At 38.8% G+C, this 72,089-nt stretch overlaps 1 pseudogene; it reads right to left on the bottom strand.

Moving 5' to 3' along the window:
• Nucleotides 1-25,037: 25,037 nt before the first annotated feature.
• LOC140518890 (S-formylglutathione hydrolase pseudogene) lies at nucleotides 25,038-26,175 on the bottom strand (annotated as a pseudogene).
• Nucleotides 26,176-72,089: the final 45,914 nt, after the last annotated feature.

The raw sequence follows: 72,089 nt of genomic DNA, 5'->3' as shown, positions 1-72,089 counted from the left end.
CCCACATGGGTCAGGGATAGATAATGCCAATGACTTGGCAAATTCCAGGGCCAGGTAAAGGAAATTCCTACTGTGGAAAAGTATGGGGCAGGGCCCTGACTAGATCAATAGGAGGGTGAGCCAAAAGGCCAGTCAATACCACTTTACAGCACTGAAAATCCAAGATGCTGAGATTAGCTGGAAAATCATTTGCTGGATTCAGGCTGCTAGTCTGTACCGACCAGATCAGGAGGCAAGATACAGGGAACTGGGGGAGTTCAGCATTTGTCTGACTCAGCCATTTCTCCCAAATTTTAGTCTTTTATGGCAGTCACTGGTGTTTTGTGCTTCTGCCCTGATGTGGTACATAAAATCTGTCATGCTCTGTCCTGACTCAGCCATGCTGGTAAGGACATGGGCTGGGACACAGGTTTATAAAATCAAATATGACCGGAGAACATCTAGTACAATTATCTCATCCTATATGGGAGAAAACTGAGGTCCAGGGAGATGAAACATGTCCAAGTCCATATAGATAGCATGGCACAACTGGGATTTGAGTAGCTTAAGACCTTGCTCTGGGAAAGGGCTAAATGAGAGGGAGGTATCCCAGTTCTCTGGTATCAAATAGTGTGCAGTTGTAGAAAAAGTATTGGGTATGGAATCAAATAAAATTTGGGGTCAACTCTTACGTCTGTTGCAGTAGTCAGATAGCATTGGAATTATAGAGAGGATTTGCACACAGGTTGAGCCAGAGCTTCAACCTTTAAAGTTTTGTGGAATGTGGGTTTCTTTCCCCTTCTTATTTGAGTTGATTCAGTTGCCTATTCCCTAATCTTCTTTCTTTTTCTTACTATTATTTTTAGCAATTATTATTCCTTCCTTTCTCCTAGGTTCAAGTTGCTACTCCTAAATCCATTTTCTGTCCTTTTGGCTATCTCAAAAGGGTCCTCTGGAGCAGTGGTATCGAACTCAAATAGAAATGGGGATCACAAAATTGAACATAAAGGACCTCAAAGGAAACACATTGTCTTAGAAAACCACATATTAGTATTTTCTATGTTTTATTGTATTTTTGTCTATTTTGTTAAATATTTCCCAAATGTATTTTAATTTGGTTGAGCCACATTGGAAAGTGATATGAACTGCCTCTGACTTGGGGCATCATGGTTGACACCCCAGTTCTGAAGAAAGTCAGAGAACTTCATTTCATACTCAAAATCTTAGCCTCCAGCATGTTTTCTACCTATTCTAACTGACTGTAGTCTTCCTACTTACGATGTCTGTCTCTAGTAGTTAAAGGACCCTGCCCTTTGTTCTAAGGGTCAAAAACTTTTATCAGCCCTGCTTTGGAACTAAATTTCTCTCACACATCTCACTGACCTATGAACTTTGGTAAACTACTTCAGTTTTTTTGTCATTTGACAGAAACTGCTCTCTCTAAGGTCACCAGTGACATACTAATCAACACATCCATTAGCTTTTTCTCAGTCCTCAGTCTTCACCATCTGTTGGGCAATACTGGTCCTGTTGACTACACTTCCCCAAGGCCCTTTAGGGAGGGGGGAGTCTGTGAGGTCAAAACTATTTTCACAATAATACTAAAACATTGTTTGTCTACCAAAATACACCACTCTTTCCAACTAGATATCCGAATCAAGTTGGATAACTGTCTATCTTTCAACCAAAATATTATAACAGTTTGGATGTAGAAGCAGTCTTGGGAATCCTGTCTCCTATCAAAATAGACATTAAAAAGATTTGAAAAAAATAAATAAAACAATGCCACTTTTCAATCAAAATTTTTGTTTTGAAAAATATGGCTATTTTTTCATGAAAATGTTATTTATATTAGCATGTAACAAATTTATTGCTATTTTTAAATAAACACATATTTTTAAATTTTGTCAACCCTAACTTCTGATACAGCAAATACTGATTAAAAATAAATATTTTTAAATTTTACCAATCTTAATTTCTGATACAGTCAATATTGATTAAAAATAACCCACATAAGCAAAAGTTCTTTGGGGCCTTACTAACTTCAGGAGGATAGAAGGGGTCCTGAGACCAAAAAGTTTGAGAACTATTAAGCCGTATGATCTCTACAGTCTCTTCTTTCTTTGGAGTCTATGACAACATTGTCCTTCAAGAAGACAAGTAGGTACAATACAGCCCGACCAAACTTCAATTAATCAATGAACACACATTTTCTAAGTACCTACTCTGCATCCCGCACTGTGCCAGGTAATGGGGATTCAAAGAAAAAATCATATTTTTATAGTGCTTTCAGGTTTGCAAAGTGCTTTACATATCTTATTTCATCCTTTGAGGAAGGTATTATTATCACTTCTGTTTTTTTACAGATAAGAAAACTGAGGCTGAGAGAGTTTAAGTGACTTATCTGGGGACACAAAGCTAATAAGTATAGGAGGCAAGACATGAACTCATTTTATTAACTCCTAGTCCAGCACTCTACCGCACTAACAATAGGGGGCAGCTAGGTGGTGCAGTGGATAGAGCAGGAGTCAGGAGGACCTGAGTTCAAATCTCACCTCAGACACTTGACACTCACTTAGCTGTGTGACCTTGGGCAAGTCACTTAACCCCAATTGCCTCATCCTGGGTTATCTCCAGTCATCCTGAGGAAGATCTGGTCACTGGATTCAGATGGCCCTGGAGGAGAAGTGAGGCTGGTGACCTGCATAGCCCTCCCTCACTCAAAACAAAGTCAAGTGCAAGTCATGTCATTATTTCTCTGATGGCGTGGTCTTCTTTGACAACAAAGGACAAACACACACTCACTAACAATACCTGAACGATACTAATAATACCTCAAGGACCTTACATTCCATCGGGGAAAACACACACACACACACACACACACACACACACACACTTGTGTGTTTACATTTATTAAGTTACACACATATATGTATACACATATGCCCTTCCTTGAGCACACTCTGGTCTGTCAGTGTTCTTGAGATGGGTAGAGAAGGGTATAAAGGGCACAAAGAACACCTCAAAACTACAAGCAACCATATTTTTAAAAAAATTCTTCAGATCATTATGAATAAAAGAAATGTTAAGTTGAAACAACTTTTATTTTGAATCCCATTTCTGCACCTGTGACCTTATTGTCACTTCACCAGTTTTCTCATGTGTAGTACAGCAGTCAGGGTCTTGTAGCCAGTTCCTAGCCTTCTTCAATAATTAGAACAAGATGTATTTTGTTGTTGCTCAGTCATTTCAGTCTTGTCCAACTCTTCGCCACCCCATTTGGGGTTTTCTTGGTAAAGATATTAGCATAGTTTGCTATTTCCTTCTCCAGCTCATTTTACAGATGGGGAAACTGAGACAAATAAGTTAAATGACTTGCCTATGGTCACACAGCTATTAAGTACCTAAGGTCAAAGTTGAACTCAGGTCTTCCTGACTCCAGACCTGGCACTCCACTGCACCACCCAGCTGCCAAGGACCAGGTGTATATAGACTAATATTCTACCTCCCCCTATTGGAATGTAGAATTCCATGAGAATTTCATTCTTTGCATTTTTATCTCCAACACCTAATTGCATAATAGACATTAATTGGCTGTTGTTTGATTGCTCTGAAGTCCTAGGTGCATTCATCCCTTCCTTGGAATGGTTGGGAGGTTGGGCAGAACAAGGTAGCTTTCACATTATGGCTACATGATGGAATAAATAAGAATTATTACTTCAATTAGACATTTATCATAACTGCCCATGGAAGATTAAGTAACTAGGAAATATAGTGAGTATAAATTTGAAGGGGAAGAATTTTCCTAAAGCAGGATGGAGAACAAAGTCATGAGGTCTGAAAGAGTAACCCATAAAACAAACTTTTGCTTAGAACAAAAGAGGAGGTAGTGTCTTACATATGCGTGTGCACACACACACACACACACACACACACATACTGGAAAAAAAATGAGACATAGTTAACTCTTTGAGAGTCAGAGAGTACTTGGCAATTATGCCAAAATGCCTGCTGGTATGGGATAGTGGACATGACAAATAGAGATCAGTGTTTGGCAGCATGTACCTTTACTAAGTAGGATCAACAACTATTCATGGTCCCTCCAGCTAGTACATCAGAGATGGAGAAACTAAGACACATATTTTAAATGACATAGGTAACATAGGAACTTAGTACCAGAACTGGGATAAAATACAGGTCTTATTTCCAAATCCAGTGTTCTTTCTCTTATAAATACCTTCCTAATCCTTTGGATCCAGTTAATTTGGTCTAGGAATATGCCTCTTCGAGCACAGGTAGAACTAAACAAAACCACTTCACTACTAAATCATTTGTTGTTCCTCGTTTAGAAAGGAGGAAGTGCCAGGGAGGAGAGGAAGCAGTTTCTAATTCCTTCCAAAACTTCCTTTGGAGGATACTAGACAAACCTGTGGGACTCATACTTAACCATTTTCAAAAGGTGGTTCTGGAATCCTAGGAGATAAAAAGCCTGTGTTCTAAAGATCCAAATAGAATTTTCTTTGAGTCAAAATGCCTTGCGACATTAGTATGTGGCCTTTTGGCTGAATTTAGATAATTAACTAAGGTTAGCTGGATGAGTAATTCCATGGCACCCCAATGCGTCGAGCATGAATGGGTTGGCCCCAACAGATTACAGATGCCTCACTTTCAGTTCCAATTCCTAGCTTATTTTCTTGCTGTGGTGTTTATTTAATCTACTACTACCTTGTGTGTGTTTTTTGAATAACTTTTCCAGCAGGCATCATTTATCACATCCCAGGCTCATTATTCCTATTCCCCAAATTCATTGAAAATTCCCTTTGTAGATAACGGTGCCAGCCAGCCTGTGCCATTCAATGCCTTGATAGGAGGTGTTGAATTTCTATGAGCTAACATATCCCTGCTGGCAGAGAGGAGCCTGTCTTTTTCAACTCTAGGTAGGGAAATAAGACACAGGGTTTTAAGAGAATTTGCATAAAGTAATCAACAATTTGCACTTACTGTACAAGTTAATTCCAGTGTTTTCTATCTCACTTTTTTCCACTTTCCTCCCACTCTCTCTCTCCCGAAGTTGGGAGAAAGAAAATATTCTCTCATCTTACATACCTAGACCTAGCACAGAGAGGCTACAAATGGGGAGGTTGTAGCCAGGATACAGGTAAAAAAGCAGAGGATGATTTTCCCCCTCACTCTCTATTCCATCTGCCTGCCTGAGGAGCAGTGGCCTGATTTCTATACAGGAATAGCCAAGAAACTTCCAGGGGGTCCTCTCTTTTCTGTGAAGCACCATCCAGCATTCCCAGCATGCACTGGATGGGGCCCTCCAACACCTGCTTGGTAGAATGCAGAACCTGAAGGCCCATATGGCCATTTAAGAGATCCACCCAATCCCTCAACCCCTTTACAATTTTTTTATTTTTGTATGCATTCAAAGGTAGGTATGCTGGCACCAGCTTGATACCCATATGCCAGTTCACATTGGTACCTCAATCACAACTAATCACTTCAATTCAGTTGGACCAATCATTCTTCAAGGGCTGACCTAAAGCATTGTGGGAAATCCTGCAAATCCTGTATAGAATGAGGTGGGAATTGAGGGGAAGGTATCAATAAATCAATTAACATGAAACAATCGTGCACCCACTGTTTGCAAGGGACATAGGGGCTAGGGATACAAGGAAAAAAATTGTCCCAGAATGAAAAATGCTCTGAGATGAGTCATTCCAATGTGCATGGCCAGTTTTGTAAGTAGAAATCATTTTGATATGGGGGGGGGGGAATCCTTTGTCCTATCTCTAATTTGTACAGGGTCTAACAGTCACCTAGTAGACACATAAACACTTTGATACATTCTTTGATCTCATCAATATGGGTACTCACTCTGGAACCAAATGCAGCCCAACCATACTTTCTTAACTTCTGCAGTTCTTGTCCATGCTTTTTCTTAAATTCTCCAGATGGGGCTAACCAACAAACTAAGGGCTTCCTTTTGATTCTTCTCATGTTTCATGGTCAGCAATGCAACACATCTGTTAACATGATACACAGTTACCCAACTCTTTTTCCTGGAATACTTCATTGATCTTGTCTTTTGTATCCATTACACATAAATCTGCCAAATTCAACATTCTTTTTTAGTGTTTTATTTCTTTCCAGTGACATGTAAAGACAATTTTAAACATTCATTAAAAAAAAAAATTGAGTTCCAAATTTTCTCTCTCTTCCATACCTCATCACTCCCTAAGACAGTAAGTAAGTTGATATAGGTTGTATATGTGCAACAATGTAAAATATATTGCCATATTAGTCATGTTGTGAAAGAATAAACAGGCCAAAAAAAAACCACGAAAAAATAAAGTAAAAATATCATCAACATCATTGTTTTATAGAGGTTCAGAGAGATTAAGTAATTTGTCCCAAGGAGCAGCTAGATGGCACAGTGGATATAACACTGGACCTGGAGCCAAGAAGACCTGAGATCAAATGTGGCCTCATATATATGCGCATATGTATAGATATACAGATATAGATATAGACATAGATATATATATATACATATAAACTATGGTCCAATTCTGGTCCAATCAAGTTCACCAATTCAGTTTAATCTAGTCCAGTCCAACCCAGTTCAATCTAATAAAATCTAATTTGGTTCAGTTAGGTGTGATACAGTTAAGTTCAGTTCAGTCTGATGCAGTCTAATCCGATGCAGTCCAGGATGGTCCAATCTCTTCCAGTCTAGTCCAATGCAGTTCAATCCCATCAACTCTAGTGCAATCAGATCCAATACAGTTCAGTTCAGTTCAATTCATTCTGATTACACCATGTTACTTTGGCATAAAAATTTTTTTTTATTTAACTTTTAACATTCAATTTCACAAAATTTTGGGTTACAAATTTTCTCCCCTTTTATCCCCGCCCCCCCCTCCAAACACCAAGCATTCTAATTGCCCCTGTAACCAATCTACTCTCTCTTCTATCATCCCTCTCTGCCCTTGTCTCTGTCTTCTCTTTTGCCCTGTAGGGCCAGATAGCTTTCTATACCCCTTTACCTGTATTTCTTATATCCTAGTGGTAAGAACATTACAGTTGATCCTAACACTTTGAGTTCCAACTTCTTTACCTCCCTCCCTCTCCACCCCTTCCCTTTGGAAGGCAAGCAATTCAATATAGGCCAAATCTGTGTAGTTTTGCAAATGACTTCCATAATAGTTGTGTTGTATAGGACTAACTATATTTCCCTCCATCCTATCCTGTCCCCCATTACTTCTATTCTCTTTTGATCCTATCCCTCCCCATGAGTGTCGACCTCGAATTGCATTCTCCTCCTCATGCCCTCCCTTCTGTCCTCCCCCCCACCCTGCTTGTCCCCTTGTCCCCCACTTTCCTGTATTGTGAGATAGGTTTTCCTACCAAAATGAGTGTGCATTTTATTCTTTCCTTTAGTGGAATGTGATGAGAGTAGACTTCATGTTTTTCTCTCACCTCCCCTCTTTATCCCTCCACTAATGAGTCTTTTGCTTGCCTCTTTTATGAGAGATAATTTGCCCCATTCCATTTCTCCCTTTCTCCTCCCAATATATTTCTCTCTCACTGCTTGATTTCATTTTTTTTTTAAGATATGATCCCATCCTCTTCAATTCACTCTGTGCACTCTGTCTCTATGTATGTGTGCGTGTGTGCATGTGTGTGTGTGTACTCCCACCCAGTACCCAGATATTGAAATGTTTCAAGAGTTACAAATATTGTCTTTCCATGTAGGAATGTAAACAGTTCAACTTTAGTAAGTCCCTTATGACTTCTCTTTGCTGTTCACCTTTTCATGGTTCTCTTCATTCCTGTGTTTGAAAGTCAAATTTTCTTTTCAGCTCTGGTCTTTTCATCAAGAATGCTTGAAAATCCTCTATTTCATTGAAAGACCATTTTTTCCCCTGAAGTATTATACTCAGTTTTGCTGGGTAGGTGATTCTTGGTTTTAGTCCTAGTTCCTTTGACTTCTGAAATATCCTATTCCATACCCTTTGATCCCTTAATGTTGAGGTTGCTAGATCTTGTGTTATCCTGATTGTATTTCCACAATACTTGAATTGTTTCTTTCTAGCTGTTTGCAATATTTTCTCCTTGACCTGGGAACTCTGGAATTTGGCCACAATGTTCCTAGGAGTTTCTCTTTTTGGATCTCTTTCAGGTGGTGTTCTGTGGATTCCTTGAATATTTATTTTGCCCTCTGGTTCTAGAATCTCAGGGCAGTTTTCCTTGATAATTTCATGGAAGATGATGTCTAGGCTCTTCTTTTGATCATGGCTTTCAGGTAGTCCCAAAATTTTTAAATTGTCTCTCCTGAATCTATTTTCCAGGTCAGTTGTTTTTCCAATGAGATATTTCACATTATCTTCCATTTTTCCATTCTTCTCTCTTTGTTCTGTGATATCATGCTTTCTCGCAAAGTCCTTAGCCTCCATCTGTGCCATTCTAGTTTTGAAAGAACTATTTTCTTCAGTGAGCTTTTGAATCTCCTTTTCCATTTGGCTAATTCTGCTTTTGAAAGCATTCTTCTCCTCATTGGCTTTTTGAGCCTCTTTTGCCAATTGAGTTAGGCTAGTTTTCAAGGTGTTAATTTCTTCAACATTTTTTTGGGTCTCCTTTAGCAGGGAGCTGATCTGCTTTTCATGCTTTTCTTTCATCTCTCTCATTTCTCTTCCCAGTTTTTCCTCCACCTCTCTAACTTGATTTTCAAAATTCTTTTTGAGCTCTTCCATGGCCTGAGCCCATTGGGTGGGCTGGGACACAGAAGCCTTGATTTCTGTGTCTTTGTCTGATGGTAAGCATTGTTCTTCCTCATCAGAAAGGAAGGGAGGAAATGCCTGTTCTCCAAGAAAGTAGCCTTCAATAGTCTTATTTCTTTTCCCTTTTCTGGGCATTTTTCCAGCCAGTGACTTGACCTCTGAATATTCTCCTCACACCCCCCTCACCTCCTGATCCTCCCAGCCAGCGTTTGGGGACTGAGATTCAAATGCTGCTTCCAGCCTTAGGGCTGCTATTCAGTGTGAGAATTAAGTTCAGGTGGTCAGGTCGGGGCAGGGCCGCCTCTCAGGCTCAGTTCCCTCAGGGGGTTTATGCACAGACCTTCCACAATGGATTCAGGCTCCCACCTGCAGCCACCTCTCAGCTTCTACCTCCCGGGGGGGCCCGAATCATGGGGGCACCCCACTCCCCTCTCGACCCGCCAAAGAGACTTTCTCACCCACCCCCGTCACCTGTGGGCAGAGGGACCTGTGCGGCCACTGGAGATCCCGTCCCTGAAGCCTGCTCAGGTCTGTTTCTCTCGGTGCCGCGGCTGCGGCAGGGCTGCCCTCAGCTCCCAGTCCCGGTGCCCAGTCCGCAGTGTGAAGGACCCCCCGCGAGAGGTTTGCAGGTCCCTCCGGAACAGAAATCTCCCTCACTCCAATATTCCGTGGCCTCTGGGTGCAGAATTCGCCGTGAGTTACTCCCCTATGGCCGTTCTGTGGGTTGTGGGTTCGGAGCTATGTGTATGTGTGTCTTTCTACTCCGCCATCTTGGCTCCGCCCCGGCATAAAATTTAAAAAGATAAAAGGACCTCAAAGAGCTTACATTTCATGCCTGTAAAGTGTAGGAGTGGGTGACATGTATCATGAGAAGTTTAATCCAAGGTAGAGAGGAAAGAGAGTGACCTGGACAAACAGTTTGTTCAAAAAATTTGAAGAAAGTGATAAAGCTTCTAGCTGAGGGGATCAGGGAAGGATGTGTATGTTATATATGTTATGTAAAAGCTACAAATGCTATAGACAGATGATAGAGATAGAGATGCTAAGTATTACATATGACATGTATGCTATACGTTACGTAGAACACATACACACATGCATATATATGTGTGTGTTTATAGGTAAACACATAGGCACAAATATTGATATAGATAGATAAAGATGTTTTAACATTGGTATTGATATCTCCTAGCCATCTCTTCTTATATATTGCTTAAATATATTACCCATGAGTTACACATCACATATTACTAATAAATGTCATGTTACACACATGTGATGTCACAGGTATCAGTTTAATCACATTGATTATGCTATATGGTGTATGTTACATAGGTTGAGTGTGCATTATATGTGATGCGTGTTCATGCTATGCATGTGGTATAAACGTCACAAGTGCTACATGGTATATGTTATATAAGATATGTGCTATAATGCATATCGGATATTCCAGACAATATATGTGCATATGAATATAGATGATATAGAAATAGACATAGATATGGATACGTCAGCATTGCTGCTCAAAACTCATTGGTATCTTAAGTACTGTCTGCTCGTCTGATTGAAGGGCTGGAACGTGCAATAAAGAAGTCCTTCTAAAGCCTCCTTTTAAAGAGGACTCCATATTATACTATATAGTATGTCACTACACAACGGTAATATGCCATTAATTATTCTTGTATTAATACTACATGTTGTGTGTTACATATGTTAAATATTCCTATGCCATATATTATGTAAATGTCACAAGTGATATATAAGGTATAAGATATTTTTGTACTGTATTTATGTCACATATCTATGTCTGTATATAGATACAGATAGTATGGGCAGCCAGGTGGCACAGTAGATAGAGTACTGGGCTTGAAGTCAGGAAGACTTGTTCATCAGTTCAAAACTGATGACTAAAAAAGTGACTAAACAACGACATACATGATATGAATATAGTTCATAAAAATACAAATGTAACTTTACGCATGATATATCAATCAGGGTTAACACACATCTCATTAGTATACTCAGTATATTCTGCCCTTTTGACTAGAGGGCTGGGGTATTGGAGTAAGTAGTAAAGAATTCTTTTAAAAAATCTCCATTTTAAGATCTGTATATCTATCCATATGTATGTGTCTATGTATAGACACACACATATCTTCATATATATGGCTTACATATATCACCCATGTGTTATATATATCTGTCTGTCTCAATTTTTAGAATTGTAAAATTAGGATAATAACATCACAATTTCCAAGGTTGTTCTGAGAACCAAATGAGATAATATTTATAAAACACTTTGCAAACCTTAAAGTGTTATATGAAAGCTAGCTATTATTTTTAAGGTCACATGGATAATAAGTAACTATTCACATTTACCGTGCCTAGTGGTAGATGTGGTTCTTTAAATTCTGGGCTTTTTCACTAGGATACCCTGACTGTCTGGTAGAGCATAACTCTCCCCATCCCTGGTATGTATGTGTCCTATACTTTATGCTTTTCAAAGTGCTCTAGCATTTAATTCAGTGCAACAAACATTTATTAACCACTTACTATTGGCAAGGTCATATGCTAGATCATGGGGATATAAAGTTGTTTTTTTTTTTAATGAACAAAAGCAACTCAAAAACATACTTATATTGGCAATGGCAATAATTATGGAATTATATTTTTAATCTTTTTATTTTCTCTAGAAAGATTAAGAAATAATATTTTCTCCAATTTAAAACCCTTTCTAGATTTTTCTCTTTAGGACAAGGGGAAGAACAGATGCCAATCCTTTAAAGGGATCAAAAATGGAAACCAAACTTAATTCTTGATTGCCCACACTGAAGTAATTGTAGCCTTGATAAACCTAAGGGTAACATCTTGTTTCGTATTAAAGGTTACATAATGATCCCAGGAAGAAATTATTTTCAGTCCTAAAAGGGACTGGTACTTAAAAGTAAAGGAACTGAGGGGTGATTATTCTGGAATCAGAATTTAATAATAATAATATCATATTTTAATATACCATGGTCTTTTTTCTTGTTCAAGACTCCTATAAATGTTACTTCAAATTGCCTTGGAGCAAAGCCATGTTAGAGGTCATGGAAGCTTCTGCCAATTTGGATGCTTCTCTCTCCAAGCTTGAAATGGCTTGGACATAAATCAACGTTAAAATCAGCAATATTGTTTCTGGCAGATTTAGGTCCAAGTCACAGAATATGTTCTCAGTATTAATTTTTTTCTTTGACATAATATTATCTCATTTATATAGTACTTGAAGGCTGACAAATTACAATAATCCTGTGAAATGGACTATTCTCCACATTTTTAGAGGAGCCACAGATTCAGAAAGATCAAGTGCTACTTACAACTTTTACATACCTGTACAATTCACTTAGCTGATCTGGGATTTGGTTTTCTCACCTATAAAATGATGAGTTTGGATGAAAAGTCCTCTACTGTTCCTTCCAGGCCTAAATCAATGGATCTGTAATTCTATGATTTATCCTGTGTTTATATGACTAGTTAGAAACAGAACAGACTAGTCTCAGCCATGATTCCCAAGTCACAATCATGAGGGATAATGAAGGAGTCTAGATAGGTAGATAGATAGATTGCTTGTTCAGTCATTTTTTTCGGTCATTGCAACTCTTCATGACTTCATCTGGATTTTTTGTTGGGCAAAGATACTGGAGGGGTTTGCCATTTTCTTCTCTAACTCATTTGGCAGATGAGGAAACTGAGGCAAACAGGGTTAAGTGACTTGCCCAGAGTCACATAGCTAGTAAGTGACTGAGAAGAGCTTTGAACTCACAAAGATGAGAGTCCTCCAGACTCCACTCTTGGCTTCTATCCCTGGTACCACTTAGCTGTCCCCTCGATAGATGGATAGATAAAGAGAAAGTTACATACATATGCATAGATATATACTTATATAGATTTATGTATGCATGTATATAGATATCGATTCATGTATAGATGTACACATAAATTTATCTAGAGTCCATTATACATACACATGTACTGAGATCTGTATATCTATCCATATGTATGTGTCTATGTATAGACAAACACACATATTTTTTGTTGTTCATATATGTGTGTGTGCACGCGTATGTGTTGCCCTTTTATTATTCTCTAATTATTTCATGTGTGTGAGGTCCTTAAGGTAAAGGGAATTGCTTTTCATTCTTTCTCCTCCTCCTTAGTACCTCCCATGGATCTGGGCCCATAGCCATTATTGTATAAGAATTTGCTGACGCCTGTTTGTCTTTGGCAGTTTTCTCTAATGCTCAAAGCAGCTGTGCTGTAGTGGAAAGAGCACTGAATTTGAACTCAGAGATCTTGGACTCCATTAGCAGCTTTTCTCTGGCCTGTTTTTGTGATCCTGGGCAGGCCATTTCCCTTCTCTGTGCCTCAGTTTCCTCTTTTGTAAAATAGGAGGGCTAGACTAGAGCATTAAGCTGATCCTTTCCAGCTCTCAATCCCATGACTTGCTTGTCACTTTTGGAGGGAGGCTTCTAGGAGTCCTGTCTTCTACTTTTCTAGCACCAGGGAAGACTAGTGGAGTGATGGGAAGAAGAATGGGCAACATTTGCCATGTAGATGCACTGGCACCATTGTTCACACTATGTTTATCCAGGCTATCTGAAGAGAGAAGGCAATATGAGAACTGCTGATGTGAAAAACTGGGTCCTCATTATTCTGCTCACAAAGAGTGATTGATTACAAAGGAAAGAGCGGATGATAAGATAAATGCTTGTTGAATTTAATTGAAAGAGGCAGGTAGCAGCCTGGATGTCATTTGGCAATAATGCTGTGGACTTTTTGATTCCTTGTTGGTCTGCCCCTCTATATGGCTACTCATATGTAGCTAATGTCTTTGAGAGATGGGGTCCAAGATACGGAATAAGGGTCCTGTCTTCCTTTATACTTGCCCCCTTCTAGATAATGTTTCCCTAGAGCATAGTGCCCACACTGGCTGACCCAGAACTGAGGAGAAAGTACTGTCCTGGAGAAATCTATGATGACTCTTTGCTTTCAAGTTCAATGGATGGTGTGTACCTGGTAAGGCCTCTCTTATTTAATATTTTGGGAGATTTGAGCAGCCAGAGAAGTATAGGAGATCAGTGATAAGGTAAAACAAGGTTTTGTTCAGTAATTGGATTGTGATTGTGGATTAGGCCCTTTTTGCTTATGTCTTTTGTGCTTGTGTCTTCTGTCTGCTTCTACCTACTAAATAAATTAAGCCAAACTTCAGAGGACATCAGAGACCCTAATAGCCTAGAAAGGGGAATAGCTGAAGATCTGCAACAAAGTAAAATAGGTTAAGAGAATTTAATCAGATAATTTGATTTCTGCTTGTGGATTGGTATCTATTTGTTTCCGTTTGCTATATGGTATGGCTGGAATGTGTTATTGAGCAGTAAATAGAATCTGTCATCATCACCAGAAAAGACGAAACTGCTAACCCAAAGTGAATTAAGCCTCTCCTAGGAACCTTTTATGATTACGCCCGCAGCACAGCTAATGATTGTGTGGAATAGGTAGTTTACACCAACAATAACCCATAATGGTTAACCAAGAGCTTCGCCAACAAAACAAAGGACTCTTACCAAAAGTATGGACAACAAAGAGATGTTTCCAATGATTTGTTGAGATTTGTAGAGTCATTAAGGAACACCCATGTATTGACTAAGTACTGGCTGGTCTTGGCAGATGGACTAAAACAGGCTGAGGATAACCAAGAGATGTCAAACCTGGCAATAAGTAAGGGAGCTATCTACCCCAAGCATATAAAGACTTGCCCCAGCAGAATGGACTGATGAGAACAATTTGTCATGAAGATGGCTAAAGTAGGTGCTGTGAAGAGCTTAGAACATGGTCAGACATTGAAAATGTCAAAGTTATCTACTGTATTCTGGCCAACCACCAGTCATCTCGACTTTTGTCTTACCACTGGACTTCAGTGACTCTGAAACAGAGAATGAGGCTGACAACTGTGCAACTCTGCATAGCTCAAATCCAATTCATGAGCAAGTCAAGACATCAGCCCTGGTGTCATTGATCCTATTAGAAAAATGAAGGACAAACAACAAATACAGGTGGGTGTCGTTCCTAGAAGAGAAAGTAAAAAGGTCCAAAGGAATGCTAGTTTGTTCTCTATTTTATGAGGGAAGACAAATTATTTCTTACAAAAAGGGGGAAAAGGGCTTTAATTTTTTTTTAATTTTTAAAAAAGGGAGAAAAAATAATCTAAAGAGGCAGAAGAGGATCCTGATCTAGAAACAGAAGTTGAAGACTGAAAGAATATGAAGAGGAGGAAGGACTAGCAAACAGTTGGAGTTAAATAACAGCTACAAGACTTTCATAGAGGGGGAACCTAGACTCTCTGAGGAAAAACATCTTCTTGAGCTCTAAAGAATGAAAATATAGAGCCAGAGGTGATATTAAGTAAGAAATCATATAGTTTTGGTGAGAATAAAGAGATGAATAGTGAGGATGGGTTACTTCTGGCTAAGGCGTATCCATGTGGTTATTTGTCAACATATCATTAAAAGAGGTCTGCTTTTTCACTGGGATATGTATCTGAGATGTGATGGAACCTCCAGAGATTTGCCAAACCTATTGACTGCTACTCATTTTAACAGTTTCATGTGGGAGAAATGATACCAGAATAAAAGCCCAGAAAGTATTGCTAAGAATATAAAGTCCTGAGCAAGAAAATGAAGCCATTTGGGGCAAAAGTGGTGTTTTTTATCACTCTAGCAGATTAGAGGCGTGAGATTTAGGAGAGGAAGATGATCTGCAAAGTGAAGGGCCAGAGGAAAAGAGAATGTCTGAGAACGGGATTTAGAGTCCTAGACAAGAGTTTGAAGTATGTGAATCATTTCAAACAATTGGACGAGAATGGAGTATACATAAAAAGCCAGTAAAATGTATATTTGCCTGGAGTTTTAAAGAAAAAACTGCTCATATGGAACTGTCAAACATGGAACCATAGAAGTAGCCAGTATAGCACAGAAAGGAGAATATCAGAAAAGACTGGTAAATCAGGAAGAAAGCCAGCAATACAACTCATGGCTTCATATCCATAAACAAATGCATTCAAAGGGAGGGTAATAACACAAAGAAGGCAAATTTGATGTCATGGGCAGAATAATAATGTCCTTTATGTAGCAGTTTAAGGTTTATAAATCACTTTACATATACAATCCCATTTGAGCTTCACAAACACCTTGTAAAACAAACTTTGCAAGCATTGTCATACTCATTTCTAGCTACTATATTTTAGGACTCTGATCATCTAGAGGATATCCAAGGGAGGACAGTCAGAGTGATAAAGGATTTCAAGTGAAATTGAAGTGAAAGATTTTTCTGTGAAAATCTTCTAAAGGAACTAAAGATGAATAACCTAGAGAAGAGAAGACAGGTCGGGGTGGATGAGTGGAGGAAGAGGAGAGCACATAGGTTATTAGAGGGAGAGATACAACAGTTGTCTTTGTCAAACTGAAGTGCAATTAGACTTGGTGTAATTGACTATGGATTCCAGAACTAGGAGTAACGGATAGAAACTGCAAAGTGGTAAATCTAGGCTAGATGTAAAGAAAAAAATTCCTAATAATGTAATGTACTGCCTCAGGAGGTAGTGAGCTTCCCCTTACTAGAGGTCATTAAGACTAGATGATCACTCGTTAGGTGGGTTGTAGTAAGGGATTCTTTATTGGACATCAATAGACTAGATAGCCCCTGGATTCCCTTCCAATTTTGAGATGCTACAACTCTACGAATGAAGAAACTAAGGGGCAATGAAGGTTAAGTTGTTGCTTGTTTTTGTTCAGTCTTGTCCAACTCTTCATGACTCCATGGACCATAGCACACCAGGTCCTTCTATCCTTCACTATTTCTTGAAGTCGTTCATTGCTTCCATGACACTGTCTATCCATCTCATCCTCCACCATCCCCTTCTCCTTTTGCCTTCAACCTTTCCCAACATCAGGATCTTTTCCAATGAATCCTATCTTCTCATTATGTGACCTAAGTATTTAAGCTTCAACTTCAGTATTTGACCTTCCAGTGAATAGTCTGAATTAATTTCTTTAAGTATTGACTGATAAGATCTCCTTGCTGTACAAGAGACTCTCAAAAATATTCTTCAGCACCATAATTCTAAGGCCTTGATTCTGTAGCACTTAGCTTTCCTTATAGTCTAATTCTCACAGCCATACATTGCTATACAAGGGTCTTGCTTATGGTCAGCCAAATAATAAATGTTGGAGGCAGGATTCAAATAATGCTCGTCCAAAATCCAAATTTAATGATCTTCCCATTCTGCCATGCAACCACTCCATTACCAATGAGTTTTGGTGAGATAAATCTCATGGTTGAATTGTGTCTCTTGAAAAATGTATTTTATTCAAAAGAAACAGAATAGTTAGGAACAGAGAAGGAATGGTGCATGTCAAAAAAATAAATAAACCTTTGTGAGAAATTCCAGGGACCAAAGCAAAGGAAACATAGTCAAGAACATGGGTAACAATCAATGAAGGAGAAATAAAAGCAATTTTGTTATGAGAATATACTATAGACCATTTGGACCTCAATAGACGAGGACTTTGGGAAACATCACAAACCTAACACATAAAGGTGATACACTAGTGCTAGATTTAAACTATATGACAAAAATTTTCTTGTGCCAAAAACAAAACAGCTAATCAATCTTAGATTACTTGTCTCTAAAAAATACTATGGTCTTCAAAAAGTGGAGGAAAGGAGAAGGGCATCTGCTATTCTGGACCTGATTCTGACCAACAAAGGTCTGCTAAAGTAGAAATGATAGGTACCCTAGAGTCAAGTGACCACTCGTTTATCATAGAGTTCTTGACAGAAGAGAGGAAAACTAGGCATAGTCTAATGTGGATTCAAGATTTGGGGAAGTCTGGTTTTTAAAGTGTCCAAATAAAGAATCGGCTACAATGGGCTTAATATCCTGCAGGAAAAATCAGTCTAAGAAGTATGGAAAGAATAAAATTCTGAAAATAGAAGCAGAAATGATCTGATAAATAGAGAAAGGAGGAAATGCCAAAAGACCACACAGAGAAATCAATCAACTTGGATTCTTTTTAAAGATATACATAGAAGATGTATATATGTTCCATATGTGTATATGTATATATACACATACATATGTCTATATATAATATATGTCTATATATAACATATATGTCTATATATACACATATATCTATATATGTCTATATGTAACATAGACATATATATGTCTATATATAATATATTCATATGTATATGTCTATATATAATGTCTATATGTCTACATATAATATATACATATGTCTATATATAATATGGACACATATATATATATATATGTTTTACCCTTTCATTTATCCTATTACTTGCCATTACTTCAAGTAATGACAAGTAGAAGTAATGGCAAATATCAGGATAAATGAAAGGGTAGAACAGTGCTGCAAGAATAACACAGGAAATACTAGAACAAGTCAAGGTTGGGAATGAATGCTAAGAACAAGAGGGCTTCTAAAAGTTGTGTTGGAAGCAAAAGTAGGATTAAAAACATCTACTTTTCATTACTGATGCTCCTTGGGGGCAGAGATTGCTTCAATTTTGCATTTATTTCCATGGTGCCTACCACGGTACGAGGCATGAAGTAGGTACTCAATAAATGCCTATTGATTGATTAATGGGCTGATGATGATAATGAATGACACAAGAGAAGGCAGACCGACTCATCTCATTTTGCTTCTGTTTTTTCTTCCAAGGAGAATGATCTTTGCACTAGTGTACTAATGGTTTGAAAGCTGCCTGGCATCCTGAAAAGTGTAGTTCAAAGGAATAAACAGTCTCTCTCAGGACTGCGAGAGATTTGGAACTCTTGCCATCTTTGGACCAGAAGGTAAAATTGAATCACATCCCGGAATTCTTAAAGAGATACACACAGCCTATGCAAGAGAGACTGAGAGGGAAAAGTGGAACCTCAAGAGTTGAGCCAGAAGGCATTAGATGCACAGGAACAATAGATGAAAAGAGAAATAAAACCTAGGGTGGAACTTCAGGAGAGAAAGAAGAGACAGAGGAGAACCACTGACCCCTTTAGATATCCCAGATCAGAACTCAGATTATAACTTTCAATTGTACCCAACTCTTTAAGGACTGAGGGATGATACAAGGGGAATGTCTGCTCTTCCCTTAATTTCCTTTCCTGGTGACTGTCCTTTAAGAGACATTATAACTTATAACTATATGGCTCATTAGATAGAGCACTGGGCTTGAAATCAGAAAGATCATCTTCCTGAGTTCAAATACAGCCTCAGACACCTAACTGTGTATCCCTGGGCAAGTCGCTTAATCCTGTTTGCCTCAATTTCCTCATCCATAAAATGAATTGGAGAAGTAAATGGCAAACTACCCCAGTATCTTTGCCAAGAAAACTCCAAATGGGATCACAAAGAGTCAGACATGACTGAAAAATGACTGAACAACATAACATCTCTTTATACCAGTGTTACCAGTAATTTGAATTTTTGCTTCAATCCTAAAGAGACCAGCGTTAACTAGAAATAAATATGAATTTAAATTCAGGCAGAGAGTCAAACCTCTTACCAAATGTTAGGAATTATCCTAACTGTAGTTTCTGAGCTACTGTGATTGTCCTAACTTTTCATTTAATATGATTATGACAACAGAAGTGGGGAAGTGTGAATGTGAGATGAAATCGAGCTCCTTGGTTTCCCTGGTTTTCAAGACTTAGTTCAAATCCAGCCTTCTTAATGAGAACTGGGAATCCTTTCCTCCCTCCACTCCCAACTGCTAGTATCTTCCCTCTGAGATTACCATATATGTGTATGCATATCATGTGTGTATATATACATATACATACACACATACACATACATGTATACACACATATATCCTATATGTACTTTTTTTTTGCACAATGCCACTCCCTCACTACAGTGTGAGTTCCCTGTGAGCAGGTACTAGTTTAAGTTTTTTTTGTATCCCCATTTCTTAGAACAGTGTCTAGGACATAGTAAGCATTTAATAAATGCTTCTTAAGTGAATGACTGATCATTGGAAATGCTTTCAGAAAAGGATGAGCAGGAGGATGGAAAGATCACAGAATATGACACACTAAAGTTTCTGTTCAACCCAGAGAAGTTTAGGAAGAAATAGTGGCAGCCTTCTTGAATTTGAATTTGAATCTTGAATATGAAGGGCTTTTATATTGACATCTTATATCTCATATTGACCTATTCTGCTTTGGCCCCAGAATGCAGAAATAGGAGCATGTAAGGAGAAACTCGCTAACAAATTGAGTTGTACACAAGTGAAATGTACTGTCTCAGGAGGTTTTGTTAGTATTTGTTAATAATACCCAACCACCCAAACACACAGATATTTTGTTGTTTTATGCATGTTTGGTATTTATTTGTGTACATGCTATCTTTCCCAGAAAGAATGTAAAATCCTTGAAAGCAGGGACTTTTGTATCTGTCTTTGTGTTCCCAGTGCCTGGGTAGCTAATAAATGCTTGCCAAATTGAATTGAGTTCGTGTGTTGCCCATTATCAAAGACCTTTACAGTGGTCAGCAATACTAGGAGGATTCTTGGTCAGGTATGGGTTGGATGAGATGACTTCCCTTCCAGTTTTGAGATTCAATGATTCTGAACCTCTTGCAGTTAGGATAAACTGGGGTATCTTCATTAACTCACACCATCCCAATACTCCCACCCTGAAACATTTGGTAGAAGACATCCTTCTTTAAGTACCACTTAACTAAATTTAGGGTCTCTAATCTTCAAACAAGGCCCAAGAGTTTCAGATCCATTTTGATCACTCCCTCTTCACTTCCCTTCTATTTGTCCATCTCTCACTAGAAGATGAAATGGGGCCCTAATTATGCTGGCAAGTCAGATGATTCTGAGCTAAATTTTATCTCCTGTTGGGACTAAGCACGCCCACTGGAGATGTCCCAACCCGATTCATTACCCACATTCACTAAAAATAAAAATGATCCCAAATTCTCCCTTGGCTATTTTGCCACCAAAATCTCAGGGACCAGCTGCTTTTTACAATCAGTACCAATGGCTATATATAGAGCAAGAACCAATTATTGAAATGGAGCAGAACTAGCTGATGGAGAATCTCAGGGGCCCATTAAAAAAAAAATACGTGCTCCCTCCCTTTACAACCTCAGGCCACAATATGGGTGCCTAATGTTATCTAGGTGTCGGTATAGAAAGAACACAGGACACTACAGAGAATGGAGGTAGAAAACAACCTGAAAGGAAGCTGACTGCATGGGTATTTTCATTATTTACTATCTCCATTATTATCATGAATATTTCTATAGAGCTTTAGAATTTACAAAGTGCTTTCCTCAACAACCGTATGAGGTAAGCTGCTGTGATTATTATCTCATTATTCTTTTGATTTGCTATTTTATATAGTTTTTATTGATGAGGAAACTAAAGACCAGAGAAGGTACATGACTTGACCAAGATAACCCAGCTGACAAATGATAGGGGCAGTACTGGTAGGTGAACATTCTGAGTCCAAATCCAACACTTCTACTGCCCCTCACTGTCTCTCCAAGGAGTCCAGTTCAGGAAAAGAGGGTTGGTGTGTTTTAGATAGCCTGTCTGGATATGGTGTTAAGGTAATGAGCATTAGTGGGTTAAGTACAGAAGGAGGGACAGGTTGAGGCTGGGGGCCCATTGTTTAATCCTTAGTTTCCCAATCTCTTCACTGTGTGTTGTTACTGTGGTGCGGTGCCAGGGAGGGGTGTGTGTGTGTGTATATGTGTATGTGTGTGTATGTTGTGTGTTATAAGTGACTGTGCCAGTAAGGATCAAGGCATGTGCTGCTCCACAACCCAACACAGAATTGGGGAAGTGAGTAATGATGAACACTATGGTCAGAGCCAGCTTCATGCTTCTTATCTGAATGGTACCAGATGAGTTTACTCCTTATGTCCCATCTGGGGAGAAAGCATCTTTCATCAGAGAGAAAACATAAATAGTGTCTAGGGCCTTCAACAAACATTTTAATTCAATTAAGATTTATTTAGTGCCTGCTATGTGAAAGTGTCAAGTAAGGCTCTAGGGGCACAAAGACAAATATGAAATAGTGTGCCTGTCTTCAGAAAGCTTACATTCTATTTAGGGGACATAATACTTACAATTTATTGTTCAATCATGTCTGATTCATCACGACCTCATAGACTATATTGTCCATGGTATTATCTTGGCAAAGATACTGGAGTGGTTTGCCATTTCCTTCTCCTGCGGATAAAAGCAAATAGAGTTTAAGTGATTTGCCCAAGGTCAAACTGCTAGTAAGTGTCTGGGACCCATTGTGAACTCAGGTCTTCCTGACTCCAGGTCCAGTGCTCAATCCACTGAGCTATCTAGCTGCCTTTTGATATGTGTAATAAGTAACTGACAAAGATACACAAAAGTCATATACATTCAAAGTCATTTCAGTAGGGAGTGCTAATAATGGAGAATAAACAAAAGCCTTATTTAGGAAGTGGCACTTGAACTATTCTTTGAAGGAAACTAAAAATACCATAGGTCAAAGATGAGGAGACAGTGTATTCTAAACCTGGATCATCACCTCTACAAACGTACAGCAGTATGAGAAGCAATTCCATGTCAGAAAAACAGCTAGTAGGGACAGGCTGACTGGACAGAAGCGTATGTGTAGAGTAGCACTGTGAAATAAGGCTGGAAAAGGAGGCAGGAGGCAGGAGGCAGGTCAAGTTCATTGACAGATGGCCCCTTTGTCCCGTATGTTACCAAAAGGCCCAGTGCCCTGCTGGGAACTCCAGGACACTCCCTAATTGGCCAGCCCCAAAGAGTAGCAACCCATCCATCTACCCAGCAAAGTGATGAATCAGCACTTTCCACACCCATTCCAACTCACTTTAAAATAGAAAAAAACCACTCAAAAAGCTCTAAAAGTCTTTCACACACTCTGAGCAATTAGGTCAATCCCAAAGCTCCAGGAGGCAGCCTTGAGTGGCCTATCAGTAGGTCATTTAGGGAAGCAAAGGCACAGATGAGATTTTCTTCTTGGTACTGATGATTAAAAGGGGTGGGAGGGTGTCACCTTGAACACCAGGAAGTTTGCTAAGTAGGACAATGGTGACAGCCCTCCCGGAGCAGAGAGTAAGAGGCAGCCAGGGGCACAGCCCTGCCAAAGAGAGTGATGGCTGCATCATGTGGTCCCTCCTTTCCAGGTCATATTATGTTTCAGAATATACATTTTTCCTCATGATGTTGAAAGTTGAAAGAATTTAAAACAGGGGTTGAAAACCTCGTTTCTCACCCATTGCTAAGCCTTCTTGTCAAGGTCTCATAAGCCCCATTAACCCGTGTGACCTCATTTCCTCATTTTTCTCCAGCCTACACCCTGCCACAGTCAGTTTCACAGGATCGCTGAATCTCAAAGGTTGTCTGGGTACCATACTCTTTGACCCTGGCACACCCTAGAGAAAAGGGAAGAGCTGAGGAAGAGCTGTCATTTATTTTTATTTTTCTCTGATTTTGTGACAACCTGTCATCACAGCCCAAACCCTTGCCTGCTCTCTGGGGCCCAGACCTCAGGTAGTTCACAGCACGGTCGTTTCCCTGGGGACACAAAACATAGAAAAAAGAACACAAACGCATAGGGAAAACTAACCAGATCATCAAACTCCCTAGAAAATTATTCTGCCATAAAACAGCCTCACTTGTATGTCTTATTTCTGCTATCAACACACACAATTCTGCTACTACCTCCAGAGGTTCACTCTCCCTTTGTTTTCATTTGTTTCCTGTAGGCAGTCTCAAAGAGATATCAATACCTACTTTAAGGTTAATGACATCAGAAGCTGCTTTCCTGTTCTACTTCATGAATGCCTTGACTATGTGCTTATGACAATATATAGGGATGACTTAATCTAACCCTCTTCTTTTTTAGTGGAAGAGTAGGCAAACCAGGGTAGGGTGCAGCTAGGTGGCACAGTGGATGGAGCACTGAACCTGGACTCAGAAGGACCAAAGCTCAAATCTGACCCAGATACTTACTAGCTATGTGACCCTAAGCAAGTCACTTAACTCCTGCCAATTGGAGAAGGAAATGGAAAACCAGTCCAGTATCTTTAACTAGAAACCCCCATGGACAGTTGATCCATGGGGTCACCAAGAGTGAACCCATCTGAACTACTGAACAACAATGACAGGGGAACTAGGAGGGTTCACACTTTAAGCTATCAGTCATTTACACCCTAGTGAGAATAAAGGATGGGTACAGGGAAGAGAACAGGACACTGGACACTTCAGGTAGGTGTGAGGAGGAACCACCAAAAGGGGAAACAGAGGCCAAAGAAGGGAAACTAACTCCCAGAGAGAGAGGTCCCATAGTAAAGATCAGAAACCATGTCTTCTGACATCCAGACAGTCCAAAGCTCTTTTTTGTACACCAGGCTACCTCTCTTCTTCTTTATGTTTCTGACATGTGTTAAAGTAGACTGTCACTTTTCCTGCCCCCTATACAAAGCCACACTCCCTCTCAGAGCATATACATTTTCTCAAATAGGAAAAGCCCCCACACCACTCCTCTATCTGAAATTTACGCACTTCCTAAAATCCAACTAAAAGTCTGTTCATGGACTGACTCACAGGACTTAAAGCTGAAAGGAACAGTAAGAAATTTAATTCAATCCCTTCACTTTAAACATGTTATAACGGGGTCCAGAGAAATGACCAGTGTCATATAGGAAACAAGCAAGATAACTGGGATTTTTAACTTGAGGTCCATAACTATAAATTCAGTTCTTTCTCTCTCTCTCTCTCTCTCTCTCTCTCTCCATTTTCTTTTTATTCAGTTGCTGAGATACAGTTCCATAATTTAATTTTAATTTTCTAAGAATGGGTACACCCAATGATCAACAACTTATTGTTACAACCCCAAGTATATCTGAATCACCGTATTCTTTACAGTCAACTGTGATCATTTGCATAATTTGTGATCCTTTAAACTTAATTTTACCAAGATTTCAAATGGCTCCTAGGTTATGACATATCTTTTGTCAGAGTACTTATGGAGAACAAAAAGGAATCAGATTGTTTGATTTTATAGATTTATTCAGAAGGTGTTCAGCCTTAGATAAAAATTAGAAGTAAATGTTCATAGGCAGTGATTTTTCATGTTATAATTCTGTCTTTTCAAAAGTTTAGTTTACATGATAACTTTTATAGCTTTGAGATCACTTGTTTATGAAGCTTTATGTGTTTTGCATCATGTCTGATGTGATCATTAACAAAAGTTGCAATGAAGTAGTAGTTATGATCACATCTCTCGTGAGCTAAAAACAACTGGAATTTTCCATTTTACACAGTCAGTTACAGGGAGTAACTGCTCATCTTTAAGGAACTGGTCACCTTTGTCTTGATCCATTAAAATATCCAACTGAGAATCTGGATAAGATTTCACAAGATGAGTAACATCAAATGTCTCACGCTTACTTTGATCTGATCCTAAATATCCACTGAGGCCTTACTCCACCAAGATCAGAGCATTGGATTGCAGATTAGAGAGAATGCTGACACAGATTTGTATTTTCTGGGATTCTTCAAAGCACAAATCAGAGTTCCATTGCCTGTCGTAGAATGGCCAAAAATAGCTATCTTCTCTGGGTCAGCTTCTCTTGGCATCTACCAGCTTGGGCAGCTCATCTATTACATAAGAGCGCATCTTATAGTTGGTTTTCCAAGGTTCTTTAGTGGCATTCATGTAAAAACCAGCACCAGTACCAAAGTCCCAGCTCTTACCCTCTCCTTTATTATTGCAGCTATGTGGACTAGTGTCTGGTACAACAATAACGAGACCATGTTCTGCTGTAGCTTGGTGATAACCAGTTTTTGTGATAAAATTTTGTTCTATACAAGTAAACTAGACAGCCAGTAAAACACAGGACATTTTCCAGTTTCTGCCTTTGGTAGTAAGTAGATTCCAAATTTCATTTTGCATTTTAGTTCCACACTGTCATGCTCCTATACTTTCTGAAACTCCTCAAAGCACATGTTGCTGGAAATCTGTCTCAAGGCCCTAGTTTCTTTGCTGTTCTGTTGCTACTATTTTCTTACTCACTGATAGAAGGTGACTGATAGAAGGTGTATGGTCCTAGGTCAGTGTAGACAGGCAACAGAGATGGAAGGAGACAGGGAGTCCTGTCCTTTTTCTAACTCTATTGCTTTACTTCTGTTAACTAGATTTTCCATTAAAGTTTTTCTTTGCCCTCTATGACATTTTCCCTTTCACCCTTTGGTGGGTCCTCCTCACACCTACCTGAAGTGCCCAGTACCCTCCTGTTTTCTCCCTTGTACTCATATACGCTGATAACTTTTATTTTCACTGTATTTCCAAAGTGTAAATGACTGATTGCTTAAAGTATGAACCCTCCCAGGAAACAGGCATTTTGACAAGGAGCAAGACCTTCTGCCAATGGGATGGAGTCCAGATGGTAGAATTCAGACAGCAGCCAAGAAGACAGTTGTTCTGGATGTCAGAAGTTGGGGGGGGGGGTGTCACTGTATGCATGAGGGAGTGGGGTGAACTGCAAATTGATAACTCAAGCTACCGTATTCTAGCTGGAAGCTAAAATGTGAATCTCACCCCATCTGATCTCAGGGTAGTAAACAATAAGTCAATCAAAAAGCATTTATTAAGCTCTTACTATGTGCCAGGTACCATGTTAAGTGCTAAGGATGCAAAAAAAAAAAAGGTTTCCATTCTAATAGGGTAGATGAGGGTGGGAGAGTACAATATGCAAAAAAATCACACATATTAGATAGATACAAAGTAAATGGAAGGTAATCTCAGGGGTGTGTGTGTGTGTGTGTGGGTGTGTGTGTGTGTGTGTGTGTGTGTGTGTGTGTGTGTGAAGCCAAGAGGCTGACATGAGGAGAGAGCATTCTAGGCCTGGAAGACAGATAGTGAGAAAGCAGCTCCACATAGAGCAGCAGACAGGGAGAGGTTTAGAACAGCACTACAGGCTGGCTCCTCCATTTTTCTAACATTTACCAGGATTGCCTCAGAAAGAGGCCAGGCCTCTTTTCTCCTCAGCATATGTGACTAATAGAACATCCCACCCAAACCACAGACCAGCCTTAGGGAGGCAATAGACCCCCAACAACTTCCTGCCGCTGAAAGCCTTTTGGCTCATCCAGAAACCACTCCATGGTGGACACCTCTGACTGACCAGAAGTCAAGTAGCAAACCTGTTTTTATGAAATCTTGGTTAGTGTCAATGAAGGCTGATTGCTACAGAGATAGGCATCAGGGCACACTCTCCATCCCAGGAGAAGGAATTTGTCTCTGGCAGTAGAAACAGCTTTCCTGGACTTTTTTTTCTTCCCTGAAGGTTGGGATGGATGTTTTGAACTCTTGACAGAAGTCACACGTCCTTTCTATTGGTAAAAGCTGTCCAGCCTAGTCAGTGATTTGTTTTTGTCTGACAAGAATTGATAAGAAAGTCTGCCTTCCCCTTCTCATCCTCATGGAGATTTTATTGACTTTGATTCCATCCTGTCTCGCTCAGTCTTTCTCTGTTTTCTGCCAGGTTCTGCCAAGAAATGAAGATTTAATGGGCTAGATGTCAAAGGGAAGTCAGACAAATTATCTGGTTATTATTGTCCTTCCCTCCATTAGAAGGGAAACTCCCAGAGAGCAGAGGCTGGTTTTGCATTTTGTATTTTTTATTCCCAGTGCTTAGTACCGTGTCTGGCACATAGTAAGTTCTTAGCAGAAGCTTTTTGATTGATTGATTGCAATATAGACTTTCTCTGAATGAATTCTGCATCCTATATAGGTCTGTGGAAACTGGGCTTAGACTGGGTTCATTTGCCAGATGATAACTTCCAACCTAATGACATTTTATAATAATATGCTGTTTAGCAAGATGAGATAAACACTAGTTTCCTCAAATTGTAGTTTCTTCTGATTCCTACCTCCCCCAAATCACTTTCTATCTACTTTATATAAACATATATATATTTGTATGTATGTATGTATGTATGTATATACATCACAGAATTACAGAATTTGAGAGTAGAGTGGGAGCTTGGCAGGTATCTGGTCAAACTTATTCATGAAAAGAATCTCCTCCATAATGTAACTGACCTTTAAGAAAAAGGAGGGGAGGAATGCCTCACAGACAGGCCAGGCCTCTTTTCTCCTCAGCATGTGTGACTAACGGAACATCCCACCCAAACCAGAAGCCAGCCTTGTTCAGCCAATATACTCCAACAATTTCCTGCCACTGAAAGCAATTTGACTCAGCCAGAAATCAGTCCATGGTGGACACCTCTGATTGACCACAAGTCAAGTGGCAAACCTGTTAAAATGAAATTCTGCTCAGGGGTAATGAAAACTCATTGCTTACAGAGACAGACATCAGGGCACACTCCATCCCAGGAGAGGGAATTTGTCCTGAGGTGACCAATTCCATTTTTAGACAGTTTCTCCTGGCAACCAACCTAAATTTGTTTCTTTACAACTTCCACCAAACTTCCCCTTGTTCTTCTCTCTTGGGCCTCTGTAACCCTTCTTCACAAGACAACACTTTAGACACCTAAAGACAGCTATCATGCTCCCTGGGTTGCTTCTCTTTTCTGGGCTAAACCTCCTCAGTTACTTCATACATGAGTCCATATGCCATGGACTCAAGGCCCTTTGTCATCTTGGTTGCTCTCTTTTCGACACTCTCCAATTTATCAATAGTCTTCTTAAATCATGATGCCCAGAACTTAACTGGATACTCCAGTTGAAGTCTGATGAGAGCAGATTATCGTGGGACTAATACCTCCTTATTCCTGTTGGCTATACAGAGTAAACCCAGGACCTCCACACTTCTGCAACAATTTGGAATACTACTTACCACACTGGCAGCTAGGCGGTATGATGGATAGAGTTCCGGGATTCGAGTCAGGAAGACCTGAGTTCAAATGCTTCCTCAGACATTTGCTAACAAGTCACTTTGCCCTGTTTGCCTCAGTTTGCTCATCTGTAAAATGAGCTGGAAAAGGAAATAGCAAATTCCTCCAGTATCTTTGCCAAGAAAACTCCAAATGAGGTTGCGAAGAGTGGTACACATCTAAATAACTGCAATACAGCATGAATGGAAGGTAATCTCAGGGGTAAAGGGGAAAGTAACCAGGAAGGGCCCACTACAGAGGTGGTAATTGAGCTGAATCTTGAAGGAATCCAAGAGGCTAACACAAGGAGGGAGAACATTCCAGGTTCTTAATGCAGCTTATGATCAAATTAGCCTTTTTGGCTCCCACATCATACTGCTGACATATGTTGAGGTTGGAGTCCACCAAAACCCCCAGGTGATTTTTAGAACAACTGCTTTCTATACATTTCTCCCCCATTTTATACTTGCAAATTTAATTTTTTTGTGTTCCCAGGTACAAGACTTAATTTTTATCCCTCATTGGATATCGTCTTATTAGATTCAGCCCAATGTTCTAATGTGTCAAAATCTTTTTGTGTTCCGATCCTATCATCCAGTATACTAGTCAACTCTCCCAGATGTATGTCATCTGCAAGCTTGATGAGCATACCATCTATGCCTTTGTCCAAGTCATTGATAAAAATGTTAAACAGCCTAGGACACTCCCTAGGACACTCCACTGCTCATTGACATTGAACCATTAATTACCTCTCTTTGAGCCTGGCAATTCAACCAGTTCTGAAGTCATTCTCTCCACCAGAATAGGATGAGTTACTTCATCCAAAGCTTTGCTGCAATCTAGGCAAACTATATCCACAGCATTTCCCTCATCTGATGGTTTAATAATCCTGTCACCAAAGGAAATGAGGTTCATTTGACATGATCACTTGCTGGTGAAGACCTGCTGCCTCTTTGTAATCACTGCTTCCTTTCTATTTTGGTTGCTCACCAATATCTCTTTAATGATCCATTCTAGAACTTTCCCAGGAATTGACATTGAGTTCACCAGCCTAGAGATTACAAACTGTTCACTTTTTGAAGGGTGTAACCAAGTTGACCTTTCCCAATTTTGTAGCACCTCTTCTATTTTCTATGACCTGTCAAACACTACTAGCAGTTTAGCAAATACTGTCTGCCAGTTCTTTCAAGACCCTAGGATTTATTTCATGTGGGCCAAGTGATTTAAATTCTTCAAGGGCAGCTATGTGCCCTCTTATTATCTCCTTATTTATCCTGGGCATCAACTCTCCATCAGTCATTTTTGTTCTGTCATTTCCAGTGTAAAGTTCATCCTCCTTTGCAGAGAAAAAAGTAAAAGCTGAACTGGGAAAAGATCCTGATGTTGGGAGAAGGGAACAGCAGAAGATGAGGTGAATAGATAGTGTCACAGGAACAATAAACATGAATTTGGACAGACTTTAGGAGATAGTGGAGGAAAGGAGAGTCTGGCATGCTATGATCCATGGGGTCATGAAGAGTTGGACATGACTGAACAACAACAAAAACTGAACAGCATTCCAAAGAGATCATAAAAAATGAAAAAATGTACAAAAATATTTATAGAAGCTCTCTTTGTGGTGGCCAAAAACTGGAAATCAAGGGGATGTTCATCAATTGGGGAATGGCTGAACAAGTTGTGGTATATGAATGTAATGGAACACTATTGTGCTAAAAGAAATGATGAAGAGGAAGACTTTAGAGACACCTGGAAGGATTTAGATCAACTGATGCTGAGTCAAAGGAGCAGAACTAGGAGAGCTATGTACACAGCAGCAACCACAGTGTGTGAGGAATTTTTCTGGTAGACTTAGTCCTTCACAGCAACGCAAAGACCTAAAAAATTCTCAATGGACTCTTGAGGTGAAACACCTTTCACATCTAGAGAAAGAACTATGGAATTGGATGGCAGAATGAAGCAGACCATTTTCTCTTGTGTTGTGTTTTGTTTTGTTTTATTTTGTTTCATGGTTTCTCCCATTCATTTTAATTCTTCTATGCAACATGACTAAGGTGAAAATGTATTTAATAAGAATGTACATGTAGAACCTATAAAAGATTCCATGTTGTCTCGGGGAGGGAGAGGGGAAGGAAGGGGAAAAAATCTAAGACTTATCGAAGTGATTGTAGAAAACTGAAAACAAATAAAATAATTTTTAAAAACCTGAACTCTGCCTTCTCTCTCATCAGTTACTATTGTCCTTTCCACCTCAAACATAGATCCTATCCATTTTTTGATCCTTTTCCTCTCAATATAGCTTTTTTTTAAAAAAATGTTTTTTCTTATCTTTAATTCTTCTCTTAACTGCTCTTCATTCAGAGCTTTAATATTCCTCACACTATTTTTACAGGATTTGCCACTTTCACATTCATTCATTAACTGACCTTTCTTCAATGTTCTGTACATTTTTGAAACATCCAAGCTGGTGGGTTCAAATGGGTTGCCTAGCACAGTTACTGGCACATATTAGGTGCTTAATAAAAACTTGTTTCCTCTCCCCTTTTCCCTATGATTCCACCCACATTGGCCTTTTCAAACAAATCCCATTTTCTCTCCTCAATGGAATTTTTTTCCCTGATGACTTCAAATTTTTGTTCTCTCATCTATCCTGGGCTAACTCCCTATGAAGCATTTTATACCATGGGATCCTACTTATCTTTTTGTCTGAGTCCTTTGAAATCCACTTTCCAAAAATCTAGGGTGCATTTCAGTCTGCCTCCAGATTTTCTCTCCTCCATCACAAACTCTGAGATGTAGTAGTCCCTTCCCATCAAGTTCTCATCATTTCCACTCTAACAGTCTAGTCTTCCTTGTTAATGAGAGTTTTGTGTAAGTGACTTGAAGTCAGGGACACGTTTGTCCTTATATCTCTAGTACCTAGCCTAGTGCCTGTACATAGGAGGTGATTAATAAATACTTATTGACTGATTGATTGATCAATTGATACTGTCATAGCCAAGACCTCAAACTAGGTATCGTCACTCAAATCCAGTGTTCTTTCTATTAATATCATGCTACCTTGTGTTCCAGTTATCTATGTTCCTGTCTTCTCCCCCACACGAGATTATAAAGTCCTCAAGTGTATGGATTGAATCTCATTTATTTGTATTTCTACCCCTTCACCTACCCAGTGCCTGTCATAGAATTTGCCCACCTATTAAGAAATGCCAGTTGAATGAATGTCTATGATTGCACTTGTCCCTGGGAGGGGGGACCCAGGTACTGATACTAACCCTGAATGGCCCAATGAGTGATTTCAGGAGGAGCAGGAGGAAAAGCTCAGGGTACTGAGGACAAATTTCCTGTCCTGAACAATTGGTCAGGGCAGGCTTGCTGTGTGAATTGTTCTGCACATAACCCCTACTTGCTGGAGCTTTGCAGATGTGTTTCCCTCAAATATTTCCATTCAAAGTTCTCTCAGGGGAGAGGTGAGGGTGGAAAATCACTTCAAAAACAATAAGTATTCACTAACTGGCTCCAGCCTTTTGTCCTCTAGCCAAAGGGCAAGGCATTCACCGTGGTTTGGTTGAAATGCACTAGACTTGGAATCAGAATTCCATTTCTTTCTGCCTCTTCCACCAATAAACTGTGTGATTCTGCAAAGTGACTTCCCCTCTCTAGGCCTCAGTTTCCTTATATGTAAAATAAAAATAAGGAAAACAATAAGAGAGAATATTTACACAGCATTTTAAGGTTTTCAAAGTACTTTGCAAATATCTCACTTTATCCTCATAACAATCCAGGGAGGAAGATGCTATTATTTTCTCCATTTTACAAATGAGGAAACTAAGGCAGACAGGGGTTAGATGACTTGCCCAGAGTCACACAACTAGGCATTTTCTGAGGTCTTCCTGAATCCAGATCATTCCCTTTGATAAATCCTATGGCCTATGGACTTCCTTCCTTAGGCCCTCCTTATACCCTTGGTAAGAAACGCTTGTGAAACTCTAAAAAACTCAGGACTGGCAAAACTTACACACATACACACACACACACGCACACACACACAATTTAGTGTTAATCTCAACAGATCCTGGACTTTCAAAGTAGAAAGTAGTGAAAAGTGAAACAAGACAATCACCAGACTACTCTGAAATGGTCATTGAGCCACAGAGAACAAGAAAACAGCCTCTTCGTATTACAGAGGAGGCCTTGGTTAGGGTCTTCCCAAAGGTGGTTCCAGCTTACTTCTCTATCCTTATCCCCCTCTTACTCTCCTGAGAAGCCAGTAATCACAATTCCTTCTTCAAGACCTTTTCCAGACTGTGAGCTAGAATATACATTCTTACCACTTCACTTATTTAAAATTCACTTGTGATTCAAGAAAACTAGAGGCAGTGGATGGAGGGCTGGATCTGCACTCAGGAAGACCTGAGTTCAAATCCAGCCTCAGACACTTATTGGCTGTGTGACCCTGGGCAAGTCACTTAATCTCTGTCTGCCTCAGTTTCCTCAACTAGAAAATGAGACTTCCAGGATTATTGTGAAAATCAAATGAGATAGTCCCTGACATGAAGTAGAAACTTAATTCTTATTTCCTTCGCCTTCCCCATTTAAGGGCCAGTTGTAGTCTCATCTCCCCCAGGAAGCCTTTCCTATTCTCCTAAGCAATGGTCATCTCTCTGTCCTCTTTGTCACAGCCTTTATTATCCTCCCACCTAACATTTCCTGGCTACTCCCGTGTGTGTGTGTGTGCACGCGTGTGCTTACTACCTACATACCCATCCCATATTTCAAACTGAACTTTGTTTTATTTCTTTATTTCTGAAACCTCTGCAAATACTTTGCACCTCTCATGTGCATTTTAAATCTATTTATGATGTTGTTCATTGAAGTTCATAATTATGGAACTTTTCACATAATCCTTAATGACCTATATACTATACTATATATTGTATACATAATGAACTATATACTTCCTAGGGAATTTTTCTTCAATGACAGTGAAGCAATAGATTAAAGAAGGCCTCACTATGCTTAGTGGCTCTAATGAATGCATTTAGATGCAGTTGAATATGGTAGAACATTCCTTGAAGTAAGTAGTGGAATTAAGCATTATTGACATTATGCGGGGTGATTTTGCATGTGTCTGTGTGGTAAAACAGCTCTAGTATCATAAACCGATGGAAAGTGAATTCTGTGTTTTATGCAACGTCAACCTGTACCTACTGATACAGCTATAGCTCCTCAGCTCTAATAAGTGAGCTTTGGTATTTTCTTGTTAGCTTTACATTATCTTTTAGGAACCCAGGCCTCTATATTACTTCCACATCTGCTTCATGTCACCACCACCACCCCTCTTTCCATCTCTCTTTCTTTATGTAGTCTTCTCTTAGTAGAATTAAGCTCCTTGAGGGCAGGGACTATCTTATTTGCTTGTGATTATATCCCAGCATCAAGCAGTTTAGCTCTGTGTTTAGCATAGAATAAACATTTAATATTTTATGTATGTATATATGCATGCATGTATATATGTATGCATGCATGTATGTATGCATCTGTCTATCTATCTGTCTATCTATCTATCTTCTATCTATCTATCTATCTGTCTGTCTGTCTATCTATCTATCTATCTATCTATCTATCTATCTCCCATAGTCCTATGGTTCTTCCATGACCTGCCACACTGTAGCTGTGTGATTTTAGGTAAATCACCTGATTTCTGTGGGGCACAGTTGCCATATTTATCATGTAAATCTAACAAATACCTACCTTGCCCTCCCTCATACACACCCCACACATATACATATATATGCATATATGTATACACACACATATTCTTCTCCTGGTTTCCCTGATTTCTTTCCAATTCCAGCTAAAATCTTATCTTTAACAAGAAACTTTTCCCAGACTTTCTAAATTTTAATGCGTCCCTTTTGTTGACTGTCTCCAACTTATTGTTTACAGTTTGTTTGTACATAGCTCTTTATGGGGTAGCTAAATGGTGCAGTGGATAGAATGCTGGGCTTGGAGTAAGGAAGACTCATCTTCCTGACATCAAATTCTCAGACACTTCAAGTCACTCAATCCTATTTGCCTCAGTTTCCTTGTCTGTAAAATAAGCTGGAGAAGGAAATGAAATGGGAAAACATTCCTCTCTCTTTGCCAAGAAAACCTCCAGTGTGGTAACAAAGAGTTGGATACAACTGAAAGGCAAAGTGGTTCCCAAGATGTTTCACAACTGAAATGACTAAGCAGCACATAGCTGTAGGCACATGGTCTCCCCCATTAGACTGTGAGCTCCTTGAGGACAGGGATTGTCTTTTGCCTTTCTTTATATCTCCAGCTCTTAGCACAGTGCCTGACACATAATAAGCACTTAATAAATGCTCAGTGGCTGACAAACTGACTGGAATATATACAAAACATAACAGAAATCCTCTTCTTTCCTTTCTCTTCTATGTGACAATCTTCCACTCTCCAAATCACTGGTCAAGGAAGATACAAGACTTCTTGAACAGGCGACTATTACCACCTTTCCTTGGTATACCTGGGTACGAATGATATGGCTAAACAGAGCCAGGAAAGTATTGCTAAAAATGTTGAAATCTTTTCAAGAAACTGAAAATGTCAAGGGCACAGTAGACGTCAGCACTGCTCCCAAAAAAGCCAAGGGCTTTTGAAAAGAAAGGCAAACTTGGGAAGTGAATAGCTAGTTAAGAAGATAGTGAGAATGAGATTTGAATTCTTAACTCACAACTTAAAATACAGGAATGGCAGGGATTTAAAGCAATATACAGAGATAAAATGTCTAACAACGGTTAGGAAGGACATATTTTTCTATTATCTTGAAAATCTAATCAAAAAACTTTAAACTGAAAAAGACAGGGAAAAAAGAAATTTGCCTACATAAATCTACCAAGCCAGAGAGCATAGAAAGGATCTAGAATGAATAAGAGTTGAAAAGCCCAGAAACTGACAGGAAGCAAAATTCAAGAAATTGGCAGTGGTCTAAAATACTTCCATAGAAGGGCAAGATAAACATGCAAGGTCAACTAGCTCTCTTAATACAAAGAGGCGAATTTGATTGATCACTGAGATGTTGTGGGATAAGACTTATGCGTGGAATATGGCTTTGGAAGAGTATTCCTTCATGTAAAAGAAGCTGGAATAGTGAAGGGCCTTTAAGTTTGTGGCAAATGAGGATGGGTTGAAGGAACTGGGGATATTTGTAATGCAGAAGAGAAGATGGCAGTGGGGGAGGGAAGTTGTCTTCAAAGTCTTAGAAGGCTTTCAGGTGGAAGAGGGATTCAATTTGTACTGCTTAGACTTGAAGGGCAGAATGAGGAGCAATGGCCAAGTTTAGGCTTTCCATAAGGAAAAATTTCCTGAGAAGTAGAGCTCTCCAAAAGTGAAATAGGTTTTATCCAGGATATAGTGAAACCTTCCCCTGTCCACATCCCCATTGGAGGTCTTCACTCAAAGTCCAGTTGACCATATATTGGGTCAGTCAAAGTCCAGTTGACCATATGTTGGGTATTTTGTAATAGGTATCCCTTTCAGGGGTATGAGTAAAGCTAGAAGGCCATTAAGAATTTCCAGTTCTGAAATCCTGTGATTTCTGCGATTTTGTGATCATATTTACAGCATTCTCTAATCTACTAGTTTATTAAACCTGTTGAAAAAGGAAATAATATTAGTGCAGCATAATTTGTCCTAGAAGAAAACACATTGACTCTCTGATTACTGTTTCCCTCCTAGATATTCACTAACAAACATTTTAATAATATTCAGTAGAATTTTGCTAGGAATTAAAGTCAATTTTATTGGTCTATAGTCTGTAGTCTGAATTCTCTGTTTTCTTTTTGGTGAAAATTGAGGCGATATTTGCTCCTTTTCCCACTTTTGTGGTACCTGTCCCATTCCCTACATTTTCAAGAATTGTTGACAGTGGTTTAGCACCGAGAATGTAGAACACTGGGGCCAACTGACTTCAAATTATTAAGAACAGTCAGATGCTCTCTTAAAAAAAATATTAATAGTATTTTATTTTTTCCAATTATAAGTAGACAATTTTCAACATTGACTTTTTAAAAAGATCTTGAGTTCCAAATTTTTCTCTCTCCCTCCTTCCCTCCCTCCCTTTCCCCTTCCACAAGATAGTAAGCAATCTGATATAGGTTTTACTTGTGCAATAATGTAAAACATATTTCCACATTAGTCATGTTGTAAAAGAAGAAATAGAACAAAAGCAAAAAACCACTAAAAAAAGGTGAAAATAGTATGCTTCGATCTGCATTCAGACTCCATCAGTTATTTCTTTGGATGTGGATAGCATTTGCTATCATGAGTCAGGTGCTCTCTTAATATCCCCTTATTTATTGTGGTTATCAGCTCCCTATTTGCTATATTTATTCTGTCCTTTTCAGAATCTAGGTATCTCCTTGACAGAGAAAATAGAAATAAAATAAGAGTTGAATAACTCTGTCTTCTCTCTGTCCTCAGTTGTCATTATCCCATCTACTCTCAAAAGTGGTCATCCCTTTTTTTATCTTCTTCTTTTACCCTATGAACCTCAAAAAAACCATTTTGTGGTATCTTTAGTTTGCTTCATTAGAAGAGGATAGTGTCCCAAATGAGGAAGACAGTAGTCCCTAGGTGGGGCAATGACAGAGCATTACATCTGGAGTCAGGAAGATCTGAGTTCAAATCTGATTCCAGATAGTTATAACTATATGACTTAACCTCTATTTGCCTCAGTTTCCCCACATGTAAAATGGAGATCATAATAGCACCTATCACATAGGTTGTTTTGATGGTCAAATGAGATATTTGTAAAATCCACTTAGCAAAGTGCCTGGCACATAGTAGGCTTTATATAAGTGCTTATTCCCATACCTTCTCTCTCATGACACAAAAAAGTTAAGAACCCTCTTTTTCTAGGAGAAAAGTCAGACCAGAGAGATATAATCAGGATAATGAAGGGATAAGTATCCATGTTGTATGAGGATTGATTGAAGAACATATTTAGATTGGAAAGGAAAAAATGGATTTGACAACTATCCTCAGATATCTGTAGGGTTATCATCACATGCATGTCCTGAGAGGGCAATACTAGGAGCCATGCTGGAAATGGCAAGAGACACAGATTTGACTTTGATATAAGGAAAAGCTTCTTAACAATTAGAATGGTTCCCAACAGGAATGGGGTGAGCATAGTGAGTTCTCTTTAATCTGAGAGGGCATTAAATTGTCCTAGATGACATAGTTGGAATTCTCGCTCAAGGTTAATAATACGACCTCATGTCCATTTCAATTCTGGACGTACTTGAAAATGTCAATCATCCTTGCCATCATCATCATCATCATATTGGTCAAAGAATGGTCATTAGAACTTAGTCCCTAATGCTAAATAGGAGGTATGTCTTATGTCATGCTGGGGAATTCAAAAGGTCTGCTCAGGTTTGAGGAAACCATGCACCTAGTATACAACTTAGTAACCAATGCACTTTGATCCTATTCTTGGTGATTTGGAACCATGGCCTTGATTTACCTTAAGCCAGAGGTTCCCAGGGCAGCTAGGTGATAACAATAGAAAGCATGCAGGGCCTGGAGTCATGAAGACGTGAGTTCAAATCCAGTTTCTAGCACTTACTAGCTGTTTGATCCTGGGAAAATCACCTAACCCTATTTGCCTCACTTTCCTCATCTGTAAAATGAGCTGAAGAATGAAATGGCAAACCATTCCAGTATCTTTGCCAAGAAAACCCCAAATGGGGTCACAAAGAGTTGGACATGACTGAACAACAATGTGGTCCCAAACTTTTTAAGGTTATGTCAAAAAAATTTTCAAGAAATTTCATTTAATATAGTATTTGCACTGTTAATATCTGTTGATGTGGAAAAAAAGCAATGACCCAAAAGTATTAGAATAGAGTACAAAAGGTGGGGGGGTGGGGATGTTAAACTTGGTCTAACAATGAGGAAAGAAGCAACTTGATTTCTAGTCTTGTTTAGAAGGGAGAAAAGGAAAATGAAAAAGAATAAGATGAGAAAGGAGCAAAAAAAGAATAGGATTAAGATTAGGGGGAAAGAATGGAGAGGGGGAAGTATGAAGAGGAGAATGATGAACCAAATCAGAAGGAGGGAAAATGAGGAGGGAGAGAATAAAGGATAGCATAGGAGGTGAATGAGAAGAGAAGAAACAAGAGGAAAAGAGCAAGAGGAAGAGAATGAGAAAGAAAATGAACCAAAGACAGAGTTAGGAGGAATAAATGAAGGAGAACAGAATGCGTCTTCACTGCCTCCCATCTAGCATCATCCATTGCAGAGTTGCTGGCCTTTAGGAACCCACTCTTCTGTCTTCTCTTTGAGTTGTTCTCAAACCTAGTGTTTCTTGATAGAGGCTGCTGGAACCAAATAGCAAGATGATGGAAAGCATTGTCCCCTCCTCTGAAATGCCATAGACCTAAGCTGAGATTCTGGATATTCCTCTCCAAACTGGTACCAGTCCTCTCCTTTACAAAGCAAAAGTTTGAGAGCCAAATTGTTGAATCCTTTGGTTCATAGTAAAATGCCTCTGCCCTCAGAATCCTCATTTGTCTCTGTGATCCTTGCAATCACTTCTAGAACAAATCGTAGCCTGGTTCTTTGATTATGATATAATGGATAACTTGGAACTTCCGGCAAGCTAATTAGTCTGAGTGGTTTTTGAAGTCTGTGAAGAAACCCAACTCAGTGCTGGCAAATCAGTTGTTAAGCAGAGACTAGAACATATCTTGCCACTTATGTTGTAGAGGGGATTTTGAGAAGTATAAGTTGAACTCAGTGACCTTTTAGATCCCTTGCAAATCTAACATTCTACAACTTTTTTTAATGGGATAGAAAGATTACTGGATCTGGATTGAAAAGACCATAGACCTGTGTTCAAATCTTGGCTCTGCTTACTACCTGAGTGACATTGAGTAAGTCAGTTCCCTGCTCTGTCCTTCAGTTCCCTCATCTGCAAAACAAGGAGGGGGTGGGAGGATTGAGTTAGACTAGATGCTATTTAAGGTCTCTTCCAACTCTAGCATTCTCTTTTTAGTTGCCTCGCACTCTACTGGCTTTATGACTTCCTCTTCCATTGATGCAGAATGCAAATAGCAAAGCTCCCCCCGCCCCCTTGCCTCTATCACTGAATGCCTAGAGAAGGGGACAGTTTCAAAGCTGCCCTCTCACTGATGGAAAAGGTCAACTTGACCTTCTCAGAGTCCAGTATTTTGTTATCACAAGAAATCCAAACATAGTAATCATGTTAAGAATGGGTGTTTCCCACCACTTTGGCAGCTGTGGCTAATATTGGGCTATCCAGGACAATGTTCTTAATAGGGGGAAAAAAACTTCCCCTAATAGTACCTTTCTTTGGAAATTGCCTTTTACCTGTTACCAAACTTAAGCTGTTCCCAGGGAATGTAAACCTTCTATGATGCACAGAAGACATACCAGGATTTAGTCAGAAGTTGCTGTTGTTTGGTTGTTTTTCAGTCATGTCCTACCCTTCATGACCACATTTGGGATTTTCTTAGCAAAAATGTAGGAGCAGTTTGCCTTTTCCAGTTCATTTTATAGATGAGAAAATTGAGGCAAATAGGGTTGTGCCCTGCCCAGCATCACATACCTAGTAAGTGTCTGGAGTCAAATTTGAACTCAGGACGATGAATCCTCCTGACTCCAGGACCGGCACTCTATCCACTGCACCACCTAGCTGCCTCTGCCACTTAAAACTGCATGATCTTTTGCAAATAACTTAACCTCCTTTGGCCTCAGTTTCCTCCTCTGTAAAGCAAGAAGGTTGGACTGGATCATAAGAGTTATTCAAATCACAGGCAATCAAAGAATAAAGTCATTTATAACAAGTACTTTGACTTGGTTCCCAAAGATGTTATCAATGACTATGACCCAGACCTGCAAACACCTGAGAAAACTATGAAAGAGATAATAAAAAAGACACAAATAACCCTAAAGAAAATTATATCTCATAGGAAGTGGGTGCAGCCATGGCATTTTGAGCTACAAATAAAGAAGTCCCACTCCAGTAAACATCATCTCAGAATGGAGAAGCTTTCACCTCTTGAGTCAAGCAAAGAATTAAGCAGAAGATAAGTAAAGATGGTAGAAACCAGACACAATAAACATTCATTAATTACCTACTACGTGTTAAGCACTTTATAAATATTATCTCATTTCATCCTCCCAGAAACCCTGGGATGTTGGTGTTATTATGGTCTCTGTTTTACAGATTAGGAAACTCAGGCAAATAGACTTATCCAGGGTCACACAGCTGGTAAGTGTCTGAGGCCAAGTTTGAATTCAGTTCTTTCTTACTCCAGGTCTAGTGTTCTATTCACTTCACCATCTAACTGCCTAGACATGGTAGAAATGTAGAAAGACATCCATAGAGGACACAAGGTACAGTTTCCCTGTAATTCACAAAGTTTGAGATCAGGTGCATCACCTAGGGACCTAAGAGTAGAAAACCAGGATGTCAGATATAGTTCTTTCTTTGGATGCCAAGAAGGGAAACTATAAAAATGTTCAGTTCTGGATGTAACATTTTGGGAAGGATATAGACTGGAGAGTGTCCAGGACAAGGCAAGGAGTATAGTTAGGGAATGGAGATCTTGCCTTAGAAGGATCAGTAGAAAGAATTTGAGCCATCCAGCCTGGAAAAGAGGAGAATTGGGGAAAAATCAAAGGGATTCTAGTTTAGACAGTTTGGAGTAGATCAGAAATGCCAAACACCCAACCCAAACCACATTAAAATTGGTAAATTTTTGTAATTGGCTGAGCGAAGGAAGCAGAACCAGGAGAACGTTGTTCACAGAAAGCCACAGTGTGGGATGACTGATTTTGATAGACTTAGCCCTTCCCAGCAATGCAAGGTTCTAAAACAAAGCCAAAGGACTCATGATGGAAAATGTCATCCACGTCTAGAGAAAAGACTATGGAGTTGGAGTGCAGAGTGAAGCAGACTTTTCTTTTTTGTTTTCTTTTTGTTTTGTTTTTTTTCTTTCCCATGGTTTCTTCACTTTGTAACAATTATTCCATGCAATATGACTAATATGAAAATGTGTTTGATGGGAATGTATGTGTAGAGCCCATATCAGATTGCATGCCGTCTTGAGTGGGGAGAGAGGAGGGAGGGGGAGAAAATTTAAAACTTATGGAAGGGAATGTTGAAAACTAAAAATAAATAAATTGGAAAAAAAGAAAAAAATTATAATTTGTAAATATTTAACCACCTAATAAAACACAATGAAAACAGAGAACGTTACTTTTTGAAACTGCGTCAATATGTGCCTCCCCTCCCTTTCTGTTTGAGTATCACATTATAGGACTAGTTGAACTCTGAGGACGTCCCTTCTGAGATTCTGAAGCCCCTGATCTCCTCTTCCTGCTCCCAGTTTTGAGAATGAAGTCAGTATCAACACCTCCCCCACTCCCCAATCCCACCAGAGAAAGTGAGAATCATGCCTGATTTATCATTTCTAAGTCAGCTATCTCTGACTTCTGAGGAGACCCATGTACTGTAGGAAGATGACATGTACTAAGCTAGCTCCAAATATTTGAAAAACTATCATTTGGAAGAGAGGCTAAGCTTGTTTTGCTCAGCACCAGAGGGCAAACATGGGTAGAAGTCACAGAGAGGCAGATGCAGGCTAAAAGGAAAAAAAAATTTCTAACAATTAAAGATATTCATAAGTGGGATTGGGACGCCTCAGGAGATAGTAGATTCTTTCTTATTAGCAGTAAGAAAAGACTGAATGATTGCATGTTAGAGCTATTATAGAGGGAATTCTTTTTCAAGTATGGATTAGACCAGATGGTCTCCCCAATCCCTTCTAGTTCTAAGATTCTGCAAAGAGATTGAGATCTCCAGTCTCAATATTTGGGTCTCTGAACACAAAATCTTAAATATGAATGAAGTTGAGACAAAGAGGATTTGCAAAAATATTAGAACTAGAGCAATCTCAGAGATTGTCCATTTCAACCCACTCATTTAATAGATGAGAAAAGTGATGTGACCTGTCCAACAAGTTCACCAGCAGGTCAGTTGAACAATTCTTACACTGTTTCTGCTGTTTCTCTCCAGTGAATCAATAAAAACTATCACATATCTTCTTTGAAGATGTTTTGTTGTCCATGGCATGTAGGCCTGAATGATTGAGATGGGTAGTCTTTGGGACCTCTAAAATATCAAGACTTCGATCAAGACCTTCATGGAAAGTTCTGCTTTACTGATGATCATGGAATCCTGGAATGTCAGAGTTAGAAAGTATAGAATATAGAATTTTAGCCTACGATAGGCACCTTAAACAGAGAGCATAGGATATAATAACTGGAGAGGCTATATCAGTGTCAGAAGGTACTTTAAAAAAAAGAATGTCATAGATGGAAGGAATCTTAAAATGTAGTTATCTTAGATCTTGAAGGACTCTTTATACATAGAACATGGAACACTAGCTTTGGAAGGGACTTTAAACTTCATCCAGCCTAGGGATTCTCAAAATTTTTTGTATCATGGACTCCTTTGGCAGTCTGGTGAAGCCTATGAAACTCTATTCAGAACAACATTTTTCAGTGCATAGAATAAAGTACATAAGATCACAAAGAAAATCAATTATATTGATATAAAGGTTTTTTGCCATCTACATTCACAGATCCCCCTAAAATCTATCCCAAATCTCCTGATTAAGAACCCCTCATGTAGTCCCACTCCTTCATTTGACAGAGAAAGTTAGACCTGATGAAGGAAGGAATTAACTAATTCCCTTCAGAGGAAGAAAAAACTTGGGAATAGTGATCTAGGGTTACCCAGTCAGTGTTGGAGCCAGCAGCAAAAGCCAACTCTCAAGTGTTGATGCTAATGCAACTCCTTTTTTCCAATCAATGTTTGACTTCTTTTTCTTTGCAAAATGCCTGCCTGGCATGAAATGTGGTTGACGAGCCTGATCCATTTGCATTTTCCCCAGAAACATTTTCATGTTTCAATTGGAAATGGAAAACTATTAAGAGCCAACTGTGGATAGTTTTCACAACATTGTGATAATTGTCATATGGGGAGGTTCATCTTAGCAGAAAAGGAAATATATATACAGACTGTGTCATTAAAAGACTTTAATTAAGCAAAGAGAAGGCATAGGATAACAGAATATTCTGAGTGGGTGTTCTGTAGCCCCACAATCTCCCTGCTAATGACAGTCCTATTTAAGTCCTGTGAGTTTCCACAGCTGTGGAACCTTTGCGTTTAGAGTCAGGAGTCTTAATCTAGGATTTCAGGGGGTACACGAACTTGGAGGGGAAACATTACATCTTAATTTTCACCAACTTCTACCTGAAATTGAGCATTTCCTTCCATTATGATTAAAAAAAATTTGGAGAGGGGATCTATAGGCTTCGTCAGATTGACAAAGTATCTATGATACAAAAAGGGTAAGAACATCTAGTTTAAAGAGAGGGCTTCTCTGTTCCAAGCTTTGTTCTTATTTTGCCTCTTCCTGATCTGCTCATTACTACAGATATAAAATTATAGGCAATGATCACAGTAATATAAAATAAAATAAAAATAAAATATATAAAATATAAAAATAAAATATAAAATTAATTAAATTAAAATAACACTAAAAGGCAGAAGAGCTGAGATGAACAGCCATGACCAATCTTAGTCCCCTAGAATAGATCGTGGAAACACATTTTCCTCCTTCTGTTAGAAAGAATGAGTACTATAGATACAGACTGAGTCACACAGTCAGACATGGTACTTTGGAAGGGATATGACTTGCCCAAAGTCACACAAAGAGTTAATAGCTATGCCAGAACTAGAATCTAAGTCTTCTCACTCCAAAAAAGATTTTTTTCCTTTCATTAAATTATAATACCTGCATTTCCAGGGTTCCTTTCTATTGTTTATAACACTGGAAGTGTGCCAAAAAGCAAGGTCGCTAACAGGGTCCATGATTTGACCTTCTCCAGAGGGAAGTATTCTGGGAATGGCTTTTTTTTTTTCCCAACACAAACTCTTTAGGTGATGTTTAAGGCCATGAGCCTTAACTACCCTGGACTCTCTTAGAGGGATCTATGAATAGAGCCATCTCTCAGAAGAACTGAAAAGTTTATATCTGGCACCATCCTAACCCCTTCCCATGTTCCTCTCTCCCCTTGTAAAACCGGGCCAACTAGTGCTAATACTTCCTCCCATTTCCATGAGGTCTTGCTTTCTAACTTCTTCATAACTAATCCTGCAAAGGTATGAATCCTTGAGGTATTACTCTTCTCAAGAGTATTAAACAGAATTTTAAAGCTGTAAGGGATTTCAACAGTCTTATAATCTAGAGATCTTACCTTTTTTGGCCTCTTGGTTGCCTTTGCCAGTCTGGTGAAGAATAAAGATAACTCAGTTTTTAAAAATCATAATGGAAGGAATTACTAAATTTTAATTTCTAGAAGTTGATGAAAATGGATATATATTTTCCCCATCCGTGTTAACAGACACCCTTGAAATCCACATACCCCAAGTTAAGAAGCTCATATCTAGTTCAACTCATAAGTCAATGGGTATGACAAAAGGTTATCCAAAATCTGTTGGAAAACCTCCAATGATGGTGAGCCTGCCATCTCCTGAAGTACCTCATTACATTTCTGGACAACTCTAATAGTTGGGAAGTATTTTCTCCCCTTAATATTCAGTAAATAAATATTTCTTAAGCACTTACTATTATGTGCCAAGAACTATGTTGAGCACTGGGTATACAAATAGAAGTAAAAAGAAAGTCAGTCCTTGACCTCAAAGAGCTTATATTCTAATGGAGGAAGACAACACACAAAATGAAGCTGAAAGTGGGGAGCATGTTGGAGAAAGATCAGAAAGTCAGGGCAGGAAATTCCTTAAAATGGAGGCCCCAGGAAGAAAAGACTAATCAAAGAAAAGGACTGAGAGGTAAAGAGATCTTCAAGAAGTCTAGAGTCTACCTCTCTTCAATTCATATCCATTAGTTTTAATTCTATATTCTGGGGCTATAAGTCTAATCTGTCTTCAATTTATTTCAAGAAATATTCTTTTCCACATTTCTCTTTGAATACTTAAAGACAGATACCAAGGCTCCCCTAAATCTCTTCTCCAAGTTAAATTGTCTTTTGTTCTTTTTTCTTTTGCTAAAACCATTCTTTTCCCGATGACTTTGTAACATGTTTTCCAGTCTCCTCACCATATTGGTCACCCTTTCCTAGACCTTTTAAGTTCTCCACGTCTTTCCTAGAATATGGTTTTCAAAACCAAACAGGTAACTTCAGATGTGATCTGATCAGGGCAGGGGGTAGCAAAATTATTGGTTTCCTTATTCAGAACCTTCAGTCTCCCTTAAGAGAATCTAAAAATCACCATAGCTTAACATAGGGCCCAGCACACGGTAGGTGCTTAAGAATTATTTATTGAAGGACTGACAATAATTTTTTTGACTATTGTGTCACATGGATGACTTGAATTGAGTTTGCAATCCACTAAAATCCCCTATTTTTTTCTTTTTTAGATCTAATCATGCCTGTGACTTTTTTTAATCCAAGTGAATTATTTTTCATTTATCTCTATTCATGAAATTTGCAAAGCACTCTGCATATGTTATCTTCTTTGGACCTCTCAACAACCTTATAAGGTTGATACTATTGTTACCTCTGTTTAATAGTAGAATAAACTGAGGCTCAAAGAGGTAAGTGACTTGCTAATGGTAAAAAACCTTGTAAGTGACAGAAAATTTGAGTTCAAGTTTTTCTAGTTCAGATCAGTGCTCTATCCATGGTGCTACCTAAGTCTTTATATTAAATTTTATCTTTTTAGTCAACCCACCATTCAAACTTGCTAAAATTTGTTTGGGTACTGATTCTGATAACCAACACAATTTTTGCCTTCTGAAATTTGATAAGTAGGTCAGTTATATCTCCATTTGTATTTTAATAAGTGACCGGGAAGCTTTTAAGGCCCCAAGTCATAAATGTCTAAGGGCAAAATTTTGGTAGTTTGACAGAGAAAGGGGATTGGACTAGATCACCTCTGAGGTGACTTAAAGTTCTAAATCTATGATCCTGTGACATTGATGTTCACAATTTTTGAATATATCATTTTCATCTTACATCAAATAATACCATGTAGATAGTTGCTTACTTTTCTATATACAAGGTTAATACTATATATAGTTGAAAGTGTCACAGAATCATAGAAGATTGAATGGGACCTTAAAGACACCTTCATCCAGTCTCCTGAATTGATAGAAGAGGAAACTGAGGGCCAGGGGGAAGAAAGAATTTATCCAGAATAACTCAATAGGTTAGAGCAGCTAATATGGCTCAGTGGGTAGAGTGCTAGGAGTAGAGTCAGGAAGACTCATTGTCATGAGTTCAAATCCAGACTCGGACATTTGCTAGCTATGTGACTCTGGGCAAGTCACTTAACCTTGCTTACCTCATTTTCCTCATCTGTAAAATGAGTTGGAGAAGAAAATGGCAAACCACTCCAGTGTCTTTTCCAAGAAAACCCCAAATGGGGTCACAAAGAGTTGAACACAACTGAAATGACTGAATAACAACAACTCAATAGGTCAATGGTAGAGTTGCTACCCAGTTTTTCTGATTACTCTCCCACTTAGTCTTCCACTCCACTGCACATGGCATCCAGAATTGGATAAAATAATCAGATGGGATCTAACCTCATCAGAGTAAAGCAAGACAACCACTGCTGCACGACTGGATGCTCTGCTTCTCAGTGTAACCTGAGATAGAATTAGTATTATCCATTGTTGTATATGTATGCCCATTCATTCTTCATGCAATCCATAAAAATTCCCAGATTGTTTTTTTCCCCCAAATTGGCACATAGCCACTCCTCTCCTATCTTCCACTTGTGAAGTTGCTTTTTAAAACTTAACTTTGTTCCTATTGTCCCTATTAAATTTTAGCCTAACCTTCTAGCCTGTCAAGTCATTTCTTTGAATCCTGACTCTGTCATCCACTCTATGTAGATTCATTACAATCGGCAACCAACAGATTCAAAAAGTATCACTTCCCATCCTATCTCCAGCTTTTTGTCATCTGCAAGTTTATCTTTATCTAAATTATGCATTTCAGGTCAAGGACAGATGTCTGGGACATTCCACTGAAAAAGTTGACATTGATCCATTAGTAACTCCTCTTTGGTTCTTGTCATTCAAACATTTCCAAATCTGCCTAAATAACCATCTAGACCTGTATTCACAGTGTTTCAACAACATAATGATATCATAAGAAATTTGGTCTAATACTTTGTTAAATTACAATGGAGATAACTATGTCTCTGGTCCAGGGTCACACAGCTAGGAAGTATCTGAGGGTGGATTTGAATTCAGTTCTTGATTTTCCTGTCTCCAGATCCTGTGCTCTATCCACTGCACTACCTAGCTGTCCTCCTTTGCAGGAGTGAGGGACTTTTCTCCCACTGAGAATAATTTCAGACTTTTTCAATGTGCTTTTTAATGTTGCTAAACTGTTTTCCCCTCTTTCTTAAATTCTTTACTGTAATAATAGCTAAGATTTAAATAAAAGTTTAAGATTTAAAAAATATTTTTCATATAAAAGATATCCCCAAAACTTAAAACTATACCAAGACTTTGGGAACACAATGTATTATATCATTTGATGTGGAGGAGGACCCTCTGGGAGGAGGAAAGGTGATGGTGTAGTGGGAAATCTGCAAGATATAAAAACAAAATCAATCAAATTGTATTTCAGAAAAAAAATTAAATGCCAAAGGGGTGCCAAATAGAATAATTTTGTTATTACCTTGCTACATTTAATATGGTTATTAAAAAATCAATAACCTGCATATACGTAAGTTTAGTTTCTTTTGTGATATTCCCTTTTCTTTGCTTGTTGAAAAATTTGTTTGTTGAATGATTGTTGATTTCAAAATTAAACAGAGAAATTTTTTTTTAAGAAATGAGGTTAGCCCCATGAGCTCTGTTCTTGATAAAACATTCAGGATCTTTTATGAATATCAGCTCTTTTCTAGATATACACTAATTATCTGTTTAATAATAGTTTCTAGAAGTTTGCCTGGAGTCAAAGTCAAGATGATTGACTTAATTTCTAGACCCCCGTTATTCACCTAAGGAGAATTTCATTTGTATCATAGGCAATAGAGAGGCATTAGAGATTTTTGTGCAGGGCAATGACAGGACAAAATTTCTGCTTTAGGAGAATTACTTTGGCAACTGTGTGGAAGATGAGTTGGAAAAGGAAAAGAATACTTAACAAACAAGTTAAACAACAAGTTAGACATCCTCTTCTGCAAGTACTGGTTTGGGACTGGGCTTGCTCTTGGCTCTTTGACTGCACCTAGCCTCTCCCCAATAGGTTTTATTGACCTTGCTTTAGCTTTCTGAGATCTCCCTTCCTGGTATCTCTCACACTTAGCATTTTTTTTTCATTATTTCTCACTTGAATTAGACTTGGGTTATGGCCTATTTCATCTCTGTTCTGACCTGACCTGAGAGAAGTGACTAATTACTGGACATGGGCAAGGGATCCTACCATCTCCTGGCCCTTCCAAGCTTGGTCTGAAGGCTACAGGTGACTGTCGAACTTCTTTCTCATTATGTAACAGTAGTGGAATATGATTCCCTAGAATTTCAGAAAACTGTCTGCCACATGCTACATCAAAAAACTAGTATCTTTTGTTGTGATTCAGTTGTTTCAATCATCTTTGACTCTTCATGGCTCCATTTGAGATTTTCTTGGCAAATTTACAAATGAGGAAACTGAAGCAAACAGGAGTAAGTGACTTGCCCAAGGTCACACAGCTAGGAAGTGGCTGAGGCCAGATTTTATCTCAAGTCCTTCTGACTCCAGGACTGGCACTCTATCCATTGTGCCACCTAGCTGCCCTCAGGTTCTGTAAACCCTAGGTTAAGAACGCCTGTAGTTGGAACATCAGACATGAAAGATTTTCAGGGGTATATCATGCAGAATGGACTGGAAGAACTGCATACCTTCTTCCTGGGATCTCATTTAGCAATTTTTCTTGTACTTTTCTAATACACTTATCACATGATTTTTAATATTATGATTATCTATTTTTGTGTCTCATCTCCCTACTAGAGTGTAAACCCTATGAAGATAGGAATCTTGTCCTAATTGAACTTTGTATCTTCCCATGACCTAGTATACAGTTCCTCTGCACAGAAATTATTTGGGGGTAAAGGGATATTTTTCTCCAGAGTAGTGAGTTCATGGATATAGGAAATTTCCAGTAAGGGAACTCTTTCTACAAATGAAGACCAGCAACTTTCTGTAGAGTTGTCCAGAGTGATCTGAACTGAGATCTTCCTGACCATCTATCATGCCAAGTTACGTCTCGTATTATACACACTAGGTTCTTTAAAAATGTGCATTGAGTGAATTATTTAATAAGGAAAGGCAATGTAAAATTTGGAGTTTTTACCTCCACACTTCAATTAATGTAATGGAAGAAGAACCAGACAGAGGGACTGAATCACTCAATCAAAGGTGTAAATTAGATTCAATCAAAACTTTAATCTGTTTAGGAGGAGAGACATTCTTTGATCATTGGATGAATGGCAACCAATGACAATACACAAAATAGCTTGTAATTGATTGAAAGAATCAGATACACCACTAGGTCTTTGTATGAAAACATTAAATCAGTTAGAAACCATTTGTTCCAGGAGAAGTGAATTGAGTATTAGTTGCATCCAATGGTATAAGACTTCTGAGAATTTCCCTTATGGGACCTGGTGGGGAGAGGATTGAGTTTCTCTAGTCCCTCTCCCCATTGAGCAGGTGATGACCTTGCAGACTTCAAAAGCTCAAAAGGACTGGAGTATCCAACAGAGCAGCAGTGATTGAAGGCTGCAAATGCATTAGGGTGCTGAAAGGGCACATTGAGGACAAACTAGATATGGAGAGGAAGAAAGCTTCAAGATTCTATAAGCACTAACCTTCAGTAGAGAACTACACACATGTAAGAGGAAATTCATGAGGATTTCACAAAGGGAAAAAAGGATTTCCAGTAACCAGGAGTTGTAACTTTACCCTTTGGATGCATATGCTTCTTAAGTTTGAGTCCATTCTCCCTGAGGACCTTGTGGACAAAGGAGAGGGTGCCCTTAAATCTAGGAAATGCTTCTGTCCTTGCTATGTATCTTCTTAGTAAATACCCAAAACTCACTTTGGCTGATAATCAATGAGGGCTCATGAATGTCCTTACTAGAAGTCTTGTTCCCTTAGGATTATCCCTAGATTAATCTGAGGAGATAAGGAGATATCTCTTATATATGGAAAGGATGCTACAACAGCAATAAATTAGTAAAGTTTAGTGAAAAGAAGACTTAATTCGGTACTAGAAGACTTGGTTTTGAATGAGAGCTTTTTTTGAATGAGAGTTATTTACTAGCTATGGCATCTTGACCTTCACCTCTGTGTCATAGTTTCCTCATCTGTAAAATGAAGTGGAAGATCACTAAGTGACATAGCTATATCTAACATGTGATGTACAGGAAACCAACATGGAATATATCATGATCAATAGCTAATGTTCATGTGATTAACAAGCTATCAATGCTTGTTTTATACATGATAAGTGCATGATATATACATGGTACATATTTACAGTAATGTATTCATGATAATTTTATGCACATAGAATGAATTTAGGATTGACACATGATACATACGTGATCAATACTGATGATTACCATGTGTCACATGTTCAAACAACTATGTAAGTGTAATAAATACATGATGTACATGTGATCAACATGAGAGATAATATGATCTAGATGTGGTACGCATACAAGCAACAGTGATATACATGTAATGTGCCTGGCACATAGTAGTTGCTCAATGAATGTTTATTGATTTCTGTAAATGCAATAAACCTTGCTGAATGCATGATCAGCATGTGAGTACAAGAATGTGAAGTGTTCAACACATAGCGTGCAGGTGATTCTCATGCTATGTATACCTGATACAGTGACCTATACATTATGTGCTCTGTTCTGCATAAAATTACCATACGATGTGTATATGATTAGCATGTTACATGTAGTATACACACAAAACTGATATATTTACCATCTACATGTTATGGGCATACAGTGTTTATGTTAATACATGGTGTGCACAAATATACAATGATTGTGATACACATGTCAACTATGGCATGTTAGCTGTAACCTCCCCATTATTAATAATTAACACATGATTGATGAAAAGGTTTATTCTTACCCTTCAACTACATGAAACAAAAAACTTTCAAAATACTGAGACCGACTAATGAAATCAAAATAATGAGGTGATGGGATGAGATGCATATTATCCCAGTCATCTTGTCTGCTATCAGACCTGTCCCAAAGATGAGCTCACATCCTAAAATTCTTACTCACTTATCAAAAATAATTATGTTGTCCCCTTTTTCAATACTTCATAGAACATTAAATGTAAAAAAAATCACATAAGGGGAGTGACTTGAGCCCACATTATTTCTTTCTTATTCACATTAAAAAAGGATGTGGAGATAAATAACTGAACTCCATAGAAATACGAGAATGGAATGAAAAATTACTCCAGCATGCTTTAAAACTTACAGACCACTTTAACCCTATGAGGTAGGTGCTAAAGGCCTTGTTATTCTAATTTTACAGGTAAATATATTAAAACTCCAAAAAGTTCAGTGACTTCCCTGGAGCCACTCAGCTAGGAAGTGTTAGAGGTGACTTCCTTAAAGATTATTCGGTTCAACCCCTTCATATTGCAGAGGAGGAAAATGAGATCTGAAGAAGGGAAGTAGCTCACCCATCAAAGCAACATGGTGCAGTGGGAAGAACATTGATCTTGAAGTCAGGAAATTGGTATTCAAATCCCTATTCTGACTAGCTATGTGACTCATTCTCCTCAACCATAAAACAGGGATCAAAATAACTACTTAAGGCTATTATACAATTTTATCAGCATTAAAACTCAATAGAAATATGAGCTATTTTCATTATTATCTAAGGTCATGTAATTAGTAAGGGGCAACAGTGCGTTTCAAGTTCAAGCTTCTCACTCTAAACCCAATTTCTCTATCTGCTATACCATAATGCCTTTAGGTTGAGGACTTTTCCTGAGTTAAAAGTGGCTCAGACTGATGAAGAAGAAGCCTGATATAAAAGAACCCTCTGGCAAGCCCCAAGCTGGTAGCTTGGGCTGAGTCTGACAGTTCACCCCAAGCAGCACCACCAACTGATTATACAACTGCAGAAAAAGTAGGCATTGTAGTCGATAAAATTTTAGACTTGGAGTAAGGAAGATCTGGGTTCAAGTCACTAGTTGTGTGATCTTGGGCACAATAAATGCTTTATTGGTCGACATAGCTCCAACCAATAGCTATGGGGGGAAAGTTCATAGTATCCAGCAGGGTTCAAATTTCAGTTCTTCTCCAAAACACAGAACTTTATGTTCATTGAGGTACATCCATGCTTTCTCCTATTCCTATAACCAGGTTTTGCTTCTCTTATCCCTTCTCAAAAGAGCACTCCAATGAGAGCACAAGATATCCCTCTTTTCTCTATGTACTTTAATTATGATACTGACATATTTTGATATAGTTCTGCACATGCTTGGGAGCATTGAAGTGAGGAGACTTGGGTTCTAGTCTAGCTTCTCTTAGTTCATCTTAGAGTTATGAAGTTTCATTTTTTGTTGTTGTTCAGTTATTTCAGTTGTGTCTAACTTTCCATGACCCCATTTGAGGTTGTCTTGGCAAAGATACTGGCATGGTTTGCCATTTCATTATCCAGATGAGAAAACTGAGGCAAACAGGATTAAGTGACTTGCCCAAGGTCACAAGGCTAGTAAGTGTCTGAGGACAGATTTTCAAGTCAGGAAACTGAGTCTTCCTGATTCCCAGCTCAGTACTCTAATATGCTGTCCCACCTAGCTGCCCAGTCATGAAGAACTCAATTCAGATATGACCTCAGATATGTGCCAATGACCAGCAAGTCATTAACATCTATGTGCCTCTGTTTTTTCTACTGTAAAATGGGGATAATAAAAACATCTATTTCCCAGGGTGATGGAGAGGATAAATGTAAAAAGCTTTGAAAACCTCAAAGTGTTACATAAATGTTAGCTTTTATTACCCAGGTAATAGTGTTCGGACAACTACCTCAGTGTGCTGAGGGTATGCTGAATAAGTCACCTTCAGTTGGTCATTCCTGACACCTTCTGGAGCACAACCTTTCTCCTGCTAATATCTAGTGAATCTTATCTGCCACTCAACTCCAAGGATCATTTGTGGTTCCTGTACTTCAGGAGAGAACATAAGTCCTCCCCTATCTCCTCTCACCAATATTAAGGTCACAAAAGATAAGTTAGAACTTGTAACTGTAACATATATATATGTATATATATACATATTGTAACATATATACACACACACACACCTATATATATATACATACTCTTTTCAGAACCAGAAGGCACAATTCATCTGGTGCCTCATTAGCAATCAGCAAAGGGTGTGGGCTTTCATAGGAGGCTCAACAGACCCATCTGAGGCCTATCCATTGGCAGGGAAGATTTTTAACTCCCCTTACACAGCTACCAAGGTTAACTTTCAAAATTAAAGACATTGCAGTCTTGGGCCTGAGCTTTTGGTAGTCTGCTCTCATGAGAGGCCCTTAACTTTGCCTTGACTTCATGGCCTTGTGTCAATGAATCGATCAATCAAACAGCAATCACTATACTAGACTCTGAAAATACGCATAAAAGAATGAAACAATCCCTGTTCCCAAGGACCTTACACAGTCAGGCTATACCTTGTTAGAGAAGAAACTTTAAAGCAGAATTTTTCTAATAAAATATTCTTCTTTTCATAATAAACAAACAACATAGTAGGATCTTTTATTCACTATTGTTTTAGACAATTTTGTGACTGTGAACATATTATCTGTTATATAATATAATCTGTGAAATCTTATCTGTTCTCTTCTAATATTTTCATCAAGGCTGCCCTAAATACATGGGTAGCTCATTCTCATAAATATAATGATAGAAATGAGAAAGTAGGAAAAGAGTGGAGATAAGGACTGGTAGTTATTGATGATCCTTCGGCTGCCTTTTTCTGGTGAGTAATACTATCTATGTTTTCTTCCATTTGTTCAGTATCTTTCTTTCTTTCAAATATTGTAGGACTCAATCCTTCAGTACTTCGGGCTTGGATCTTCATTGTGAGTACTTGGTTGGGTCTCAATGATCTTCCTGTCTTTGCCTTTGTTCTATTTCCACTTCCTCATAAGAAAGTCAGGGATTCTTAGAACAAAGAGATGTTACAATCTCTTAATAATCAAATAAAACTAAACAAAAACCCATATTCTGTACCTGCTGTGTGCAGAACACTGTGGGAAAGACACAACGTTAAAAAAAAAAAAAAAAGCCCCTGCCACCAGGAAGTTCACTATCTACCATGAAGGAAAAGACACATACACAGATAACTATTATAATTGGTTCCACCCAATACCAAAGACTCTAGGGTAAAATACAGACTGAGAGTCTGTATTTTCTTCTGCTCCCTCATGGGGTACCAGTTTACTATATCAGTGGTGGTGGTGGTGATGGGGTCCATATTGTTCAATCATGAATACCCCATTTTCAGTGACTTCTTCCATTTCTCTTTCACCCATATGTATTTCATTTAAGGGCAGTTAGATGACTCAGTGGATAGAGTACTGAGCCTGAAGTCAAGAAGACTCATCTTCCTGAGTTCAAATCAGAGACTTACTAGCTATGTGACCCTGGGCAAATCACTTAAACCTGTTTGCCTCAGTTTCTTCATCTATAAAATGTGCTGCAAAAGGAAATGACAAGCCTCTTCAGTTTTTTTGTCAAGAAAATCCCAAATAGGGTCACAAAGAATTGGACACAACTGAAATGATGAAACAACAACAAAAAATTTCATTTAAAGTCATTTATAAAGACATATGGCATAAATATTTTAATCACATGGCAGAACTAAATTGTAATAATCCATCAGTCCATCAACTAGCATTTGTTTAATGCCTATTATGTTCTAGGCACTGCACTAGATGCTAGATGGGAGGAGATAAGGCTAAAAATGGAACAGTCCCTAATGTAAGGAGTCAATATACCCAGTATATGCATCTACAGTGTTTAACTTTTCCAGCCCCTATAAACATCCTCCAAGTGGCAGGCAAATAAAAAACCTGGAAGTTCAATTTCCCATCATTCTCAATTGGGAGCAAGCATGAACTTTATACCCAAGGCTCTCCACTCATAATCCATTTCATGGATCAACTTATTGTTGTTCTAGTAACTGTTTGTTCTTTGTTCTCAAAGAAGACCATCAACTTCATGAGTGTGATGTATTGACTTGTGCGTGAATTGGATTTACACAAAATCATCAGCTTCACTCTCTCCTCCAGAGTCATTGAAGTCCAGTGGCAAGAAAAAAGTCAAGATGACTGGTGATGATCCAGGATGCAGTGGATAAGTGAGAGGAAATTATAATTAGGTAAAATATGATAATTCTATCCTAATGGAAGTATGCAACAAATTTCAAATATTGAGATTTTGATGGAACAACTTACTCTAGGACCTCCCCAAAGGTCTCTTCTGAAAGTATACTATGGATTGAGCAAAAAGGACAGCATGAGACTCTGATTTTTCTTATAGACAACCATGTTTCACTTGGAATACCCAGTTTTCCTCCTTATCTTGCTATTAACTCTATACATTAAATTCCATCTTTTTTTCTAACACTAGAGAAGTCTGAGGGTGACCCCTCATAAAGATAGCTAGATAGCCTATGCCAAAGCTGACAGAAAGGAGATACATAGACTTTTACTAGTTTAAGCACCATGTCCTCAATCTCTCTCTCTTCATATTCAAACTCAACCTCCTTCCAAATTTTCCATCATGACTGTCTTCGTTACTTGCATGACCTGACATTCTCCTGGTTCAGATTCATCTCTAGGTCTGTATCGGAGAGGCAGATGTTGCTATAATACACAATATTACATGATGGATACATAAATAAGATAGAAACAGAGTGTTATGTGTGGTCTGCAGTAGTTATTGGTAGGAATAATTAAGGAAGTTTTCATGATAGGGCTACCATTGAGATCAGACTTTAAAGATTATGTAAGAATTCAACAGATAAAGGAGAGGGAGGGCATTCCCAGCATAGGCAACAGGATGTTTTACAACTAAATTAAGATGACTTTTCATATTTATTACCAGGGTTTGGGTTTCCTTTGGGGGAAGGGGAAGGGAGAGAAAATAATTTTGTCTATTCAAAAAATAGAATTAAATATTTTTAAAATGTTAGCAAACTTTGTGGAGTTATCCAAAAATGATAGCAAGTCATCTACACACAGCTATAAACAAACATACACACTGCATATCTGTACATATCTGATTGTACTGTGCTCTATTTTGTTCTCACTGACCCCCTGACAAGCTTAGTCAGTACTTGGCTAAGACTATAGTTATATCAAATTAGAGAACAATGGGGAGTTGTACCCTGCTTGAAAGACATGACCTTTCAAAAGGTTAGACTGAGCCAGCCATGAACCCAGGGTCAGCAGCTTTGGCAGAATTGGGAATCAGATTCCAAGAAATCTGCCTAAGCAAAAAGAAGGTTGGAATCCAGGGAACCTACTCACAGTACCAATAATGAGGAAACTTTCTGGAGCTGGCCTTAAAGCCTAAAATAGATTCCTCCAAATTTCTCTGAACCCACAGCTCCCAAAGCAGTACCCCCATCCTTCTGTCACTTTACCCCACATCTTCAAGCAGACACTGGTATGTAGTTGCAGGGTGTAGCTAGATGTAAGTTGCAGTAGGTTCAACTATCAGGTACTTATATCAGGTACTGTCCAACTATGATTTCCATGACTCCATGCTTCCCCCATGACTCTGATTTCAGTTTCTAAGCCTAAATCCCCTTTCCAATCCATCACCAAACTATATGTACACATCTGTTTGCCTTTGGTTCCTTCAGACACTTTTGGATGACCGGTTATCAATGTCAGTCCTACAGGAAAGACCCATTCATCATTTCTCTCCAGGCACCATTTCTGACTCTCCACACTTTTTTCTTCAACATGCCACAGTAGTCTTCAATTTTTCCCTGTGGCCTTCTCATCCTGGAAGATCACACCTCCCTTGAAACCCTTTCCTTTGATTGGTCAGTTCTTTCTAGACCCTCCGTTTTAAGGAAAAAGTCTGAGTTAACAAAGTTCACTCCTGTATTCCTCTCTGGGCTCTGTTCCTGACTCTTTGGACTTTTTTCTTAACCATGGGTCCGGACAGTACCTTCTGTTTCACCCACACCCTAATCCAGCCCTTTTGAACTTCCTTTTATGTGTTAACTTCTCCCTTTAGAATGTAAGCTCCTTGAAAATAGGAACTTTTTTAAAATTATATTTGTATATATGATGCCTTATGCATAAAGTACTTAATAAAAGCTTGTTAACTTGACCCAGCTTCAAATTCACCCCCAACCTTCCATGAATTGTCAGGTCTTTGGCCCATGGCAGTATACGCCCATAATGACAAGTTAAGATGGAAATAGGAGTTTCTAATTCATACATAATGATCCCTATAGGCTGCATTATTGTCTTAGTTTTTAAATATAATATTATCTACATTTTATTGTATTTTTATTTATTTTTCAAACATTTCCAATTATATTTTTAAGCTGGTTCAATCCACATTTGGGAGTGTTATGGGGCTGTGGGTTGTGTGTCTAACCCCTCTGCTAGACACCAGTATCTCACTCTCTCTGTCTTAAGCTTTGTCCTATCCCTTCTGCCCAGATTAGACATCAGAGATCTTGAGACTTGACTCTAAGGCAGACTTCTTCCTTGTGTTTTCTCTGTTTCTCAGCAAAAGTTACCAGATAATTGAGAAAATGTACCCCTCCTCTTTTCTTTGCAAAAACACAGCAACATGGGTGTGGCAACATGCCATATACTATCAGATGTTTGATGAGTTGGTTGTTTTTCCTGCAATGCTTTTTTTTTCATTTTCTTTTCAAATCTTTCTTACAAGAAGTGACTCACCAAGGAGGCAAAAAAGAAGAGATACATTTGGAAAGGAATGCTATGTGAAAACAAAAGGTATTAATAAAAATATGATTTTTAAAAGTTATTTTTGAATTGTAATTTCATCTCTGTTGACCAGGAGGAAAAGGGATTTATCCATGCATGGGTCAGTAAAGAGAGAAATGAATCATTGATCTTTCAGTGGCCAGAAATGGGGGTGACAGCATCTAGTGGATGAGATCTGAAACACCAGAGGAGTTCAGGCAGAGTGGGAACCCAGAAGGTATTGATTCAAGTTGGCAATATATACTGAGTCCTTCACAGCTGGTGAGGGGCAAACTTCTTACGAAGGATGAAGGCTGATGTCAGGACACTGCCAGTGTGCCAGCCAGGCAAACTTTGAATATCATGCTTTCTGGGTTCACTGGAAGCTTCACCTCTCCCCTGTCCCTTATGATTTCATATCACAGGATTTAGAACTGAAAGGGACCTTAGAGATCATGTAGTTCAACTCCTTCATTTTGGATGACCGGTTATCAATGTCAGTCCTACAGGAAAGACCCATTCATCATTTCTCTCCAGGCACCATTTCTGACTCTCCACACTAAATCCCCTTTCCAATCCATCACCAAACTATATGTACACATCTGTTTGCCTTTGGTTCCTTCAGACACTTTTGGATGACCGGTTATCAATGTCAGTCCTACAGGAAAGACCCATTCATCATTTCTCTCCAGGCACCATTTCTGACTCTCCACACTTTTTTCTTCAACATGCCACAGTAGTCTTCAATTTTTCCCTGTGGCCTTCTCATCCTGGAAGATCACACCTCCCTTGAAACCCTTTCCTTTGATTGGTCAGTTCTTTCTAGACCCTCCGTTTTAAGGAAAAAGTCTGAGTTAACAAAGTTCACTCCTGTGAGGAGGAAACTGAGGTCACAAGGTACTAAGTGACAAAGCTAGGATTCAAACCCAGCTCCTCCAGCTCCAAATCCAGGGCTCTTTCCATTATATCATGCGACTTGATTTATCAGCAAATAAATCCTTATGGACCATGTGACCAGGATTATTATTTTTTTGCATGGAAAATATGTGGACTTACATAAAGTCCTTTTACAAAGTATCCTTTGTTTTATCTCCCATTCCTCACCTCCTCACCCTGCCCCCACACTGCCCAAGTCTGAAGTTGTACCTTCAGCATTTAGTTAGCTTGACTACCTCTTACTCTAAATCTGATGAAAGCAGATCCTGGCAACATATGAGTATCAGGTAAGGACTCTCACCTGAAAGGATGGTCCAAAGTATATGTGGAGTGGTGGAGGTGGAGGGGAGGGGGTGAAGAGGAATTCAATGATAACATTTTGAAGAAGGTCAAGTGGGAACAGACAAGCAATTACAATCACATGTATTCCCTGCTTCCTCCATCTACTCCCTCTTCAAATTTTCACCTCTTGATCTGCCTCATTTCCATCTGTTATGTCAAAGGGCTTGGAACACCCAATATTCACAGTCTCTTCTCCCTAACTAAGAAAAATTCTTAGTTCAGACAAGAAAACATTAGAATTTTTCTAAAGGGGCCATATTCGGAAACTAAAGGAAAAATAAAACAAAATAGAGAAGCATCAAGACTGGAAATGACATCTATGGAGAGAGTCCAACATCCCTATCCCAAAGTCTGGCCACAGACCAGCTTAGGTGACACAAATGACAATTCTCTCAGGTTTCTTTTCTGTTCTTCCCCTTAACTATTTCCTATTTATATGCCAAAATGAGCTTCTGACTAGTCCAGACTGTGGTAGATTTGGGTTGGCACAGTTTCCAGGTCTGGAGGGATCCTCAGGCCATTATTGCTTCATAGGCTTCCAAATTTGGGGATTTCTCTGTACACTCAGGTCTTGAGCTGCATTGCATTTTTGCACTGAAACCATCCTGGCATCATAGACTGTTTCAAAGTTAGCAACCAGCACACCATCTTTCCCAGTGTTGGGGGCTTGCACTCAATCATAAAGGGTCAGATATCTAATCATCTGTCTACTGAATCTTCACAATATAGAATGGACATTCAGTTCTTTTCTTGGATGGACTGTGTTTCCTAGATCTCAACCTATATGACACCTGACCATGGGCCCCTCAACACCCCAGGGAAAGACAAATATGTTACATAAGCTCCTGACTGAATGCCTTCTTCATAGACAAAGCAGAGGGGACCAGACATTACAGCAAGCGACATTGTCACCCCTGAGCTAGTGCAGTATTCTTGGAGGTTTGCTTAACTGCTGTGCCTTTCACTTTTCTCTCATAATCTGCACATCAACACATCCGGGTTGGGCTGATCTGAGCAGCACTGATGAAAATGCCAAGCCAGCTAAAATTCTTGGGTTTTCCTCCTTGATATGGTAAAGTCCCTGATGCTCATCTCTGGACATATCTCCAGCTGAGTTCCTCTGCTTTATATTCATTGCTACTAGACCCTGTGAGTCATGCACTGGATCCTGGCCCCTTGGTGAAGACTTTCCCTCTCTGCTCCTCAAAGATGTTTCCCCTAAATTTCATGCAGGCTTCCCTGTCCTGACAATGAAATAGCCTCTCCTGCCTCTCTCTAAGAAGTTTCTATGGCTCTAGGGTCCTAGACATACTATTTTAATTTTCTCTGTTCAGTTTGTTCAAATTGTATCCACTAACCAGTGGTTAAGTTTAGTTGCTTTTCAGTGAGCCTGTTCATGGTCAAATTTAGAGTTGTAAAGGACTTTCAACTTCATGTGACCTAAGACCCTCATTTTACAGAGAATATAAGAAGTGGAATGACACTACCAAGTTCACACAAGGGAATCTGTAGAGTAATAGCATTGTCAGAATTCAAATCCAGGGCCTCTCACTCCAGAGCCTTTTCTCCGATTGTTCTAAGTTAGCATAAACCCTTAATGGGGTCTATTATCACCCCCATACATGGTCACAACTTTAGATCATCTTGAAGATTATCAGGCCAAGATGTAGTTGTAAAAATGGCCTAAAGCAATTTGGAACTATGCCCAAAGGGCTATAAAAATGTTCATACCCTTTGACCCAGCAAAATCACTTCTAGGGCTTCATCCCAAAGAGATTGTAAAGATGGAAAAAGGACCCACATGTACAAAAATATTTATAGAAGTTGTTTTTGTGGTGGCCAAGAACTGAATATCAAGGGGATGCCTACAAATTGGAGAATGACTGAACAAATTGTGGTATATGAATATAATGGAATATCATTGTGCTATAAGAAATGATGAACAGGCAGACTTCAGGAAAACCCAAAAAGATTTACATGACCTAATGCTGAATGAATTGAGCAGAACCAGAAGAACACTGTACACAGCAACAGCCACAGTGTGCAAGGACTGATTTTGATAGACTTAGCCATTCTCAGCAATGCAAGGACCTAAAACAGAATTCATGACACAAAATGCCATCCATATCCAGAAAAATTACTATGGAGCCACAAGGCAGAATGAAGCAGACTATTGTTTTTTGTTATGTTTCATTATGTTTTGTTTTCATTTTCTCATGGTTATAACTCGTTATAATTTTTCTATGCAACATTACCGGTATATAAATGTATATGATAGGAATGTATGTGTAGAGACCATATAAGATTGCATGCTATCTGGGGGAAGGAAGGGAAGGAAATTTAAAACTTATGGAAGTGAATGTTGAAAACCAAAACCAAATAAATTAATAAATTTGAAAAAAAAAATGGTCTAGTTGGTCTAATAGTTAGACCAGAACAAATCCTTTCACTAAGGGGATTTGTTATGTGAATTTTGAATTCAGTTAAAGGGTCTCACTTGAGGACCTGGAGGGCCACATGTGGTCTTGAGGTGGCAGGTCCCACCCCTAGGCCATTTGGAAAAGCAATTCAGAATTATGCCTCCCAAGTCACAAAATTGTGCAAACCCTTTGACCCAGAGATGTTACTACTAACCATGTCTGTCTGTCTGTCTGTCTGTCTGTCTATCTATATGGTGTGCACACGTCTATTTACAGGTATTGTTGTTACTGTTTAGTTGTTTTTCAGTTGTGGCTGAGCCTTCATGGCTCCTTTTGGGGTTTTCTTGTCAAAGATACTAGAATGGTTGCCATTACATTCTCCAGCTCATTTATACAGATGAGAAAACTGAAGCAAATAGGGTCAAGTGACCTGACCAAGGTCAGACAGCTAGTAAGTATCCAAGGCTGAACTCAAAAAGAGGAGTCTTCCTGACTCTAGGGACAGCACTCTATTGCTGCACCACTCAGCTGCCCTATTTATGTGTATGTATACATATATAAACACATACAGACAACTATATGGGCATATGGATGTGTGCAAGTATGTGTGCATGTACACATAGGTGCACACATAAATATACTTACAAATATATGCATGGATATGTATGTATATCTATATGTTTGTGTGTACATCTGTGTATGTGCACATATACATATCCACAGATATATGCATATATATATACATGTACATCCACACAAATATATTTGTGAATGTGTATATGTGTATATATGTACATGTTAAGGTACAAGTACACACATGTGTATATGCACAAGCATGTCTTTGCCAAAGAGATCAGAGGAGAGGGGAAAAGACCCATATATACCAAAACATTTATGGCAGAACTTTTTTTTGTAGCAAATATCTAGAAACAAAGCAGCTACGCATCAATTGGGAAATGGCTAAATAAATTGTAGCATATGAGCATAATGGAATATTGTTACTCTATAAGAAATGATAAAAGAAATCACTAGCAGAAATCTAAGAAATTTCATATGAACTGATATATAATTAAGTGAGTAATACAGGGAAACAACTTATACAATGACTAACATTATAAAGGAAAACTATGACAAGAACTGATTAACTCAATGACCAATCACAAGCCTAGAGGCCTAAGGATGAATCATGCTTCCCACACCTTGACAGAGAGATAAATTAGGTCCAGAATGATATATACATTTTCAGACATGGTCAATCTGTGGATCTGACTTGCTTAACTAAACTTATTTATTAGAAGAGAGGACTGAGGAGGGGTGAGAGCAAAGGAGTGAAATTGTTTGTATTAGTATTGACACTTTAAAAAAGAGAAAAAATAAAGAAAAGAGCATTAATTTAAAAACATACATCAAAGAGAGTATTAGAAAATTCAGAAAAAATGCGGAGAAGTAAGACAGTTTTGGAACTACCACCTTAAATTTGAAATTTTCAAAAAGCCTGAGCTGTGGAAAGTCCTGCTATTCATATTCAGTCTGCCTTTTCTCTCTCTCTCTTTTTTTTTTTTTTTTAGCATAGGGAAATGTTCATCTTTCTGATGTTTATCAAATCCATTATAATAAAAAGGGAAGTTTTGTTTTACAAGGAAAGCTATCTGGTTAAATGGAAGTCCCTCTCCATTAGCACATCTACTTTGGTCAACACTTTCTTTGAAATTGCTGCTCCTGGGAGTTACACTCTAATTAAGCCTCTTTTTCATATTCCTCAATTCTGATCCTGAAAGAGATTCCATTTTCTTAAAGTTTTCATAATATCATTTGTTTTTTACATTATTGTCATTTCCAAATACATCCCTTTCCCTGACCTACCCAATGAGCCATTTCTTGAAGCAAAGAATAAAACAGAAAGTGAACGAGGTGAGGAGGGGAGTAGTTTAGCAAAAGCTGCCACTAAAACATCATGTCTGACAGTATGTGCAATATTCTACACTCATGGTCATCCCATTTCCATAATGACAGGAGGGCAGTGCACTTTTTCAGCTCTTCTCTGGGTCCAAGCTTGCTCATTACAATTTTAGAGCATTCATTGGGACAAAGAGGTTTTTACTACTTCCATCTTCTTTACATTAATCATTGTGTATGTTGTTTAATCAGGTCCCATAATTCTTTGGAGATGTGCATGTTAACACAGACTACAGTATATTAGCATATTCTACATCTGCATACGCCCCTGAACTATCCTTTTGATTCTGGGTTAAAGACTCAGCACATTCTGAATGCACTCATGTAATTTCATCTTATTGAATACACATCCTTCTTCCACTTAACAAGCAAGTGCTATAGGACTCAGGTAGCTTTGGATCGTAAAGATTTCTTTTTAAAGATGTTATGAAGCAGACAATCAAAAAAGCATTTATTAAGCATTTATAATGTGCCAGACACTGCACTTTAATAAGCTCTGGGAATACAAAGAAAGGAAAAAATTAGTCCTTGTCCTCAAGGCACTCCCATTCTAATGGAGGAGAAAATGTGTAAGATATATGCAGATTAGATAGGTGGTAATCTCAGAAGACCGAGCACTCACGGATGAGGGGAACTAGGAAAGGTCTATTTCAGAAGGTGATACTTGACTTAAATCTTGAAGGAAGCCAGAGAAAAGTCAGAGATGAAAAGGAAGCCCATTGCAGGAATAGGAGATAGTAAATGCAAAGACATGGAGATGGGAGATGTAGTGTTGAGACCAAAGAACAGCAAATTGGCCAGTGTACTTACATGGTAGAGTTTGAGGGAGATGTATAAAGTAAAGGTAGGAAGTAGCAAGACTATGAAGAACTTTAAATTCCAAACACAGAACTTAATATTCTATTCTGAAGGCAGTAGGAATCATTGGAGTTTACTGAGTAGAAAAGTGACATGGTTAAATCTATGTTTGGTCTGACCAAACTTGGGCCAGGTGATGAATGTGTGACTAGACAGAAGGAGATGTATTAGCCCTGGTAACAAACTCAGCCTATTATCTTTCTTTCCTTCTACTCTATTAACATAATGGCACCTTGAGGGAAATGCTGTGGGTAAGCAGCTTCTTCTAAGGAGGTAGTATTTGGGCCCAGCCTAATTCTTATCCATTCTTATCTTCCCAACTGAAAACATCCAGGCAATTTAATACCTTGGCAACTTAAACAAAGGGTGCCATCATTTTTGGAATGTCTGTATCATTCAAGTTTCCTCTAAGGATCAGAAGAGCACCATCTCTTTCTACTTGAAACTCATGCCTTGTTGCACCATCCTTTAAGTTCTTTTTTCCCTATAAGAGGTATCTCCAGCTCTCAGCTTTTTTTTGCAAAGATGAGATCGTTTCCCAGATAAATTTGCTAGTCTCCCACATTTTACTACATTCTCTTTGATGATCCCCTCCTAAGGTTCCTGCTCTGCTCCTCCAATAGATAAGAATTTTTTTCCCCAGAATCTTGTCATTAATACTCTTGGTTATTATATTAGCAGGGAATAGGTATTCTTTAAAAAGCAATATTCCATCACAGAACACACTTTACCATAGCTGTCAATGGAAAGATTTATAGAATGCAAAATTCCACTGAAGTTATTTTGCATTATGTTTTCAAAAGCAATTGTTCTGGTAAAGTAATATGGTCTTAAAGATTCTTTTCAAATAAGGTACATCTTATACATATATCAAAATTAACCGAGTCTTTGAAAAATATAATACAATGCAATGCAATATAATGTAATGTAATATATATAATATGATATATAACATAATATATAAATATTTGTAAATATATATTTATAAATAATATAATATACAAATATATAATAAGAATAACTTGTTCAATGACATTTTGAGAAAAAGCATCTAGGTAGGCATTAAACAAGAAGAAATACTCTTGACAAAGGTATTCACTATTGTGATGGAGGTGGCCTAGTGCATAGCTCAAGTTGAACAGGTATTCACTATAAATAGTGAAGTCCTTTCAGATGCCTGGTATGTTAGTAGGTGCTTAATAAACATTTTTTTGTTGGTACCATTAAGTTCCATATCACTGGTAGAGCCTCCTGGAAGAGATTCTTAACCCCTAAAAAGAATTTGGTTTAACTTCACATAGGAAAAAACAAGTGGATAAAGAATGTGTGTTTTCCAGATCATGATGTGCTGTTAAATAAACAATCTATAGAGCTTGTCCATCAGTACATATTTATGCTTACATATGGACAACGCATTGAACCCAAACTTAAATAAGAGGAATAGAATGCATTGGATCACTTCCAGAAAATTACCAAAAAAACTATTTTAATGACCATAAATTTCACCCAAAAGCAAAGACCCATCTCTTAAATACCAATCTTCTACCAGCATTATTGTATGTCTGACAAAAGTGGAACACATCAGTATCCAAAGAATTGAAAATTACCAGCACAGGAAGGGCAACAGGAAAGAATAAATTGGTTGGGAATAGGCTATAGACCCAGGTATATAGTAAGTCCCTAACAAATACTTGTTGATTGGCTGTTGTTTTTGATATAACAAATAAGGAACTTGCCATCCTAGAGCAAAGGGATACTGATGTTGAAATGCATGATCAAAACAAGAAGAGGAATTGATCATGTAGCAAAGACAAAGAATAACTAATGAACAGCCCAAGTGTTCTGTGGATAGTCTTGTGATGACAAGGAAAAGGAAGACACCCAACCTATTTGGTTGGTCCCCTTTTGGCAAATTTATGGGAGGATAAGGACAAAAGTCACAAAGGATGAATAGTCATGGATGGGTTATGATATATATAATTAGAGGGAATCAATGAGATCTCAGATATATTTAGAAATTTTGAGTATTGCCCCAGGTTGACACTTGTATCAGTAAGTACCCCAACTTACACAGGGGGCCAGCTATCACAGGTTCTTAGATTGGCATTCACAAAAGGAAAGCAACTTTTGAGGGGTTAATGATCACTTTAATCAAGCACATGTATCAGTCCTTTAGTCAAGCACATATATCATTTACTTAGTTCAGGGGAGTCAATATCCTGAATCCAAAAGTCATCAACAGATACGGCTTCCTCTGTCTGACCACGATTCAACAGCCAGCCAGCTGTCTGACCATAATTAACAAAGAGGAAAGCACTGACATCTGGGTTCTCAAAGCCACCAGGCTCCGTAGTAACTTCCAAGAGTCTTCCTCTGGCACTCAAACTTTACCAAAACTAAGCCCCAAAGTAAAACATCACCCTCAGAGTACTTATATACTTTTTAGAGCCAAAGGGCATAACCCTCTGACCCAGAGCGTCAATAGAAAAAACAAAAGGTACTTGGGACCCTCCAACAAAACAACTCTCCTAATCAAGCTTCCCACAATGAGCAGGCCCACCAATAGGTGGGAAAGATCCTCCCCAATCACATTCAAATAGAGGCATTACAGTTCTTGATTATACTAAAACAAAAACAGCAAAAGATCCTATTTTACTTGCCATTACAACAGCTTTGACCTCATTTTATATAAAACATAATAGTAACAGATCGACTTCTTAAAGGTAGATTCTCCACTTAGGCTGTAGTGTCCAAAAGGATCATAGATATTTGGTGGTCCACACCCTTCATTTAACCCAGGTGGAAACCAAAGCCTAAAGACCTGAGATGGCTTGACCAAGGTCACTTAAGGGATAAGTAACAGAAATCTGAATCCACTGACTCTCATTCCATTTTTTTTGCTGACACCTCCATAGGTGATTTACACAACATACTGATTCCAGAAAAAGTCTTCTATCCTCTAATTGACAGGACCTTGACCAAAATGAAAGGAGGATGAATCACTGCAGGGAGTCAGTGGAGAACTATGGCGTGGTGAGCTTTCTAGCAGCTAGTGTGGGGGCTGGGTGGGAAACAGCCCAGGCTTGAAAGAGGACACTGTTGATTGCTTAGTTCCCACTGGAAAATTCTCTCTGAACCTTCTGAGTTGATCTGAGTGGGCGGCTGTGTGTGTTCCTGCACACACACAAGTATATTTATTGATGGATGTGTCTCTGCAGGAGTAAGTTTGTCTCGAAGCAAGCAAGGCAATATAATTGATAAATAAGAATCATTTAAGCTATGTAGGTTCTAGAGCTACAGGAGGTCCATTTTCTTCAAAAAAGCAACACCCTCTTCTATGGTGCATTGTTTTACAAAGCATTTTTCTCACAACAGCCCTATTGGATAGATTGCATCCTTATTTTTTAGATACAGATCCACAGGCTCAGGGAGGTCATAGGCTCATAAGGTTTAAATCTAGAAGGCAACTCAGAGATCATTTAGTCAAACTGACTCATTTTTCAGAGGTTTGGAGAGGTTAAGTCATTTGACATGGTCATACAGTGTCAGAAAAGGGATTCAAATGAAGATCTTAAAGTTTCAAATCCAATGCTTTTTCCAGTGTAACAAGCTGCCTTAGAGATCATGTCATCTGACTGCTTCCCCCAACCCCACTTTACAAAACTGCCTAATATCCAAATAAACTCAATGTCATCTCAGAGGTCACACTGCTAGCAACTTTGGGAGTCAAGACTTGAATGTATATGTCCTGACTCAAGTATCCTCTCTCCTATACCACCAAGAGGAGGTTCACTATTGGGAGAAGGAGGTGACTAAGAGTTATCCAGACTCAAAGCCTTCAGGGAAATTGGCCATTTCTCATGAGGTCTGTGTTCTTCACTACCTCAGATTCATTGTTTCTACTCTAGTGATATTAACCCTCATAATCTCATATGAAAACACTCCCGGGTCTGGTCATGGTGGCATGTTTTTCATTTTGTGCTGATTAGATTAAGATCTTGGTTTTTTCATTCCTTCTCTGACTTAGTAACAGAAATTAGTCACAGAAATGCACTGTGGCACCAAACAGCTGCCTCCACAAGGAACAGTAATTATGGCCGTATGCCTCTCTAACTGTTATGAAGTACCGTGACTTGTGAGCTTATCACAAGCTAAGTGGATTTTCAAGTATGGAGTTTGTACCTTCTGTAGACCATTATCCAGGACTCTGACCTGCTGATTTTCATCAATAAAGGCCCAGCTTCATTACTGCCTGAGGCCTTCAATTACTTTTAAGGAAGAATTTGCAGCTATAGTAGAGGAAGGCTAGTCATTGTGGTAAGGGTATTGGAGAGTAACCTTAGAATCTTCTTCCCTGAATCCCAGGGTCCTTGGAATATCTTGCTGGAAGGTTAAGGATTGACTTAGAATTCTAAAATAATGAGACATTGTATATTATATCACTACAGTAGAATGTAAATATAGCAATGTTGAGGTTTAGGGGTGCTAGGGACTCCAAAATATCTATATACCAAGTCCTGCCCGAATGAATGTCAAAGAAAAACAAAGTTTATTGAAGATCCACCATATTGGTCAGACTTAAGAAATCTTACCATTGGCTAGACTCTTAAGCTAGACTGAATCTGAGTACCTTCATTGAAATGGGATGGGTCAAAAGAAAACAGAAAAAAAAAAAAGAAATGGGATGGGATGGGTCTTATATACAGAAAGACTGTGGAAGGGATCTAGGAATGGTCTAGCAGTCTGGGAGGAGGGGTCTACGGAAGGTCTTAAGGAGGAGTCTAAGGAGGATCTTGATGGAAGGAGGTGTCTAGAGGTCAGACTTCAGGAAACAAGAGAATGGGATTAAGGGTGGGAAGTAGATGAAGGCTACCTGGAGATTACAGACAATGGAAGGCTAGGCTATCTTAAGGATAAGAGAGTTGGGCATGAAAAGGCAAATCAAGTGGGAAGATTCAAGGAGAGTTCAAGGAGGTTCCCAGAATCTATACCCTATTAGAAGTACCTCTCCTGGCTGCCATTGCCTAAGAGCCATGGATTTTACATTCCACTCCTCTCCCAGAATTCTCTGGTGCATTTATAGGATTTGGTGGATATTTAGTCTATCTTCCATTGGCTTAAGGCCCCACTTATGGTGTTTCTCCAATTTTAGGGAGCCTCTTGAGGCCCAGGTCCTTTTAATAATCTAATAGTTAAGTTTTTATAAAGGAATATTTACTTCAAAGGCATAAGGATAAATATAAATATATTCTGTGCCCTCCCCCCTCCAATAAGTTATGGGAATAATTCCCCCTTGCACCACTTTAATCTCTGGGTAGTGGAAAGAGACACAGTTGACAGCTTAGTTCAGTTTATTTAGTATAAACAGATCAAATTCCAAGTTCAAAGCCTACCTCTCCTCCTTGGGCTTGAGTCCTAGGTACTCTGGATTCTCTATGATTTTCTGCTAGACTGGCTAACATCTAGCCTGGAATCCAGCTTTCAAGTTAACTGTGTCTTGGGTCCAGATGTGGGAGTTCCACACCTATCTAGAGCTGAAAAGGACAAATGAAATCCACCAAAACCCCAAACTCATTTTTCAGATAATTTAAATGGGAAGATCTTTCCCATTCATTAACAGGCCCATGTGACCTGCCTGGGTCACATGGAAATCTGAGTCTGTGGTGAGAGGAGTTTTCTGAATGGGTAGAGCAGGAAGGGTAGAATAGGAAGAGGCAGAGCTAGAGTGGAGCTAGAGCAAATTGATCATGAAAGCAGTCAGAACTAGGAAGGATGCAGGCTGCTGGCTGGTGTAAGTGAAAGAGCTTGTTTGTGATTTTATTTAATGGAGCTGGTTTGTGGGAATCCTAGCAGGGGGAAAGCTTGGGGGTGGTGTTGCTGTCTGCATTGTTATTGTGTATAGATTATGATGGATTTCACTTTCTGGAGTATGAATAAATATTTTGGTTATGTTTTCTATTTGAGGAGTTTGTTGTATTTTGCGATTCAGAATTGCGCCTGGATATTCAAGGCCTCCTAGGCTCTGTGAATATTGTATTGGCATTACAGGCCAAGTCTAAAAGAAAAAAACTCAATTCATAGTGCCCCTGCTATGGATGAAGAGGACTTTCACCCTTTGGGTGATATCAGAAAAAGAGATGGTGGGCCTATCTTGGTCTAATAGTTTCATAGACGCATTCTTTTCTGCCCACACAGACAATGAGAAGAGGTTATTCCCACCTATGAGATAAGTGAATGCAGAAGGTCTTTTCCCAGATGCAACTCTTTGACATAGGTGTTCCTTTTGTAGTTTGGGATGCTGGGAACCTCGGAGCACAAGGGTACAGGGGAGGCTGCCTTGAAAGAATTAGACCCTTCCAGCCTTCTTTCATCAGAGTAGCAAAGTTTTTATTATAATATCAGTAAATAGGGCAAGATTCCTACTAAATCTGCTCTATGGTATTGCAAATCAAAGGGAGCTAGATTCTTAAGTGAGTCTGAGCAATTTAATGAGGATGAGATTGGTACTTATAGACCAGAAAAGACAATGAGATCTGGATAGGATTAAGGTGTGTTAGATAGCCTGAAGTGGTCCTAGGGAAAGTATATGGATGGGATTAAGGAGTGGTGAGTAGCCTGGGGTGGAGCAGGTGCCAACAGTGAAAGGAGTTAAGTATTTGGAG

Source organism: Notamacropus eugenii, chromosome 1, assembly GCF_028372415.1.
Source record: "Notamacropus eugenii isolate mMacEug1 chromosome 1, mMacEug1.pri_v2, whole genome shotgun sequence".
Taxonomy (NCBI): Eukaryota; Metazoa; Chordata; class Mammalia; order Diprotodontia; family Macropodidae; genus Notamacropus; species Notamacropus eugenii.
The sequence above is the reverse complement of the archived record's forward strand: the minus strand, read 5'-3'. Positions and strand labels throughout refer to the sequence as shown.